The sequence below is a fragment of the Talpa europaea genome (genome assembly GCF_964194135.1).
Source record: "Talpa europaea genome assembly, chromosome: X".
Lineage (NCBI taxonomy): Eukaryota > Metazoa > Chordata > Mammalia > Eulipotyphla > Talpidae > Talpa > Talpa europaea.
Genome location: NC_140081.1, coordinates 1,971,205 through 2,042,612, shown reverse-complemented (window position 1 = coordinate 2,042,612; position 71,408 = coordinate 1,971,205). Strand labels below are relative to the sequence as shown.

At 56.7% G+C, this 71,408-nt stretch overlaps 1 protein-coding gene across 1 annotated transcript; it reads right to left on the bottom strand.

The window, feature by feature from the left end:
• Positions 1–27,735: 27,735 nt before the first annotated feature.
• STS (steroid sulfatase) lies at positions 27,736–63,682 on the bottom strand (the record flags this gene model as incomplete). The annotated part of the gene is made up of 9 exons (XM_084258177.1): positions 27,736–28,109; positions 31,235–31,356; positions 37,721–37,880; positions 43,367–43,504; positions 57,562–57,698; positions 58,352–58,775; positions 61,971–62,093; positions 62,185–62,306; positions 63,537–63,682. 9 exons carry the CDS (start codon positions 63,680–63,682, stop codon positions 27,736–27,738), a joined length of 1,746 nt encoding a protein of 581 aa, XP_084114303.1.
• Positions 63,683–71,408: the final 7,726 nt, after the last annotated feature.

Sequence of the window (71,408 nt, the reverse complement as noted above, 5' to 3'; positions counted from 1 at the left end):
GCTATGAGGGTGGAGCTATGAGGGTGGAGCTATGAGGGTGGAGCTATGAGGATAGGGCTATGAGGGTAGAGCTATGAGGGTGGACCTATGAGGGTAGGGCTATGAGGGTAGAGCTATGAGGGTGGAGCTATGAGGGTGGAGCTATGAGGGTGGAGCTAAGAGGGTAGAGCTATGAGGGTGGAGCTATGAGGGTGGACCTATGAGGGTAGAGCTATGAGGGTGGAGCTATGAGGGTGGAGCTATGAGGGTAGAGCTATGAGGGTGGAGCTATGAGGGTGGAGCTATGAGGGTGGAGCTATGAGGGTAGGGCTATGAGGGTGGAGCTATGAGGGTGGAGCTATGAGGGTAGAGCTATGAGGGTGGAGCTATGAGGGTGGAGCTATGAGGGTGGAGCTATGAGGGTGGAGCTATGAGGGTGGAGCTATGAGGGTAGAGCTATGAGGGTAGGGCTATGAGGGTAGAGCTATGAGGGTAGGGCTATGAGGGTAGAGCTATGAGGGTGGAGCTATGAGGGTAGGGCTATGAGGGTAGAGCTATGAGGGTGGAGCTATGAGGGTAGGGCTATGAGGGTAGGGCTATGAGGGTAGAGCTATGAGGGTGGAGCTATGAGGGTAGAGCTATGAGGGTGGAGCTATGAGGGTAGGGCTATGAGGGTGGAGCTATGAGGGTGGAGCTATGAAGGGTAGAGCTATGAGGGTGGAGCTATGAGGGTGGAGCTATGAGGGTGGAGCTATGAGGGTAGGGCTATGAGGGTGGAGCTATGAGGGTGGAGCTATGAGGGTAGAGCTATGAAGGGTAGAGCTATGAGGGTGGAGCTATGAGGGTAGAGCTATGAGGGTGGAGCTATGAGGGTGGAGCTATGAGGGTGGAGCTATGAGGGTGGAGCTATGAGGGTAGGGCTATGAGGGTGGAGCTATGAGGGTGGAGCTATGAGGGTAGAGCTATGAAGGGTAGAGCTATGAGGGTGGAGCTATGAGGGTAGAGCTATGAGGGTGGAGCTATGAGGGTGGAGCTATGAGGGTAGGGCTATGAGGGTAGAGCTATGAGGGTGGAGCTATGAGGGTGGAGCTATGAGGGTAGAGCTATGAGGGTGGAGCTATGAGGGTGGAGCTAAGAGGGTAGAGCTATGAGGGTGGAGGTATGAGGGTGGAGCTAAGAGGGTAGAGCTATGAGGGTGGAGCTATGAGGGTGGAGCTATGAGGGTGGAGCTATGAGGGTGGAGCTATGAGGGTGGAGCTATGAGGGTGGAGCTATGAGGGTGGAGCTAAGAGGGTAGAGCTATGAGGGTGGAGCTATGAGGGTGGAGCTATGAGGGTAGAGCTATGAGGGTGGAGCTATGAGGGTGGAGCTATGAGGGTAGAGCTATGAGGGTGGAGCTATGAGGGTGGAGCTAAGAGGGTAGAGCTATGAGGGTGGAGGTATGAGGGTGGAGCTAAGAGGGTAGAGCTATGAGGGTGGAGCTATGAGGGTGGAGCTATGAGGGTGGAGCTATGAGGGTGGAGCTATGAGGGTGGAGCTATGAGGGTGGAGCTAAGAGGGTAGAGCTATGAGGGTGGAGCTATGAGGGTGGAGCTATGAGGGCTGAGCTCCCTCAGGATGGATTCAGTGTCCTTGGAAGCAGAGAGAGAGCCCCCCACCCCCTCTCTTCCTCCCTCCCTCTCTCTCAATCTCCTTCTCTGTCTCTCTCTCTCTACCACGTGAAGATACAGCAAGAAGACAACACAGAAGACACTTCACCAGCAGCCAACCCCACTGATACCCTGATCTCCATGCAGCCCCCAACCTCTAAGAAGTAAGCGTCAGCTGTTCAAGCCTCACAGTCTATGATACTTTCTCTGCCTGGGCAGAGAACATGGGCGTTAAAACAATTTCCCAGGAAGGAAAGCGGGGTGGGCATTGCCTCTGGGGCCTGCTCCGGGGATTACCCGTAGTTGAGATGATGCAGGACTTCAGGCTCTGTGGCACATGCACCCAGCAGCTCACCGGCTGCAGAGAAGCAGCAGACACCTACACCGTGCACTGCAGCACAGGTGACAACTCTTCAAAAAGGAAATAGCGAAGCTGGAGGGGACGCAGGCTCAAGGGTTTGGTGGCCTGAGGGTGGTCTGGCGTCCAGCAGCTCTGGCCAGCTCTGCAGAGCACCTCCGGTTGATCAAGGCGGGTCCATATGCTACGGGTTTGTATCACCCGCATGCAGAAAAGCATCTGCTCAATTGCTTCCGAAGATTCCTGACCCTTCACCCCGCTTTGTGCTGGACAAACAGTGGCCACAGGCGCACAGCGAGCCCTTCACTCATCATCACCAGGCGCGCCTTTGGGGTGAGGTCTTCGGGAGCGATTAAAGAGCGATGCCAGGGCTCGGGTGATTCATAATTTATACCTTAATTACGCGGACAAAGCTGTGAAGCTCACTTAAGTCGATAGACTGGTCTGTGTCCATCTCTGGCCTGACATAACACTCAATCTTTTATTAGTAGGTCAACATAGCAGGTGCCTGTCTCACGAGGAGGCGAATGTCTTTCCATGGGCCGCACTTGGACCAAGAAGTACGTTTCGGGATTAGGGACAACACTTGGGTGTGTCCATTTTGCTTTGGATGTGGACAAAAGACCTTATCAACACGCGACCCCACCAGCTGCTCCTTGGAGGCGCGCTCTCTCCCCGGCTTGCCATTCCTGGGGGCTTCGCGGCCACGGCAAAGCCGCCGGGCCACGGCAAAGCTGCTGCACACACTCAGCATCAGTAGAAACAACGAAAACATGATCAAAATCCAGTGTCTTTGGACTGCTGTGGGGCAGCCAAGGCATGACCTGGCTGGAAATCCGTGTGCACACGTGTGTGAGATGATGCTCTGGCCATGGCCAAACCCCACACAGGCACCAAGTTTTCTCGTTCCGCGTAGAGTAGCCAGGACGGTAACAACAGTCCTCATCCCAGAGCGCTGCACCCCCCGAATGTGCACGCTCTCCGCAACTCCTCACCCCTCCAGAGCTGCCCGACGGTGACGCACGCGGAACATAATTGCCTCCTTGATGTCTGGGTGATTTTGCACATCATTAAAAGACCATTGTCGGCGCGGCCCGCGTGGGCAGACCTCTTCATCAGGCTCCCGGGGCGATGCCCACGGACCCATCACTTAAGTCCCTGCAGAGGACGAACCCCGCCATCGAGTACCCGCCCTCCGCCGAACGCATTAGCAGTGACGAGTTATTAATCTTACAACCTTTTCTAATTAACAGAGTAAACTGGAAAATGAAGACAAATTGGACGTAGCCAAGGGCGAGACGCGTTCAGGCGCCAAATGCCGGAGAACAGAAAACAACCTCGGGGGCGAGCTGCTCGGCCCTGACTTCTGCACCAAACCCCAAAGCGTTCTGACGGCGACTCACCCCTCTGGGGCCTGCCCATCTGGCGACGTGTCTGGAAACCGGGGATGAGAGCTGTCCGCCGCGCCCTGACCCTTATTTCTTTTCCGCAGCCCCCTCGAGGAGGAGCCACGGGCGGCGGAAAGAACAGCAAAGAGAAATGTCAGAAGCCAGAGAGCGATGCTCACGGAGCAGCTGCAGCGCGAGCAGAGGCGCTGACCTCTGAGGACAGTGTTGACCAACTGTCCGTTCAGCCGGAACCAGCTCGGCGGCCCCTGCACTCACACGGGTCCCGCTGGCCTCGGGGGCCGCTGTTGCTCTGTCTTGGGGTGCGAGGCTTCCAGAATCTCCCGGGCCACCCGCCTGCTGCAGGTGCAGCCGCAGGTGTGACACTGAATGGTCTGCGGACACCGCCACGTGGCAGCCCCCGGCGCGCGACGAGCAGAGGGCCCCGACCTGCAGGTCAGGAGCCTCCGATGTCCTGGGACACACAGGGAAGAATCGCTAAGAGGCTCGTGGGGAGCCTCTTAGTGGCCGCCTTTTTGTCTTGACTTGCGTTGCATTTGGCTCCTTGGCTCCCAGCCCTGCCCGGCCCCTCCTGGCCTCTCCGGTGGTTCCGACCGTCTCCAGGAAGACGCTGCATGGGTGTGACGGCATCTACCGAGCTAAAGGCCTGGGAAGCACGTGGCCACACACGGAGCCCCTGCCCGCCCGCCACACCCAGGCGCCCAGACGTCAGCAGCTGGGCAGCGGGCACGCAGGCGTCAGCGGGTCACTCCAGAGCACAGGCTGGGGAGTCGGGCAAGGCGAAGGCACAGCGAGGACCTGGTGTAAAGAGCCCCTCAGTCACCACGGGGGGAGCAGACTTTGTCTCTGCTCCACCTGCGCCGGCAGTTGTCATCTCGGGCGCGGCAGGACAGTCAATTGCTATGATCTTGGAGTCGAACGGACGCGGACGCGGCGAAGGCTGACGCGGGTCGAGGATGCCCAGAGCGTTTCCAAGGGAAGCTGCTATTTTGCGGCTGCTACGCGGGAAGCTAAGGCGGGAACCGGAGTGTGTTTCTTCCCGAGTCGGGACGCACTGGCTTGGGATGAACAGAAGGGGTGACGGCCGAGCGCCCCTCCACCTGCTTCCCAGACAGCAGAGCTTCTTGCAGAACTGCAGAGAGGTGTCGGCACCAGGATCAAGCGAGGACCATGGCCAGAAAAACCTACGCACGCTGCTCAGATGGAGTTTTGCATAAACTCAGGAGCTCCCCAGAGGCCGCACTCGCTGCTTCCATGTGGGTCCCCCCAGCTGTCCCGTCCAGGCCGCCCCACACCGGAGTCCCTGGGATGCCAGAGCATGTCCCGAGGCGTCTCGTTCCTCACGGAGTCAGCCTGGCTGGAAACAGCTTTGGATTCTCCCTGCTTCCGTCCTACTCACCGACCTTCGCTCTGCAAGGAGGAAGACACCGTCGCGAGACTTTACTTTCTGCCGGGATTCCCTACAATGGACCATTTCATGTGTCCATCGGCTGATGGACGATGGACACTCGCTGGCTTGCAAGTGCTCGGTGTGTCCACTGCGACCTTAGCCATGTGCACCCTCACGCCACCTGTGAGCGCACCTGGACACACCTGGCCGTCTCCAAGGCGCCCACCTGTGCAGACACCGCCAAGAGCCCTAGCAGCTTCTGCAATGACAGACTCTTCCTCCCTTTCCCTCTGAGGGGCGTCAAGGCATCGTCTAATCAAGTAACACCTGGGACGCTCCCCTGGGAGGTCAGGTGTGGGGGCTTTAAATCCTCCCACGGAAGAGAACACGCAACAACCGAAAACCCGGCGGCAGGCACGTGTCCCCAGCTCTGTGGCCCTCGTGGATAAGCTCCCAAAGGCAGGGAAGAGGAACGTGCACATTTATTCATCCTCATGTTAGGGGGGAAAGGCTGTCCTGAAGCTGATCCCATACAGGCTTTGTGGACTCCACCCCCACCCCAGGCCAAAGCCAAAGACACTGGGAACTCCACATCCCATCCCCACCCAAGGGAAGGGGGCTGGGACCTGAGGGTGGGGTTCAGCAGCCAGGTGGGGATAAAGCCAGACACATGGGCTTTGGGGGTGTCCCCCATGTTGGCTCCCCGCCAGCTCGCAGCGTCCGGCCAGCTCAGAGAGTGCCCTTGGGTTTCCAGGTGCTCAGATCGGGTAGGACGCATGAAAGACTTTATTTCCCTATTTTCTCCCTGAGTTGTGCATTTTCCTTCTTTCCTTTTCCCTTGTAAATAAACCTTTTATGAACCTGTTGTGTGTCCTGCAGTGGAGGATTCATAAGTCCCTTGTCAGCGCGCGGGGGAGGACCCACAGCCAGGAACCCGCTCAATATTGGGGCTGCCCTACAACACTCACAGGAGCAGGGCTCAACTTTCCCTCTGGGCCTGCCAAAGAGGAATGCTGCCGGCTCAAAGCTCTTCTCCCTGGGGCTTTAAAGCGAGTTAGAGACGAGACTGTCTGCATTTCGGGGTTTGATCGGTGCCCCGCGATCACGAAGACTGGCTGGCCCCACGCGCGGCCACCGTTTCCATCCGAAGTCCTGGTTGCAAATCGAGAATCAGGCCGGGCCGGTCTTTCTGGGCCTTGCGGGGCTGAAGTGAAAGGCGCCAATGCTGACCCCTTTGCATTACACTGGGAGCACAGCTGGACTTTTGTAGTTTGGCAGGAGCGCAGAGAGACTGGGATGTTTTCCACGGTGGACGGTGGACGCAGGAACCTCAGGGGATTTTGCCATCCAAGAATAAAACAAACGCAGCAGCTGGTTGGGGGACGGTGAACTTGCTTAAAGGGTCCACACTCAGCGGCGGGTCCGTGTCCCACTGGGAAAATGTCACCATTGCTGATGGTGTGGAAGAGGAAAGGCCAGAAAGGACACGCTGACCGGCTCGCTCCTGTCTCTTATGGTTCTGCGGACACTGTTTCTCGGGGGGCAGGAAGGGAAGCAGAGCCTGGCCAGCTGACGGGGAACAGAACCGACACCGAGTGCTTCGCAGGAGCGTCTCCTGCCCGTCATCCCGAAGGCTCAGCGACTTTCTGGCGTCTGCACTTCTGGAGAAAGAACAAAGCTCAGAGCTGTTGTGCGTCCCTGGGATGAAGATCCAGCAGCGGGTCTTCCTTAGGATCCAGGAGCTGAGGGCTTTGCCCCAGGGAGGGAATGAGAGCATCTGAGCCGTGTCCTCTGAGCCCAGGCCAAGGGCGCTGCATGGTGGTTGGGGATACCGAGGCCTCTGACCGCGCTGAGCGGGGACACCGGGGAGATGTGGGGGAAGAGACGAGAGTCGGAGACGGTCTCCTGCTGCTGGCACGCGACATGCCCAATGTGTGGCTGAAGCCGATCTACGCGGGTCCTGCGGCTGAAATCGGTGTTCGCGGAGGAAGCTGACGGCGTCTCCTTCCAGATGCAGAGAGCAGGGACCTCCCGAAGCGGATGCAGAACCAGGGCCGTGTTTCCTTGCCTTGTGCACCTTCCACAAGTTGCCCACATTCCTTGGCTGCCGACCCCATCGCAGCGGCCTCTGCCTCTGACCCCAGGTCGCCCCCGATGGCCACGGCCCCCTCCCTCCGCATCCACGCCGGGCATCCTGCACGTACATACACATGCCTCCTCCGTCGTAACAAACACCTGCCCCCTCTTACCACCACCTGCATTTATGTGGTTTATCAGATTTGCACAGTTGAAGCTCCTTGGAGAACTGCACTTATTTTTGAACTCCTGCCGCACACCTTGGGGTGGATGTCGGCAGACAAATTCCCAAGCGAAGGCCCGCAAGTTTGCTGTGCTCGCAAAGGGTGTTGATGGGCTGCGGAGTCTGGGACGGCCTGGGAAAAAATGGGCTCTGTGTTTTCGGCGGAGAAGATGAATTCCACAGGGATGAGAACTCAGACCTCGACGAAGGATCTCTCATAGATTCCATCGACTCGGGGCCTGCCGAGATCGTAACGGCATTAAGTGCAAAGAAATTCCCTACGAGAAATATGCAATATACAGAAATGAATTCCATGAATTCCCTGATTTATTTTTCCAGCCGATGTCCTATTCTTCTCCAGCTCTTGTTTTTTTTTCTTTTCTTATTACCTCCTCATGTCTTATTAGCCCAAGACAGAACTCGTAGCGAAAGCCAGTGATTTCTCTCTTCCGAGGTTTCGTCAACACCGTTCCCGTGACGCTCAAGGTGACTTTCCTGGATGCCAACGCCTCCCCACCGCATCTTGGAAAGGCTTCTGGGTGTCCACCACGGAAACAGACCAACGCTTGAGGTGGATTCGCAACACCCAGACATCCATTTCCCGTCCGCCCCTCTCTCCACCATTCCACTCTCCCAGAAGCTACAAAACGTGGGCTCCACTTTGCCTGAGTTAAAAAGGGGGTGCAGAGACACAAACACCTCTTCTTCCGAATGAATTACTTTCTTTGACAACTGATGGAGAGACTTGGGGTTTCCCCGAATCGGAGGCAGCGGTAGCGCAGGGAGAGGGGATGGAGCAGCTCGCTGCAGAATCCAACCAGCTTTCTCCATCTCTGCAGGGCTCTGCAGGGACGGGAGGACACCCTCAGCCCGCAGACCCCCCAGCCAGGCAGCGTCATTTTCCCACCTCACAGGCAAGAACAAGTCAGCCCGCCTGAGACAGCTTTTCTCTGCGACCTCATTTCACGTTTAAAGCCAATCCTGGCTATTCTTAGCAGTGAGCTGGAGTCCCTGCTAGGCTAGGCCACATCATAAAAGTCAGGCTGGCAATTTTCGGCGCGAGGGTGAGGATTAAAACCGCTACGAGCAACGCGGAGCAGACCGCAGAGCCTCGCGGGTGGGTTACAGCAGCTCTGAAGTCGCCAGGACGGCTTTTCCTCAATTTCTTCCTTCTTCCGAGCTGAGAGGGCAGCAGAGCTGGGTGCAGAGGGTTGGGGTCTCACGGAATGGCCTCAGAGGAAGAGGCCAGAAGCGTGTGGGAGGTGCCCGTCCCGCCCATGTCAAGGTGTTCCCAAGGGTGCACCTGCCGCGTCAATAACAACTGTCTGGTGGTCACAGAGCTTGCGCGGCAAGGATGCTCTGGACACAGCCGGGATGTCAGAGGACCAGAGCAGCACAGTGGTCCTGCCGGGAAATCCCCCACGGTCATGGCACGCGGGATCCAAACGGCCAGCTCAGAGCTGCCCTTCGTGAGGCTGGCGCCCGTGGGTCCGGTCTAACCAGCCTGCCCGTGGCTTTCGCGCTTGTCCCCACTCGCAGAGCAGCCCAGACCCCACAGCTGGGGAATCAGTGCTATTTCCTTTTCACTCTAACTTGAACACGTCCTCCCTGGCCTCCAGACATGCCACCGGAGCCAGAAGGACAAAGATCAATACTGGATGGTGTCACTTTCACGTGGAACATCTGCCAAGGGGCAGAACAAGACAAGCTTAGGCTGTAACCCTGTAAAAGTGACCACGGAATGGAAGCGCCTAGGAAGAGGAGAGGCTCGAAGTTTGAGAACAGGAGGAAGGAAGCTCAGGGGACCTTGGGGGTGGACTTGGGTGACCGGGTGGTGGCTGGGCCCACAGGCCACATCTGAAGGGGTGGGGAGCCCCTAGTTCCAAAATACTAACAATAATGGAAGCCACCAGCATCTCAAAACAAAGATTCAACCTGAAGGATGAACGAGCCTGGATCTAGGCCACACGATCTGGCTTAGGGCAGCCAAGCAACGCCAGTGGACGCTATGGCCACAGCGTGTCCCGCCTGCAGCGGGGAAGCACAGCAGGCTCAGGATGACCCGAGGCCCCGTCCCATCCCAGGCACGTCCAGGCTGGGGGTCAGAGAGGGAGCGCGGGACACTGGCCACTGCAGCATCTGACACCACAAGCGCCCAGGCTGGTCTCAGCAGAATGAGAAGCAGAGAGCACATTCCAGAATGAGCAGTGCCCTCTGGCCCCACTGCTGCCGTGACCACAGCGTGGAGAGTTTATCAAGTCGCTCACACGGCTTCTTTTGCACGGGCCGTGCATCATATTGCAACAGAATGTGCTGAAAAACAACATTATCTGCTGCCATCGCTGGGAAGGTGACTAGGATCGAATTTGACGCGTGGCGCTGTCCACCGTGACTGTCATCTTTGGCTTGCGGTGGGACCCGGGACTTCCAGGTGTGCAAAATAATGAAGCAGTGCAATGAGAAAATGTGCTCCAAGGCCAGCCAGGGAGCCGGTGTCAGTGCGTTCGGTGGAGAGAGAAGCCGGGAGCCGAGCAGAAGCCAGGCGTGACCTGAATGCACAGATTTTTCTCTCGGTGTCCTCCAGCACTCACGTTCCTTTGCGCTCATCCCTAAGATTGCCCCTTTGAGGCCTAACTCCAGGCTCCACTACGGCACACCCATGGGTCCCCCTGAGCGAGAAAATGCACTTCTACGAGCAGAAATTGCGTTCTGTTCCCGGCCACGAGCAGAACTGCCGTGGCGTGCAAGCATGAGGTAGGTGGATCTTTCTGCACAGGTGAAGCTTTTCCATCACGTCACCCTCCCATGTCCCTCGGGCGTGTGCACACCCGCTTTGTTCCCTGTCCAGTCCTTACACACACAGGGATGACCTCAGAAGCCTTCGCGTTACCCAATCAGCACCACGTGCATCGGCAGGATTCCCACTGCCCTGGGACATCAGCGACACGAGACGACCTTGCAAACAGGACACGTTCTGGGGTGCAGCTTGCACGTCAAGCTCTGGACCTAAGACCGGTGCTGTCAGGAGACAAACGGGACTAAGAGGTGCAGCTCGGGCCGCGGTAAGGATGGAGGGGAGGGGGGCAGCGGGCAGCAGGGTGCTGTGGGAGAGCCCGCAGCAGCAGCAGCAGCAGCAGATGAGGAGACCCCGTTCCTCCTGTCAGTGGCAGAGAGAGGTGGAGGCTGCAGACTTTGCAGGTGAAGATGGTAAGGTTTTTAGAGATGAAGCGCGTTCCCTGGGCGACACAGCTGGCGTGTGACTCCCCGAGAATCTGAAGCAAGGACGGCGAAGCTCAGTATTTCTGGGCCAGCCTTGGGGAGCAAGGCTCCCCTATTCCCCTATTCCTCTCCAAGGTTGGCAAAGCCCAAGCAGCTGGATAATGTGGCCAAGAGTGAAAGTTGAGGAGGGACGGGGTGGACCAAGAAGCTCTGGTCAGCGTCTTTGAGGAAGGGAGTGACGACTTCTCATGTTTCTCTTTTACTCACCCTCTCGAGCCATTCTCCCGTCAGAGAATTAGACCAAATTACATGTTGGTCCTAACTCTCAACATGTAAAATGGGCTTCTTTTAATAACCCAGTGTGGACAGGGATCAGTGATTGGATAGAAAAAATATATATGCATTTATGGAGCTAGATCTAGATAGTTGGATGGATGGATGGATAGATAGATAGATAGATAGATAGATAGATAGATAGATAGATAGATAGACTAGATGCATGGATGGATGGTGGGTGGATGGAAGGATGGATGGATGGATGAATGGATGGATGGATGGATGGATGGACAGATCAATAGATAGATACATAGATAGATAGACAGACAGACAGACAGACAGACAGATAGATAGATAGATAGATAGATAGATAGGCTAGATGCATGGATGGATGGTGGGTGGATGGAAGGATGGAAGGATGGATGGATGGATGGATGGATGGATGGATGGATGGATGGATGGACAGATCAATCAATAGATAGATACATAGATAGATAGATAGATAGATAGATAGATAGATAGATAGATAGATAAACAGGCTAGATGGATGGATGAATGGTGGGTGGGTGGGTGGATGGAAGGAAGAATGGATGGATGGATGGATGGATGGATGGATGGATGGATAGATAGGCTAGATGGATGGATGGATGGTGGGTGGGTGGGTGGATGGAAGGAAGAATGGATGGATGGATGGATGGATGGATGGATGGACAGATCAATCAATAGATAGATAGATACATAGATAGATAGACAGGCTAGATGGATGGATGTATGGTGGGTGGGTGGGTGGATGGAAGGAAGGATGGATGGATGGCTGGCTGGCTGGATGGATAGATCAACAGATAGACAGTCAGTCTAGATGGATGGATGATGAGTGGATGGACAGATGATGGATCAATGGATGGGTGGACAGAGAGACAGACAGACAGACAGGTAGGTAGAATATGTTGAAAATATTAAAGCAAAGTCATTTTCCACCCACACCTCATGAGACCCCTGCGCCCAGTGAGCCAGAGGAACGGATGACTTCAGAAGGAGTCGCACGTCCCTTGAACAAAGAACTCGCGGCTCAGTTTTGGTTGCAAAGTGCACGTGTTTCAACCCCTTGAGAGACGACAACGTCATCACGCCACACACTGACACCAGCCACACGCGGTCCTTGGAAGAGCCAGAGCAGAGAGCCCCGTGTTTGGGAATCGCACGCGCTAGTCTCAAGGTCGCTGTCAATGAGAGATTTTGTAATGATCTAGTGATCAGCCTTGCCTATCAGTAAGTCTTTTGTGGGGGTCTCCCAAACCCCCCCCCACCTGCCTTCCGGCTGTCTGTGGCTGTAGTGATATGAGAGCAGAAGGGCAGGATCAACAAATTCTAATCTACCCCTTTTGTTCATCTCAGACATATTTATTTGGCATCCGAGGAATCGTCGCCGCCCGTGACGGCTCTGCACTGCCAATTAGGTTGAGGGATTTGATTCCTCTCGGCCCTAACGACTTCTGCGATGCGATTAAATAGGTCAGTTCTTCCTCTCTCGGAGACAGATGCTGCATCTTACCTTCCCGGCTTCTGAGCCATTTCAGAAGCCGGGGTGTGAACAAAGCGTTGTGGCGAGGAGATGCCTGACAAAGGAGAAGGGGGAACAGCAGGCTCGTTAGTATGAAAAGACGCTCAATCATTTCATTAAAATTAGGTTACTGAGTTTAACTCTTTGACACATATTTACTCCACTTAATTCCAATTAGAGCAAACAAGTGTGAACGCGTGTGCCGATGTACAGTCACCGGCCGCCTGTCTGAGATGGTTAGACGTGATGCTCGCGGTAACCACCGCTGGTAGACAATGAGTCACGTTCTCCACATCGGCCCTCCTGGGCAGCGCGGAGCAGCGACTGCCTGAGAGTCAACACCCACTGAGGATGCGCACCAATCTGGACATGCACATGTTCTATTTTTTTTAAAGATTTATTTATTTATGCATGACAAGAGCTGGGGTGCAGTCCAGAGATTCAGGGGGTGGGGGTCAGAGGACTCTCCAGAGACAGAGTGGGGAGCAGAACAGGTGGATCTACTGAAATCCACTGCTGAGGGGAGCACCGGGGAGACAGGAGAGGTCTGCTGCGCCATGTGGGTCACCTCCCTGGCCGGGGATGGAACTTGTGCTGCAGTGACTGCGAATAGCTTCATAGTGCTGCATCTTAATGCGTTGCCCCACCAGGGAGGCCCCCACATGTTCTATTTTTTTTGTTGTTAAGAAAATTAGTAACGCACGAGGGTTATAGACACCAGTGGAATGTCATCTTCGCTTCCCAGTCCTCTCCCCTGAGAATGAGATGCAGGAGGGAAGGGGAAGGCAGGAGGGGCCAGTGCTTCTCAGCGTAAGTGCCTGTTTGTGATACTATGGATAGATGGGTGGATAGACAGATGGATAGACCGATAGATAGGTAGACTGGCAGACAGACAGAGTGGCAGGATGGATAGAAGATTGGATGAATGCCTGGCTGGCTGCCTGGCTGTATAGACAGACAGACAGACAGATGGAACAGATGATTGGATGGATGGATGGATGGATACACAGAGAGATGGATGGATGGGTGGGTGGGTGGATGATTGGATGGATGGATGGATGGATGGATGATGGTTGAATGGGTGGATGATTGGATGGACGGATGGATGGATGGATAGATGCACAGATGGATGGATGTATGGGTGGGTTGATGGATGATTGGATGGATGGATGATGGTTGAATGGGTGGATGATTGGATGGACAGATGAATGGATGGATGGATAGATGCACAGATGGATGGATGGGTAGGTTGATGGATGATTGGATGGATGGATGGATGGATAATGGTTGAATGGGTGGATGATTGAATGGATGGATGGATGGATGGATACATAGATAGATGGATGATGGTTGAATGGGTGGATGATTGGATGGATGGATGATGGATGAGTGGGTGGATCACTGGATGGATGGACAGATGGAACTGTCTATCTGAGAACTTGACATGTCCCAAGAGGGATGCCAATGAAGGAATCACAATGTCCCTGTTAGCAGGTGGCAAACGTTGTGGGGTGTCTAGACGGCATACCAAGCATCTCTATTAAAAAGGGATTCAGGGGCGTAGAGACTGTCCCCAGGAAGATTTTATCCAGAGGAACTGGTCGCTGCAGACCCCAGTCTGGGTGGGAACAACAAGGCTCTCTTCACAGAAGACAATGTCAGTGTATCTTAGTCACAGGTAGCCCAGGTGCCACATGGAAGGTGAGGTCTCAGATAGACCTGGTGTTCACATCTGAGACAACAAAGGCTCCCTATACAAACCCCCAACTCAAATCATGCAAAACAAGCTTGAAAGCAGGGGAGGCAGCTGGGCCATGACCATTTAGCCTCCCGTCTGAATAGTCACACAGCTCCCCGATGCAGACTCGGTGGATTTCAGGGTAATTATAAACCATTTGCCTTTAGAACCTTGTTGCTATTCAATCGTTTTTCGTTTTAACTCCTATTTCTCTCATTCTGCCTTTATTTGAAATTGCTTGTGTGGCCGGCGATATATGTGTCTATGAGCTAGTCCAGGTCTCTTATGAGAAGAGAATTACAAGTGTGTTTCAATTTGCTTTTTCTCTCCAATTCACTTTTTTTGGTTATTACTAAAACTAGCACAGCTGCAGTCTTTGCAGGGTCTGTTCACTCTATCTCTATTTTCCTTAGAGTTTGATGACATGGCACGCACGTCTTCATCTTTACTTAACAAGCTTTACAGCACCTACTATGCCGACGTTCGGTGTGAGATACTCAAGTAGGCACAGAACCCACAAGGAGGAGCTGAACCCGGTTGACCACGCAGACACTGGCGAGACCAGCCGCAAAGGAATAAGCCAGAAACCAATCAGTGAAGTTACAAGTAACCGCATCAAACCCACTGGCAAATACTAAGCCACAAGGAAAGGAATTAATGGCACCAATGACCCAGGAGGCCTGAAGACCTGGTTTGGGTAACATGGAAGCTGACGGTCATAAGAGTCTTTCTCAGGTGAGGGAAGTCTGGTTAAGTTTTGGCGCCCACAGCACTTCACCGAGTCTCAGTTGCGGTAGTAATGGGCGTGAGGAGAGGACTTCCCGGTGGAGGAGATCTTTTGTGGCGGGACCTTTACATCAGCACTCAAGGTTGCTGCTTGACGTGTTCTGGTCCAGACTTTTTCAACACGTGGACTCCTGTTAGCCTAGGAGATTTCACAGGGTGCCTCAACACCCGGACCCTCAATAGAACACAGAATGTCATCTACCACTTCCCCTTGTTACACCTGCAATGCTGGGGCAAACGCCACGGTGCCCACCTGCTCCTAACTCTCATACAGTGAGATCGGTACCTGCGGGGGCATTTCCCCTTTGGTGTCAATCAGCGACTCTCGATGAGTAACACTGAGGATGATTCACCTGCCACGCTTTGCATTAAGTGTCCCCGATCTGGAGGTCGCCGAGGCTTGACAGGGCCAACGTTTCATTGGCATTCACCCGATCGTGACCGGACGGATTCGCTGTGTTTGGCAAATGCGGGAAGACACTGAGCTGGATTCCTCACTGAACGCCAAGGTGAGTGTTCTGACTTCATGCAATTTATCATCGGTGGTCGGACGCAGACTTGGAAAAAAGATCCCGTGTTAAAAGATGGTGTCAGGTAAGGTGCCGCGTCAACAGTACACGAGTGAGAGCTTTAGGATAATATCTCGAAGGAAGCCACTAAGGAAAAGTCATTGTATGGAGAGTTCGTATTTGCAGAACCCCCCGTCCCCAAACGCGGGAACAGGTTAAGTCACACGATGGTATTTGCAGACAGGACCGAGGCTGTGGAGAAAGCCCACCATCTCCTTCACTTTAGCCTCATGTGATGTGACCCAGAGCAGAGAAACAGCCTGATCTTTCCCCGCTCACCTCTGCCCTGCACACCTGCACACCTGCACACCTGTGCGATACTTCATGTTGAAGTTTTAAGGTGAAAAGCTTGTGATGGCTGTTGAATAGCAGCAACAGGAAGCTTATACAGACTTCAGCGGGTGAGAGGGAGTTTGAGAAAAGTCGCACCAGGGAACAGGATCTGTTAGGGCCATGGCCAAGGAGGAGAAACGCCAAGGTGTCTGGTCAGGCCAGAATGCAGGTGGGGCAGAGCGAAGGGCCTGTGGCGACAGGACGGTCAGGTCAGAGAGGAGAGGCAGCAACGATGGGGAAGCATTTGTCTACAGAACAGAGTGTCCGGGACCTGTGGCATTGATGGTCCATGAGAAATTATCTCGCCCAGAGATGACAAGATCTTAAACCGAGAGATTCGCCTCTGGAATCAATAAAAGTCTCCAAGTGCAAGAGAGGTCAGGAAAGTGAAATCCACGGAACTCGATAAAAATGAAATGACAACCCGGGAAAGAAAGAAAAGGTGATTTCAATATTTGGAGGCTGAGTGAATCAGAAGACAGTGACGCACTTAAGACGGCAAGAGAAGGGCTGCATGTATTTTCTCCCCTTTGGGGAAAAGGGAGGTTCACTCATTCTCTGGGATGTGTTGAGTGTAGTGTCCAGTAGAGGATTCAGAACACCGGCAGCAACTTCAGGTGAAAAGTAGAGCGAGTGAGGGGCTGGAGGTCATTGAACTCCAGCCATCGGGAGCCCCAATGTCACCCCAAGGAAAGGCTCGCCATGGCCCATCTGCCCCATCTCTTCCCACCAAGGGGTTAATTCCCGAGTTCAATGTCCTGGCAAGAAACCCCACTGGCTCAGCTGCAGGTTTCCCACCCTCCCTCCAGACCTTGCATTTCTCAGCAGCCTCCGTGCACCCCATAATACTGCTACCTGCTTGTGTGTGTGGCTGGGGGCACTGGGGTGGGTGCAAAGGGGTGGCCTGGTTCAGAAAAGGGCGCCTGCAACGGGCTTTTTGCAGGGATCACTCTGTTTGTTCGTTCGTTTTTGTTTATACAAGCACTGGGTACAGTCAGAAGCACGGGAGGGTGAGAGAGCTCACCAGAGCCAGAGCGGGGAGCAGAGCAGGCAGAAGGACCGAAGGACACTGCTGAGGGGAGCAGCGGGCGGCAGGAGAGGTCTGCGCGCCATGTGGGACCCTCCTCTGGTGGCCGGGGAGCAGCCGGGGATCGAACCTGCGCTGCAGAGGCCGTGGGCAGCTTCGCAACCCAGCGCTCAACCACTGCGCCACCGGGGAGGCCCTGCAGGGATCACTCTGAAGGAGAGTTCCAGGGAGAGAGTCATCACCTTGAGATTCATCCGGTCCCGCGACAGCCGCGGGATTTACAGCAGCTCCACTCCCCTGTCCTGCCGTCTCTTATTGGATTGTGGCTCATTTTATACAGTGTCGCTGAGGAAGCAGGCACAGCTGTCCTTCCTCCGAGATACATGGGGGGTGGAGATGTCAGGGTGCAGACAGCAGCCAGCTTATTGCATCTGCTACTGCTCGAATTCATTTACAATCCTAATGTGATTTAAATTTGCCTGGTGACAGGATTCTCCCGGCTCTCTCTCCCAAAGACGTTCTTGCAGAGGGAAGCGGGTGCGGGGCACGGAGGAGGCACAGACGAATGTCTCCCCAGAAGGGTGATGCATCCTCCTTCATCCAGGGAGAAACACGAGTATTGTGAGAAAATGATGCTGTTGATGTCAGCAGGGCAATTCCAAATGGATCCTTCACTTCACTTGCTGAAATCCGAAGAAGAATTTCTGCATTTTACAGAATTTCGCACAAGAGGAGCATTTTCTCTTTTGCAATAAAATAGACCAGACCATCGCTGGTCTCCACATCACAGTGACAAACTTGCTTGGTCTGTTCTCACCTGCTCCAGGTGGGCTCTGAAAGCCAGGGCTCTACCGTAATTCAAGCATTTTCGTTCCCTTCCTGAGCTCTTCAAGGCTCCTGTCCGCAGCCTCAGTCCCTGATCTCAGCCCTCCAAATGACGCTGTACAAAAGCACACTCAAATTCACACGCACAAATTCACAAGCACTGATTCGAAGAGTTTTCTGCACCCCCCGATGATGTTTACAATGAAGCATCATTGTAAATAGCCACTCTGTGGAAGTGACCTAAATGCCCGTCAACTGAGGAATGGATAGCGAAGATGCAGTCTATAGTCAGAATGGAATACTATTTGGCTGTAAAAAAGGATGAAATTTCTGCCATTTGTGACCACATGCGTGGACCTGGAGGGGATGCTACTGAGTGAAATAAGTCAGAGGGAGAAAGAGAAACAATGTCTGATTTTACTTGTGTGCTCAGTAGAGAAAAAAAATAAATGCGTTAAAGAAAACAAAAATAAAAATTCAGAGTATAAGACCAATTAGTGGTAACCAGAAGGGAAGGCAGAGGGCGGGCAGTAAATCTGGATGGTCAGTAGGAGGGAGAAGGACAGACATAGACCTTTAGGGGTGAACTTCAGTCGACACACATGCTGATTCTCAGACCATGCACACGTGAACCCTATACCATGCTAGATGCAATATTACTTCAACTTTATTTATTTTTTTTATAAATTTTATTTTTATATTCCCCATATAATTGCAATCCCCTTATTTTGACCCCAATCCCCCCCCTCCCCACCCCCCTACTTCAACTTTATTTTAAATAGAGGCATGTTTTATTTATTTGTTTGTTTGTTTGTTTTGTTTATACAAGCACTGGGTACAGTCAGAAGCGCGGGAGGGTGAGAGGATTCACCAGAGCCAGAGCGGGGAGCAGAGCAGGCAGAAGGACCGAAGGACACTGCTGAGGGGAGCAGCGGGTGGCAGGAGAGGTCTGGCGCCATGTGGGACCCTCCTCCGGTGGCCGGGGAGCAGCCGGGGATTGAACCGTCGCGCAGGCAGCTTCGCAACCCCGCGCTCAATCGCTGTGCCACCGGGGAGGCCCCCTACTTCAACTTTAAAAGGAGAGAAATGCTCTGCTATTTTGTGGTTGGCATTGAGATGATCTTTTGCAGACACCAAGCTCATGCAGGTGAGCTGGTATAATTGGCACAGACGTATAATTGGCTCCAGCATCAAACAGTGGAAAAGCAAAGATTTCCAACCAACTGCCCCCTATCCAAGAATCTGACTTCAGACAGAAGGTCAACCCCGGCGAGTAACCGCTCACGCTCGGTCCTCCAGAAGCCACACACTCCAGCCTATGCGAACGCTGACACAAATAAACCACATCACATCTGCACAAGAAAGTTTACTCTTGGAAGCAGCAAAATAGGTTCACACACCAACAATCTCTACAGCGTCAAGTGCTTTGGTACAAAGCCCAGCATAAGAGTAAAATAAATATGAATCAGGCCACTCATTGCTGGTGTTGGAATCCGTCTATTAATTCAGACTGATAATCTCAGGAAAACTGTTTCAAGCCTCTTATCCCCCAAATGCAAAAACAGCTCCAAGAGGGAATAATTAACCAATCAATCTGATTGAAGGGTTGGCACAAACACGTCCAAATTGTTTTGCCCACGTAAAGGCTTTAATTCTACAGCTAAAGTTGAATTATCACGGACAAATCCCCAAGAACATGATCTCCTGAATGTACACTACAAATCATCTGGGATGGCTTTAAGTAGGCCAGGGCCCTATTATCTTCAAACATCAGTTAAAGCTATTTTAAGCCTGTATTAGCTGCAAAAATAAATAAAATCGCATTTTGCCTTGCGGTTGCGGTATTTTTATCCCGAGACCTAGCTCCGTTTGCATTTTTACTTTTTATTGCTAAAAATCAAACTTTCTGAATACACCAGTGAGAATCCAGGGGAGATTGGGAGTCTCTAGAGGAGAGGTTATTCCCCGGGGTGTCTGGTTTATTTCAAAGTCGTCAGAAGGAAAATCAGAAATTGTTCTCTTGGGGGAGAAGTCGTCACAAAAGCCTATGGTATAAAATCAGTCATCTAGCGGAGATTTTTGGTGAATGAGAAATTAATGGTGGGATGTGCACATTTACGATTCTCACAGAGTAACAATTTGGAAGAGAGCCAGTTTTATGCAGGCAGCGCAGTCTGAACATTCAGTACATGTGGTTGCAAATGGCAGGACTTTGACCTTTTTGACAGCTGAGTAGTATTCCACGGTGTTCACATACCACACCTTTCTGATCTAGTCCTCTGTCCCTGGACACTTGGGCATTCTCTTAATGTGCCCTGGCAACTGCCTACCAGCTTTCTGTTTCTGTGGATTTTGCATGTTGTGGAAATTGCTGTCAGCACAATTATTGTATATGTAGTTTCATGTCTATGATCTTCCCCCAATGCTGGCCCACCCCAAGGATGTTCTCAATGCTCACATACGTTCTTGCACATATCACATATCACATCCAGAAGGCCCACTGCACCAAGCAAGCTTCCAGTCAAGGGAAATACAAAGAATCCATTCCTTAGGAGGGAGGACTGGACAGCATTCTAGTCCCACTGTGTTTCTTCCGAGGTGCTAAATAAGCCCTGGGCTGATGTTTTCCAGAGACCAGACAATGCCTAAGTGTCCAAGGCCTGAAGGCTAGATTAGGAAGATGTAGTTGCTAAACACCGTGGAATACTACTCAGCCATGAAAAAGGAAGTGTGGCTGCCATTTACAACAACATGGATGGAACTGGAGGGGATGCTAAGTCAGTTAGAAGCAGAAAGACACCAGATGGTCTCACTTACACGTGGGATACAGAGAAATATAACAAAGGGTCAGAGAAAACCAAACCAATAATAAACTGACTGCAGAATGAGGCCACGAGTGAGGGAGGGTGGTGGAGTGAGGCAAGGGGCCCCCCCATGGAGCACGGGGTGGGGTGGTTGAGATACAGGTGGCACACAGGGGTGAGAGCAGACATTTGTAGAGGTTTGACCATTCAACCTCTGACAGCACGTACAAAAATGTGAACCTACTTCACCTCAATAAACATACTTTTGGGGGAAAAAGACAGGAAAATAGGCTTTGCACTGGGAAGTCAAAGGACTAGAACCCAGACTGCCTTTCCTGAGACCCCAGCATGGTTAAAACTCTCCGTTTCATAAAGTTACGAACCTCCCCTCTCCCACGTGCGGTCGACAGCAAAATGGCGACATTTCTGTTTGCTTGACAATTTCCTCGATAGATCTTTAGGAATAATGTCGTGAACGATGACAGCGCATCCCCATTTGGAATGGCAGAGATGATGAGGCTGAATTTTAAAATTTGAATTTCTCTCTGTGTCTCTCTCAAGGAAACACCATTACCTTATTTTACCCCACCCGGGGGTTGGACAGGCAGCTGGGAAGCACCTTCCCTTCCACATAAACACAGGGCAAGTCCACGCAAAGTGGAAATAAGGGGTCTCGGCCACCATCACAATTAATGTCAGACGCTCAGAGCCGAACGCCGAAGTCCACGTCCCAGTTCCCGTGTGACGAGGATGTCGGATGTCCGCACAGCTCAGGTGCTGGTGACTGAAAATGGACGTCGTTGGCAGACCAGTGAGCACTGGCGGGAGAGAAGTCCCTATTTCTCTGCCAAGAGAATGGAAATCTAGGGCAATCTGATCAACATCCCTCATTGGCAAACCCCCATTTCGTGGCTCAGAAAAAGATGTGTCCACGGAATGTGAATGCTGTAGAGTTCTACGTGCATGTGTGTTGTAGAGTATAGAGTTCTACGTGTGTGTCGTGAGAGTGCAGAGTTCTACGTGCGTGTATGTACTGAGAGTGTAGAGTTATACGTGCGTGTGTCATGAGAGTATAGAGTTCTACGTGGGTGTGTGTTGTGAGAGTGTAGAGTTGTACGTGTGTGTGTCGTGAGAGTGTAGAGTTGTACATGATTGTGTCATGAGAGTATAGAGTTCTATGTTCGTGTGTCATGAGAGTGTAGAGTTCTATGTGGGTGTGTGTCATGAGAGTGTAGAGTTTTATGTGCATGTGTGATGAGAGTATAGAGTTCTACGCAGGTGTGTGTCATGAGAGTGTAGAGTTCTACATGTGTGTGTGTCGTGAGAGTGTAGAGTTCTATGTGCGTGTCATGAGAATGTAGAGTTCTACGTGCACATATGTCGTGAGAGTGCAGAGATCTACACGTGTGTGTTGTGAGAGTGTGGAATTCTACATGGGTGTGTGTCATTAGAGTGTAGAGTTCTACATGTGTGTGTGATGAGAGTATAGAGTTCTACACGGGTGTGTGTTGTGAGAGTGCAGAGTCTACGTGCGTGTGTGTTGTGAGAGTGTAGAGTTCTACGTGTGTGTCATGAGAGTGTAGAGTTCTACGTGTGTGTATGTCGTGAGAGTGTAGAGTCCTACGTGTGTGTATGTCGTGAGAGTATAGAGTTGTACACGGGTGTGTGTTGTGAGAGTGTAGAGTTCTACGTGCATGTGTGTCGTGAGAGTGCAGTTTTACCTGCGTGTGTCGAGAGAGTGTAGAGTTCTCCATGCGTGTGTCATGAGAGTGTAGAGTTCTACATGCGTGCGTGTCGTCCTTACAAACCACAATGAAAACAGCCAGACAGACGGGTCCAACGGACCTTCACAAGGATCTGCTAGAAACATGCCCAAATTGGGCAATCTCCTAGTTGCACAGATCACAAGTCTTTGCCGTGACATTCACACTCAGCTGCCACTGTGTCACCACCTGCCTTGGGCACTAGTGGCTGACGTGGCCACGAGCTAGTTGACGTTGACTCGCAATCCTCAAACTCAGTGATTTGGGGCAAAATTTTGGGCCTCTTGCTGGGTCAGCGTTTCCTTGGAGACACCTACACTTGTGTGGTCATGTTGCAAGAAGGGGAACCTGGCAGCGTGGCCCAGGAGCCCGCAGCGCCAACAGGGGGAGAGAGGGCAGGCCTGGGTCCCTGTCTGCTCCAGATCGGACGGGCGCTCGCAGACACGCATCCCCGCGGCCGCCTGGGCGGGCATCCCTTTCCAGCCCCCGCGCTGTGAGCGACCGCGCTTGTGTCCTGCATGCACAGCCAGAGAATCCACGTGCACCGTCACCCCCTCGAATAAATGTCTGCACCTTTGAAGGGCTTTGTTTCCGCAACACGTGCCCGCAGCGGAGAATCGGGCACTGTCGTCGCGGAGAAACATGCGCTTCCAAAGCAGGAGAAGGATGAGCTGACGCGGGGGCCTCGTCCACCTGAGGACGCGCGAGGCAGGGAGGGGCGAAGGTCTGAAACGCCGGCCCCGCTCTCTGCCCTGCGGCTCAACGGCTGCGCGCACACAGGCATTCGTCAAGGGCCCCGGGCTGTCCACGACCGCGGGAGATGAGTCTTCGGGGGCGACGGACGGTCACAGGCAGAGCCGGGGCGACTCGGTCCCAGCCAGCCAGCTCGCCCTCTGCGACGAGAGCCAAGTCCCGTGTGCACGGAGGCGCAGGTGCTGACGTGTGGCCCGGTCCCGCACGCGAGACCCCGACACCCCCTGCAGAAGCCCCCGCCCGCGTCGGCCTGACCCGGTCCTCCCTGCTGAATGTACACCACCGGCCACGAGACGAGCTATCTCTAGCCCTGGGGCTCTTCGCCACGGCCGCGCGTCACGGGAACAAAGCGCACCCTGGATTTCCGGGCGCCCGCCCGCCTCCACGCGGCCCTCCCGCGGCTCGCAGGGGAAACCCGAGGTGAACTTCCTTCCAACCATCAAGGCTCAGCAGAGGGTTGACTCGCATCCCGAGGGCCAACAGCGGTCCCGACCGCGTGTTCTCTTGACGCTAAATATATTGGCAAAAACCATTTAAGGTGCAATGAAACAGGACTGGACGTTCCACGCGGCGCTGGGGGCTCTGGTGGACGCAGCGGAGCCGGGCTTGGGGAATCGCGGCATGGAAGACGCGCTGCAAGGACCTCGCCTTCCCTCCCGAGTGCACCCCGAAGAGGGAGGATGTGTCTCGTGTGGAGACACAGTCCAGGTCTTCGTGTTCACTGTTTCTCCACCCCCAGGTCCAAAGTTGTCCACCCGCCCCGTCGTGAGTTGCTGACGTGCGCAGGGCTCAGTGCCCTGAGCTCAGGAGGCTTCGGCTGGAAACCTCCAGGGGAGAAAGCAGGGGGCTGCACCGCCTTCCAAACTCAGTCAAGACCCTTGGCTGCAACAGGGAGCCCAACTCAGCTCAAGAGGCGCTCCCTGGACGGCAGGGACCGGTGGAATCCTCCGGAAGGCAACAAAGGACTCTTCTGCGGCCCCATGTCTGGTCAGCCGGTTCCCGGGACCAGCCTCAGAGGCCTGGGGTGCTGAGCCGTGACACCGGCGCCCACCGTGAGGCGACGCAGAACACTCGCCCACACGGCCCTACTGCGTGCTCAGAGGGCGCAGCGCAGCCGTGCTCACGGCCGCACAGCAGCCACCCGACAGGGACGCCCTGGGCACGCTCCTGCCTCCGCGCCCCTGCAGCTGGGCCAGCCGGGAGGCCCCACGTCTGCGCCCGCTGCCCGCGCCTGCCTCATGGCTGGTCCGTCCCTGCACCGCGGCGGCTCGGCTGCCTCCCGCGCCTCCCGTGTCTGCTTAACGCCACCCGCGACCTTCCCCGGATGATTTGGAAGCGACGTCTCCCACCCTCCGGGGCTGAGCAAAGGGATGACGCTCACGGGGCGGTCAAGGAACAGTGAAGGAAAAGAGGCAGGAGGCGACTCTGCCTGCTGGCTCGGCCGCTGGCTGCAGGGCGGCCTCTCCACCCGTGTTCGCGCAGCTGGACATCCCGGCTACGCAGAGCGGCCGTGGCGGACTCGGGGAGGCGGTTCCTTTGCATAAGCGCCCGGAGGAGGAACGGCTGGTGCCCCAGCAGCTGCTGTGGAATCCTGCCAGACACCTGGGCCCTCTCCGCAGCGAACGCACCCTCTTGCCTCCCAGAGTGCCAAGGCCCCTGCACGGGTCTCTTTTTTAATAAATGGAAGCCGCGTTTCACACGTGCGCACACAGACCCCCGGAAGGAGGGACGCGGTCTGGAACTCTTGCGGCACCTGCACATGACAGGACCTTCTCCACCCCGAGGCGGCGCAGGGAGCTCGCGTGACGCGTGACGCGTGAGTCGAGGCCTTCAGTGGTGCTGATACAGCCCCCGCACCCCGAGGCTGAGCAGGTGCCTGCGCAGGCGGCTCTGTTGGGGTCACAGCACCGGCCCGTAGCTCCAAGCTGTCTCGGGCGGGGAGCTGGGGACCAGCATCTCCCTTGGCTGTGCCCATCACCCTCCCTGGGGGCTCACCTGTGCTCCTCACCTGCCCTGCGTCCTCACCTGTGCCCATCGCCGAGTTATATGTAAGCACTGCCCCCCTGGCCACACCCAGTGGACTCACTGCGGGGTTGGCCTCCCGGAAAACACCGAGAGGCAGGACCTTCCGAGACCCGGGGTCCCTGAGCGTCAGGGGGCCCGCGCTGCACCCAACCTGGCCTCGAAAGTGGGTGCCCTGGTGGCGAAGGCCCAGGGCGAGGACAGTCTGCTTCTCTGAGCGCGCACCTGGGACAGGGAGGCGCTGCCCTCTCTGATGTCCCCCTCAGGGCTGGGACCTCAAGCCAAAGCCTGAAATAACCCCAGAGCCCAGGGCAGCCGGCAACACAGGGAGGCTGGAGGCGGGCGGGCGGGCGGGAAGGAAGCCCAGGACCGACGACGTGCTGGGGAGCCCTTTGGGGTGCTGGTTTGCCCTTTGGGGAGGACGAGGCGACCTCGCCTCCCTGCATCCCTGCGGGCCCCGCCGTGTCCTCCGGGAGTCAGCAGCGCAGAGAGACCAGCCAGCTCCGTCCCGCGCCCGCCTCCCCCTCAACACGCACTCACCCGCCGGCCGAGTCACACCACAAGGCACCACAGAGTCTCCATCACCAGGAAAACTTTATTTTAACTTCACATTCGGGGGGATAAGGGCCGCGGACATTTGCACCCGGCGCGTGTGAACAGCTCCGTCAGCCCCGGCTGCAACCTGAGCTGCTGCTTTCCTCTCCCGAGGCCGCGTGTCCTCCAGGGCACACGCGTCCAGCCTTTGACCATCTCCAGTGACCTGGACAGTCCTGCCCCGGCCACGGCGCCAGCGGCCTCGTACGCGGGCGTCTCCCCGGGCGTTACCAGGGCCGGGCCTCGGCGTCCGCGGCATGCTGGGAGCACAGCGACGATTTCTTGAGCTTGGCCTGAACATGGACGCGAGGGGCCCCGGCAGCCGAGCTCGCCCGTGACCTGGGGTGTCAGCAGCGAGTGGGGGCGCAAGAAGCCGGTCATCGGCTTTGCGAGGACAACAGCAAAAAAAGTCACGTCATGCACCTTCCTTAGGCGTCTCCTGGACAAAAGATCTCCAGTTTCGTTGCTCATTCAAAGCCACACTTTGGGGGGGCTGGGGGGTACAGTTTGAACGCCAACACAGTAACAGCTCCTGACTTCCAAACACCCCGAATATACTGGGGAGCCAGGTCATTGCCACACAAACGCTGCCAAGCTCTGTGGCCCTCCGGAGGGATATTGTTAACATCGCAAGGACCAAACCGCTGCTTCTAGACATAAATAAGTATTTACACCATCCAGAAAATCGGGGCGCCGTGGACGCGCCCCCCACGCACGCCCACGCCCGGCGGGGTGCAGGGAGGCGGATGCGCTGGGCGGCTCCAGCGTGCAGTAAACATCACCGTGCTCAGGCACCGCTCCCTAACACAGGCTCGGGGGTGCTTCTCCGTGGCAGCCTCCGCGGCGCCCTAACAGCAGCTCTCTGGGTGACCAGTCCAGCGAGGACATCCCCGCACGCAGCAGCACGGACTCCGGCCACGTCCGTGATCGAACAGGCCTGTCCGCTTTCTGACTCTCAGCAACCCCCAGGGCAGGATTCTCTCTCTCTCTTTATTCCCCCCCCCAAAAAAGCAAATGAAGATTAAAGGCAGAGAGAGCAGAAGTTCCAGAGGACTCGGGGGCAGGCGCCTGGGCCTCGGGCCGTGTCTGGGGCGAGCTCCCTTCAGAAAGCCGGACAGCTCGCGTTGTGTCTGAACTCCAGGCGGGGCTGGGGGGCTGGGGCTTGAGCACAGGAGGGAGCAGAGGGTTGCTACCCCAACAAGGTGAACGGGGAGCCCCCCATGCACCCTGCTGCTAGGCTGACGGGTCCAAGCTGCAGGTGCAGGCCTGGCCTTCTCCAGCACAGCCTCCTGGGGGGCGTGCGGCATCCGCCCAGGTCCCGGCCTGGCTGTGCCTGTCCCGAGGGCGCCGGGTGGGGTGGGCAGAGCTGGAAGGAAAGGAGACCCGCACCTCGGGGCTGCAGCCTGGAGACAGACACCCCCCCCCCAGAGCAGGAGGGCTGACAGCAAGGCCTGCTCGCCACTCGGCTCTGCCAGGCCGTCACGGGCATCCCCCACTGTCCACGCCCCTGGCCCTGAGCTGTCGGAAGGGATTCCCTGCAACGGGTAACCCCGGGAGTCCTCTGCAGCCACGAAGGGATCGGCAGGAGCCAACTAGATGCTAAATCGCGGCGTGGAGAGGCCGCTGTGGGGGAGTCGACTTATTCCTAAAGCCCTCGAGGGGAAGAAACCCGCGGGCGTCTGTGGCGTCTACTGAAACCTCAGCGGGCGTCTCCTAACTCGCTGCGATAGCTCAGCCTCTCGAGGAAAGACAGAGGCGCGTTATCAGGAAGGTGAGCCTTGCAGGTGTCTCCTAAGCAACCCTGGGAATAGCCGCCCCCCCAGAACCACTCGGGCCCTCGCTGACGTGTCTCAGCAACCTCCCTCTGTGTGCACATTTCCATCCATTTCCCCGCCCCCCGGGGACCCCTGGCCGCCCAGCGCCCGGCCGCATCTGAGGTCAGCGCCACAGTGACCAGGGAGGAACAGGCCCGCTTGTGCGTTCCCTGCTTCCGTCTACACTGCCTGGCGCCGAATGCCCGCGCCGCGCACAATGCATGTCCCAAGTTCCAGGACCTTGGCCTGGGAAGGCTCAAGTCTCCAGGGCGGTGGTGGCACTCTGGGAGGTAAAATCCAGAATCCGTGCAGCGCGGTGCGGGCCAGGTCCTCCCTGCAAGGCCGGGTGGGTGGGCGGGCACACGCCAGGCAGGGGTGCACCGGGGGAAGCGCACCGGGTGGTCAGTGGTGCACCGGGCGGGCGTGCACCAAGCAGGGGCGGACCAGGCGGGCAGGTGTGCACCTTGCAGGCGGGGGCGCACCTTGCGGGCGTGCACCAGGCAGGGGCGCACTGGGCGGGCGCACCAGGAGGGCGGGCGCGCACCCGGCAGGGGCACACCAGATGGGCGCCTAGAGCTGGGCCCTGCGGTCCAGCTTCTCGAGGTCGCACTGGCAGGAGAGGCCGGACGAGGAGCAGCACAGCTGCAGCCAGGGCTTCCACAGCAGGTTGCCCAGCGAGAGCTGGTTGGGGACCTCGGGCAGGGTCTCCGCGTGGCGCGCGGCCGCCTGCTGCATGGTGTCCAGGATCTGCTGGAAGCGGGGCTCGCTGGCCGGGCTCAGGGGGCTCCTCTCCCGGGGGTCTCTGGAGATGTCATAGAGCAGAGGCGGGTGGTGGTGGGTGACGTAGTGGCCGTGGCAGAAACACACGTGGGTGGGGAAGCAGCCGTTGGCACCCTCGGGGGTGAACTTGGGGGTGAAGAAGAAAGCCTTCCAGATGGCCGTGCCTGCGTTCACAAGGACAAGGGGTGAGCCGGGGGGGGGTCAAGGGCTGAATGCTGGGGGGTCGCCCCGGCCAGGACGGAGGGAGCAGACCTCACGCAGAGGGGCTGAGAGTCTCACGGGACCTCCCCTAAGCCAAGGCGAGGGGCTCAGGGAAACCGCAGGGCATGCATTTCTGCTCAGCAGCCAAGAAACACAAGCGCAAACCCCCAAAAGCCGTAGCTGCTGGGTGCAGGCTGGCTTCACTTAACACCACCAGGAAGGAGGCGGGGGACCGAACCCCCTTTCTGTCCCCAGCGGTAACCAACGCTGGTGCACACGGCACGGCCAGGGGTTCTGCAGCAGCCCGATGCAGCCCCAAGCATCAGCCCGAGGAATAACAAGCTTTCTCGGCGAGGCGAGAGCTGAAACAGCCAATCAAGCAGGCCCGTTCCCTGCAAAGCCGCGGCTCGGCTGTTTGAATTTCCAGCCCCCCTTATCTGCCACTTGGGAAAGAAGGGACCTCCGGAGAAGCTAGAGAGGAGCACGCACTTTCAGAATCCTTGCTAGGATCCGAGGGCTTTGACTTGTGATTTTTTAAACTGAGGCTTTCTAGCTTCGTCCCCGGAGGAGAAAAGTTTCCAGCAAACCTGACCTGTGAGCACCCAAGAATTTCTGAGGCCCTGGGGCTGGGCACCAAGATGGCCACAGGCCACGGCTTTCCGCGTGGCCAGCGGGTGCAGGTCCCTTTCCTTAACGGGAGTGCAGGGCCGTGCGCAGCAGCGCGAAAATATCTGCCCCAGAATCCCGGAGCCAAGATCTACCTGCCTGCGTGACCCATTTCGCCCATAAAATCAAGTTGTCACGCGGGGAATTTTTAATCACATCGATCCCGATGTGAAAACGCAAAGCTGCTATTTTTAATACCCATAGAACAGGCCGTTTTCTCTCAAAATGGCCATTTCGGTGCAAGCAAAGTCATCCACGTTCTGGTAACGATCGCGGCAGTTCTTTTAAAAGGGAATCAGGAGATCCGAGCGTGATTGAATGAGGCCGCTCGACTCACCGAGGCCAGCAGATGCCATCGCCCTAATTCCTTACGCAGGGGGAGCGACAGGATGACAAATTCCACCCCCGGGAGTCCTCCCGGCGACTGAACCCCAGACTCACAGAGGAGTCACCGCACTCAAAAGTCGGACGAGATGCAGGTTTGAAAACGGGGAGCAGAGACATGTCCTTCTAGGGTGCAGCAAAACGGCCCCCCGGCAAACCTGCGGTTGCAAGACTGGGGTCTCCGACGAATCGGGAGACACAGTCGTGGGATTTTAAGGGCCTTTCTGACTCGCTCTGGCGTCTGCGTGTGTTCACACGGGCGCTGTGCGGGGAAGACCGCGTGGTGACGGCAACTGCCAATTGCTCTGGTGTCAACACGCCCAAGGTGCTGCACGCAAGCTGTCCGCCCTGCCTGCGCCCGTTCCAGCACACGCTGCCTGTTGCTAACCCCGCGTCTACACTTCTCTTGTCTCATCAATTACTCGGGGTTAGTTCAGGGGGCAACCCTGTTCTCCCCAGGAATTCCGGAAAGCGCCACGCCCGACAGCATCCATCTGCCTGGGTGCATCTGCGACTTCCCGAGGAGACTCACCCTCCCCAGTGCTAATTCCACCTGTTTCTCTCGCTGACAGGGAACCCTGCGGATGGAGCCACGAGCTCCTTCTGCACCGGCACCCCGGGAACGTGGCCTGTGTTGCTGACGGACGCCCCTCCAAGCACAGCAGGCACCGCGGAGCAGCGCAAACACGGAGCCACGGAGCGGAAAACCACAGCGGAAGCGTGTAGCCGAGAACCGCCAGGCCACAGGCGACAGCCAGGCAGCGCTGTGGCCCCCCAGCTGCAGGGAGAACCGTGTCTGATCAAGACGCGGTCTCTACGTGAATGGTTGCAGCGCGGGGACAGCTCCCCGCCCCTCTGGCACCGCGACGTCCAGGCGGAGGGTTTAAAGTCCTGCCGGAAAACGCCACGTGTCTGTCTTGGGAGCAAATTTTATCCGGGGCCATTTGCCCGCCAGAAACTGGGGCTTCTTTTTCTTCTCACTCCTACTTTCTCTCTCTCCCTGTCCCTTTTCTCTTGATTCCTCCATAAATATGTCTCTCCAGCCCCTGAACCCACATGTTCCTTCCGGCTAATCCAACGAGGGTGTGCGGGGTGGCTTGAATTCGGTTCGAGAGTCGGGTGGGGAGACAGTATTTTCCAGAACAGTCGGCTCACGCTCTGGGTTTAGAGCTGAGCGGTTACCATCCCAACAGAGTGGCGTCTCAAGCAGCAGAACCCCAACATGCGCTGGACAAGACGGGGTTCCATTTAACTCCCTTTGCGGGCACTGGAACCCCAACATCAGTGTCCTTCCCAACCAAGGACAAGATTCCCGCGAGGCCCCCCCAGAGCCCGTGACATGAACGTTACTGCAACAGGAGCTTCCAGCAGCTGAAGAAGCTGTACCCCAACCTCATCACCACACGAGCATTAGAACCCGGGACCGTCACGGGAGTTAGAAATGCACCCCTAAACTTGCTGCGACTCAGAGACAGCACAGCGGAGACCCCTGTGTCGGGAAATAAACGATAACGGAATCACCTGGACTTTGTCTCAAACACCTGAGCTTGCAGATCCTCGTGGGCCATGACCGAGCAGAGGGGTGACTCCCAGCTGGCACCTCTGGGCTCGGGAGGTAAGTGGGTGTATTGACGTTGGGAGCCACCCGCATCACAGCCCGGGCAGAGGGGGCGGCGGGGTGCAGGGGCGGAGAGCACTGCGCGGGAAGGAGCAGAAGCCCCCCGCGCAGGGGAAGCTGCGGGGGCCGTCCCCAGCCGTGCTGCGCAGACGGGCTTTTGGCGGGAATGCGCGGAAGAGCCAGGCAGAAGCAGCCAGCGACGCGGGAAGCACCTGAGCCCCACGCCGAGAAGGAGCCGTCCTCACGGCGTGATAAACAGCCACGCTGAGCGATGCACAAGCGTGGACGGCAAGGAACACAGAGGGTGTGCAAGCAGAGCGGAAAGCAAAGCCCAGTGGCTCCACGGCTGCCCGGTCATCTCATCGACGCGCCAGGCCCGGCCGCGGGCAGCCCTGGAAACACGCCCGGGCGTCTACTCACTGTTCCTGGGGTGCCAGCGCACGGCGTTCAGGTAGAAGTTGCAGTAGTGGAAGAGGAACTCGTGGTCCGACTGCTGGGTCTGCCCCCGAAGCAGAGGCATCAGGTCCCGCCCATCGATGATTCTGTTGGAAGAGCGGGTGGGTGTCAGGTGGGGGCGGCCCCATCGTCGCGGGGCTCAGAGGCCCCGGCTGTCCGAGCGTCCCGGAGCCAACAGCAGCGTGGCTGACGGGCCACGTGGTCATAATTGAGTCTCCGAGTCCAAGAACTCAGCCTGAGCCCAGCTGGGCGCCATATGCAATTAGAGCAGCTGAACCCATTGGATTCTCCCAACAGCACCATCAAGGGGGGCCGTCACCATCCCATGAGGCCGGGGAGCCGGACGCCAGAAAGTGTAGCTCGTAACAGGCCAGGAGGAGCCCCTGGGGTGAAACCAGTGGCGTGGACAGCCAGGCCCTCCCCTAGACCCACCTCCCTGTCATCTGCTCAAAGGGATGTCCTTGTTCACGAACTCCAGGTCTCCTGAAAATAAAAAGACCTCCCGTGGGCCAAGCGGGGTGGGGTCACCCCAACAAGCGCATTTGTACGTAGAGTGAATTTCTCAAGAGCAACGATGCTGTCCAGCACCCCCAGGGCGGGTCTTTCCAAAGGCAAACGTCTCTCTTCTGCGCTTGGCTGTTGCACCCGGTCAACAAACCCAACCAAGCAGCGGTGGGGGCGCAATACGACCGGCTGGGGCTTAAATCCAGGGGGACGGTCTGCAGGTGGCTCTGCGTCAAGTAGAAATGAGCAGATATCGGGGCAGCTGAGGTCGGCGGCGGCCTCAAGTCAGGCCCGGGGCGACGCGGGGCACGAGCTCATGCGGAAGGCGCAGGCGGTTTGGGCCCCGCCGCCAACACTGCTGACACCACGTACTGAGGCGCTGGGGGCCGAACCTGCTTCCATCATCGGGGTACGCCCTCTCCGGCGGTCCCGCGTCCCCCGGGTGTATTTTCTCCGGGTGTATTTCGGCGCCACGGAAAACCCTGTCACGGACTGACAGCCTGGCTGCTTCGACCCACCGAGGCCGCAGCCCTGGGTATGAATCACGCCCTCGGCCGACGTCCGCGCCCGGAAAACATCCTACTATTGCAGGTTAAAAACCAGCCGGCTGCTCGCCCGAGCCCGGCCCCGCTCACACTCGGCGCGGCAGGCGGCCGGGCGGGGAGGCGCTGTTCAGCCGCAGCGGGGCCTCTGAAACCCCGTTTCCAGCCCCGAGAGGCAGCCCCGGAGTCTGACGCCCCTCGGGTTCGTTTCAGGGGAGACTCAGCCCCTCAGGATGTGAGGTGCTGGAAGGGCCGGAGCCCGCGAGGGACGGGCGCGCGGGTGGAAGCCGGAGACGCCGGCGAGCAGGGGAGCTGCAGCGCGGCCGGGGCGGGCACCTTCCGAGCCCCTCCAGGCCGAGACGGGGCCCCAGCTCACCCCTCTGAGCCCACAGGGCTCAGCACAGGACACGGACCGGCTTTCTGGACCGGCTTTCTGGACATGGGTGTCGGCCGGCGGCCCCGGCCCCGGGCGCGGCGCACAGAGGTTGCACGGAAAAGCAAAGGAAGACGCCTGGGCTGGCGAGTATTTCTTTTTCCCACCGTCGAGCAAAATTCGCAGGATTTCCAAAGCCGGCCGGCAGCGTGGCCCGCGCGCCTGTGTCTTGAAACGCAGACACGGGTCTCCTTTTTTTAACATCCCGCAGCGAACGTGCTCGACCCGGAGGCAGGGCTCCGCCACGCGTGCAGGGGGTGAGCCACACGGCGTGGCGGACACGGGTCCCGCCGGCCCCCCGAGCGCTGCAGGGACCCTCCTGCTCACACTTCTCAGGGCGTGCAAGCCCCGCAGCTGCCTGGTGTCCCGGGACGCCGCGACACGCCCCTTGGAGATGCTTTTTGTCTGCAGAGTGACGGGCGCCTCCGGCTCCCGACGCGCGGGGAGCTGCACGCACGGGCCGCGGCCGGCCGCCGAGTTTCCAAATCCCAGGAGGAATCCCACAGCAGGAGGGAAGTTTCTCCAGGCAGAAAACGGCGTGTCGGGAGCACCCTTTGCACTAAAACGACCTCTTTCTGCCCCAACCGTGTCTCCAGCCGCCCCTGGCATCGCGGGAGAAGGCGGGTTGTGCCTGTGTGCTGCGGGGAGCGACGCCGAGTGGATCTGGGGAGACTCCTGCGTGACAGTCCCAAGAACGTGGTGGCGGGCCCTGCTTCCGCGGGCAGGCGAAGTCCCCACCGTGACTGGACACGAGGCAACTGCCTTCCTGCTGGGCCCGTGGACGGGGAGGTTGTGCCTTCGAAGCTGCGAGGTGAGGGGCCTCCTCCCGGCCCTGCTGGACGCTCGGCACCCCCACTCTCCTCGCCCGTCAAGCCCGCGCCGGCCGGGGCCTCCTGCACGCACGTCTGCAGACCGACCTCACCGTGCTTGCAAGACAGGGTCTGCTGAGCAGGAGCCTCTCTGTCCCCCCAAAGCTGCCAGAAGGCACCGGGGCCCCTCAAACACGGGGGGCTCAACCCAAAGGAGTGGCTCTCCTGAGAGCGTCCATGCCAGAGCCCCACGGGACGCCCGTCTCAGCAGCAAGGAGAGAAGACGGGTGATGGATGGTCCCAGCATCAGTTTCCAGATGCCGGCGCTGGGAAGTTTCCCTGGGGTCCCCCCCAGCTCAGCCTCCGCACACACTGGGGCACGTCGGCGGGGCCGTTGGGCACACGGTAGGGTGGTCACGCACCCCGGTCCCTGAGCGCGGAGTCGAGGAAAGCAACGTTGACAGATGTGACAGAGGTTCCCGGGGGCAGGAAGGGTCAGTCCCAAGGAGAAAGGTCGCCAGAGAGGGTATCGTTGGGTTGCCCTGGGTCGGATCTTGGGGTGATACCCGTGTCTCCGAGGGTCTTGACCTCAAGTCGGAGAGGCCCTGGTTGGGTTGACCTGGGTCAGATCTTGGGGTGATACCTGTATCTCAGAGGGTCTTGACCTCAAGTCAGAAAGCCATGGTTGGGTTGACCTGGGTCAAATCTTGGGGTGATACTGATACCTGTATCTCAGAGGGTCTTGACCTCAAGCCAGAGAGGGTGTCATTGGGTTGACCTGAGTCAAATCTTGGGGTGATACCCGTATCTCAGAGGGTCTAGACCCCAAGCCAGAGAGGGCATCATTGGGTTGACCTGAGTCAAATGTTGGGGTCATACACGTTTCATATAGGGTCTTAACCCCAAGCCAGAGAGGGCAGTGTTGAGTTGACCTAGGTCAGATCTTGGGGTGATACCTGTATCTCAGAGGTTCTTGACTTCAAGCCGGAGAGGCTGTCATTGGGTTGACCTGGGTCAGATCTTGGGGTGATACCCATATCTGAGAGGGTCTTGACCTCAAGCTGCAGAGACCATGGTTGTGTTGACCTGGGTCAAATCTTGGGGTGATACCCGTATCTCAGAGGGTCTTGACCTCAAGTCGGAGAGGCTGTCATTGGGTTGCCCTGGGTCGGATCTCGGGGTGATACCCATGTCTCCGAGGGTCTTGACCTCAAGTCGGAGAGGCCGTGGTTGGGTTGAATTGGGTCAAATCTTGGGGTGATACCCATATCTCAGAGTGTTTTGACCTCAAGCCAGAGAGGCCATGGTTGGGTTGACCTGGGTCAAATCTTGGGGTGATACCCGTATCTCAGAGGGTCTTGACCTCAAGTCAGAGAGCCATGGTTGGGTTGACCTGGGTCAAATCTCAGGGTGATACCCATATCTCAGAGGGTCTTGACGTCAAGCCAGAGAGGGTGTCATTGGGTTGACCTGGGTCAGATCTTGGGGTGATACCTGTATCTCAGAGGGTCTAGACCCCAAGCCAGAGAGGGCATCATTGGGTTGACCTGAGTCAAATGTTGGGGTGATACACGTATCACATAGGGTCTTGACCCCAAGCCAGAGAGGGCAGCGTTGGGTTGACCTAGGTCCAATCTTGGGGTGATACCCGTATCTCAGAGGTTCTTGACCTCAAGCCAGAGAGGCTGTCATTGGGTTGACTGGGTCAGATCTCGGGGTGATACCCGTATCTGAGAGGGTCTCGACCTCAAGCTGGAGAGGCTGTCATTGGGTTGACCTGGGTCAGATCTCGGGGTGATCCCCATATCTCAGAAGGTCTTGACCTCAAGCCGCTTCACGGCGCCAGCCACTTTAGGACGCATTAAGGCCGATTCCAAGATCCAGGGCTGGGGAAGGACGCAATCCGGGATGGGGGTGCTGGCTGGATGTGAGGACAGACTTTTGAGGAGCAAGTGTCTTGTCCTGTCCTGTGGAAAGGAAGCCTTGGCCCAGAGTAGCAGCTCTCAGAGCCCCCTCAGCCCTCCGATGCTGTGACCCGATGGTGCTGGGGGAATATTACATGTGAGCGACATAGAACTGCAGCCGTGCAGGCGGGTGACACGATATTCCAGCACCTCCACGCTGTCGTCCACCTGCTCCGGATCCGCGGTCAGCATGGTGTCCAGGAGCTTCCGCACGAGGAGCCATAAGCGGGTCAGTAAGTCAGGCCCCTGGGCCAGAGGGAGGCTGAGGTCCGAAGCCACGGAGCGAGGTGCTAGGATTTCTCCCCTGGGCTGACACCGGCCATTCTCCAGTGGGGTGCGGAGGCCAAGGCAGAGCCAAGGACGGTTCAGGAGAACTACGAGCTCAGGAGCGTGTGCACAGACACGCGAAACCCTCTGCCTTCGCCTGTGGCTCCTTAAAGGCTCACAGTGGACTGCCCAGTGGCTGCATGGCGGGGACATGGTGCCCTCGGTGTCTCAGCCAGTGGGCAGTAGCTGGACTTCATGGCAGGGACATAGTGTCCTGAGTGTCTCAGCCAGTGGACAGTGGCTGGACTTCATGGTGGGGACATAGTGTCCTGAGTGTCTCAGCCAGTGGACAGTGGCTGGACTTCATGGCGGGGACATAGTGTCCTGAGTGTCTCAGCCAGTGGACAGTGGCTGGACTTCATGGCAGGGACACGGCGCCCTCAGCGTCTCAGCCAGTGGACAGTGGCTGGACTTCCTGGCAGCAACACGGCGTCCTCAGTGTCTCAGCCAGTGGACAGTGACTGGACTTCATGGCAGGGACACAGCGTCCTGAGTGTCTCAGCCAGTGGACAGTGGCTGGACATCATGGAGGGGACATGGCACCCTCAGTGTCTCAGCCAGTAGGCAGTGGCTGAGCATCATGGAGGGGACATGGTGTCCTGAGTGTCTCAGCCAGTGGACAGTGGCTGGGCTTCATGGCAGGGACACAGCACCCTCGGCATCTCAGCCAGTGGACAGTGGCTGGACCTCATGGCAGGGACACGGCACCCTTGGTGTCTCAGCCAGTGGACAGTGGCTGGACTTCATGGCAGGGACATGGCACCCTCAGCATCTCAGCCAGTGGACAGTGGGTGGACTTCAAGGTGGGAACATGGTGCCTTCGGTGTCTCAGCCAGTGGACAGTGGCTGGACATCCTGGCAGCAACACGGCGCCCTCAGCATCTCAGCCAGTGGACAGTGGCTGGACTTCATGGTGGGAACATGGTGCCTTCGGTGTCTCAGCCAGTGGACAGTGGCTGGACTTCATGGCATGGACACGGCGCCCTCGGCGTCTCAGCCAGTGGACAGTGGCTGGACTTCATGGTGGGAATATGGTGCCTTCGGTGTCTCAGCCAGTGGACAGTGGCTGGACTTCACGGCGGGGACACGGCGCCCTCGGCGTCTCAGCCAGTGGACAGTGGCTGGACTTCATGGTGGGAACATGGTGCCTTCGGTGTCTCAGCCAGTGGACAGTGGCTGGACTTCACGGCGGGGACACGGCGCCCTCGGCGTCTCAGCCAGTGGACAGTGGCTGGACTTCATGGTGGGAACATGGTGCCTTCGGTGTCTCAGCCAGTGGACAGTGGCTGGACTTCACGGCGGGGACACGGCGCCCTCGGCGTCTCAGCCAGTGGCCAGCGGGAAGCAGCTGAGCCGTGCAGCAGGCTGGAGGCCCCCGAGGGCGGCAGGCAGCAGGGGACGGGCAGACCGCCGGCTCCCGGCCGGCTGGCAGCCGCGTTTAAGGGAGATTTGCAGCCGCCCGCGTGACATCCGCCTGGCCTGCCACCCGGCTAATGAAAACAATTAATCAGCGTGCGCCCCTAAACCTCCTCGGATGGGCAATAACACTTAGGAAGGAGTCATTGCCAATGTCATGGCAACTTGTATTTAAATTTAAGGGAAAGACATTTCATTTAGAACACGCTAAGTGACGCCACCCCGGGAGGCACGGCTCGTGGCGGGGGGACCAGCTGCCTTTCCGCTGCTGCAGCTCAGCCTTGGGGCCGGCAGGGAGGCAGAGGGCGGGTGCAGGGGAGCACGGCGGGGAGGTCGCCGGGGACAGGCAGGTGCCATCCTCGGCAGGGTCAGCACCACGCCCAGCCTGAGACCGTCCACCCCATGGCGCGGGGAGCCTGCCGGGCGGGGTGACCGAGGGCCGCGGGGGTGCCTACCTGTCTGCAGGGAGCTGGGCCCCGGCCAGCTTGACCACCGTGGGGAACACGTCCATGTTGCTGGTGGGCTGGTCGCTCTCCAGCCCCGCGGGGATCACGCCCGGCCAGCGGAGGAGGCCCGGCACCCGGATGCCTCCTTCCCAGTTATTGGCTTTGCCCCCTGCAATGCCAAGAGAGGGGGGCAGTCAGTCACACCTCTTGGTGCCACGCCAGGGCTCCCCGGGGGAGATGGTGGGGTGGCGTCATGGCGGGAGATGCTGAGACGGAAAACTCAGCCGTCACGGCAGGCGGCCGGCGGTCCAGGGTGCAGGCGAGGGACGTGGGTGACCAGCCAGACACACGTCAGATCTGGGGGCCGGGAGCTCGTTCCGCCGAGCTGTTCATCAGTGGCGGTGGCGCAGCACCCCAAAGGCCACAACCCCAAACAGGCCCCCGACACCGTCCAGGAGGGGCTGATTCTGGCTCCTCTGTCTGGAGTGACAAGGGTAAGACGGAGGCAGGCACGGGAGCCACTGAATCAGGGGTGCACTGAGAGGGACTGGGGGCCCCCCATGCTGGCCTTGGACACGGAGAACCAGCTCAGCCTCTGGACACTGCATAAGCCACGGAGACAGACTGTCCACGTGGCCTCCTGCAGGCCCAGGCCCCGCCCACCCCTCGGCTTCCCTGCCAGCTTGGCATGGTGACCTCCGATCGATAAGATAATCAATGCTCTCGCGTGGCGTCCAGCAGCCACGGAAAGTGGACACGCCTGCTCTGCATGAGCCGTTCTCTGCAGCGTTCCCACAGGGGTGAGCTGCTGTGGACACAGCAACAGGGAACACGGCTGCAAAATGCCTTGCAGGGGGCTCCCTGGTGGCCTAGGGGTCAGCCTCTGGCTATCACAGCAACGGCCTGAGTTCGATCCGCGGCCAGGGAGCAACCCACAGGGCACAGCAGGCCTCTCCTGTCTCGCCAGCTGCTCCCCTCAGCAGTCAATCTGCCCGTTCTTGGGGCCACTCAGAGCCCCAGGAAGGCTCAGCCCCGCCTGGGGGTGGGCAGGCACCAGCTGTGCCCCCATCCCAGGACCAGTGTTCAGCACAACCTGGACACCTCAGGGTAGGGACTGGCCTCTGCCCCGATGCATGAAACCCTCAGGCTCGCAGCCCTCGGGGCTTAGCTTCCACCCACAAACAAAAGCTGTCACATTTTTCATGGCTGCGTAGTATTCCACAGTGTCTTCCTGATCCAGTCCTCTGCCCATGGGCACTGAGGTGGCTTCCATATACTGGTTATTGTGGAACCTCCTCCAGTGGTTACACGCACTGGCTATTGCAGATAATGCCCCGTCCAGCTCCCTGCTGGACATCATGGCCAAGGAGTGGCATTTTCATGGCTGCATAGTATTCCATGGTGTGGCCAGACCCTGTCTTCCTGATCCAGTCCTCTGTCCGTGGGCACTGAGGTGGCTTCCAGGCACTGGCTATTGAGGATAATGCCCCGTCCAGCTCCCTGCTGGACATCATGGCCAAGGAGTGGCATTTTCATGGCTGCGTAGTATTTGACGGTGTGGCCAAATCCTGTCTTCTTGATCCAGTCCTCTGTCCGTGGGCACTGAGGTGGCTTCCACACACTGGCTATCGTGGATAATGCCCCGTCCAGCTCCCTGCTGGACACCATGGCCAAGGAGTGGCATTTTCATGGCTGCGTAGTATTCCACGGTGTGGCCAGACCTTGTCTTCCTGATCCAGTCCTCTGTCCGTGGGCACTGAGGTGGCTTCCACACACTGGTTATTGAGGATAATGCCCTGTCCAAATCTCTGCTGGACATCATGGCCAAGGAGCGGCATTTTTCATGGCTGCATAGTATTCCACGGTGTGGCCAGACCTTGTCTTCCTGATCCAGTCCTCTGTCCGTGGGCACTGAGGTGGCTTCCACACACTGGCTATTGTGGATAATGACCCGTCCAAGTCCCTGCTGGACATCATGGCCAAGGAGTGGCATTTTTCATGGCTATATAGTATTCCACGGTGTGGCCAGACCCTGTCTTCCTGATCCAGTCCTCTGTCCGTGGGCACTGAGGTTGCTTCCACGCACTGGCTGTTGCTGATAATGCCCCATCCAGCTCCCTGCTGGACATCATGGCCAAGGAGTGGCATTTTTCATGGCTGCGTAGTATTCCACAGTGCGGGCAGCCTCTGTCTTCCTGATCCAGTCCTCTGTCTGTGGGCACTGAGGTGGCTTCCACACACTGGTTATTGTGGCTAATGCCACATCCTCTCACCTGCTGGAACGTCTTGAAGGACACACAACTCAGATCGGGGGTCAAGTCAGAGGCAGCCTACGAGGCACCCCGAGGCAGCCTACGATGACTCAGCAGACTGTTTCGCATCATGAAGTCAGAAATCACACCAAGCGATATGGACACAGGATGCCAAGAAGATAAAACACAAACAGACGAAGGCGTCTGGCTTTTCTTTTCTGAAGACGAGCGGGACGAAGCACCTAACGAGCCTCCGGTGGTCCCGAGACCTCAGGGCGCACGCCGGTGCTCCCGTCCCCTCGGGGAAGCACACGGGACGGCGCAGCTGAGTGACTCCACCTCCAGGGAGCGCCCAGGAGACTCCGGCCCAAAGAAATCCCCCCGGATGTCACTCCACGGCCGTGGCAGGGGCTGGAGAACATCCTTTCGCCGAGCCGACGCGTGTCCACCCGCAAAGGGGTGGATATCGACGCAGGACACCAAACCCAAAGTCACCTGAGCCCAGGGCGGGCAAACGATTTCTCCAAAGAGCCAGGGGACGAGCAAATAAATGCCGGGGCTTCCGCGGCCCGCGGCTCAGCTCTGCTCTGCTGAAGATGGCCACCGAGACACCCAGCGATGACCCCGGCCTGGGCGTCTGTCACACGTTCCCGACAGAGCCAGGGGTCGGGCTGAGCCGTGTTCTGAGCTGCTGGATTTACACCCTGGGTCTAGGGTGGCGGCATCGCCTCCTCCCCAACATCAACTCCTTGAACTGCTGATGTCTTCAGCGAGAGCGAGAGCGAGACCCCCAATCCACAGACGGGGCTGGAATTAGCGCTAACGGGGCCTGAGTCTGTCTCCGCTGCCCAACGTGGCCTCTTGGGGCAGCCGAGTTTCCTGCAATGGTTTCCACGTCCATGCCACAGGCAGGTGCGGGGCCCGTCTCCACGTGCCTTGACCTCCCAGTGCCAGCCCTGCCCAGCACACCCCCTAAACAGAGCAGAGGCACCCCAGGGCGACACCTCAAACATCTTCCAGAGGCGAAGAGGCCGTGGTGGGGGGCGCCTGAAGACCACGGCCAGCAGGACGGGGCGGCCCCTGCAGCCCCAGGGCAGCCAATGAGAGCCTCGGCCACAATCTGGAGCTAGAACTGGACAGATGCACCTGCTCGCAATTCGCCCGGGGCCTCCTGCTGCTCGTTGTTCCCTGCAACCCAAGCAGGGAGCTCTGGGGGCTCCTGCGGGCTCAGGCGGATGCTGCCCACTGACATTTGCAGCCAAGGAAGAGGCAGGGCAGAGCTGGGGTGCGTGGAGAGTGTCCTCCAGGGTGACCTTGAGGGTGGAGAAGCAGGTCAGGAAAGCAGAGCAGGGTCCCGGCCCCTCAGGCGTCTGCTCGAAGGAACACCGTGAAGTCACGAGAACAGGCTCTGCTCCTCCACCCTAAGGGGCCTCACGGCGCTGCTGCGGCCACTGGGAACATCAGGGCGGCCCGGGAGGCCTCTTGGAGAAGCTTCTCAGAGGTCAACCTCTCTTCCACAGTGACCTGCAAGATCTGTTGCCGCTGAGGCTCCCCACAGCCTCCCCAGCCCGCCTGCTCCTCCTCACACCGAGGCCTTGGCCCCGGGGAAATCTAACGAGGCCAAGTCACCGCAAACACGCTGGGGTTTCGGAAAGGAAGATAATGAGGGAGGCAACCAGGGGCTGGACTGTCCCTTCCCTGCCCTCTGCTTAAATCCTCTTGTCTGTAATGCAGACGCCCAGCAGGGCTGCAAAGTCCCTCCACGTAGAAGCTGTAACCTGTTGGCTCCTGGGCAGCACTGACCACAGCCTTTTTCCATGCAGGTGGCCCAGATTTCGCGGGCCATGGGCTCCGGGTGTGAGGCTCCGAGCACGCCAGACAAGGGCGGACGTCCCTGCGGCTCAGAAACAGGCTGTCCACTCGGGTGGAATGGCCGGTTCCTCGGAAGGAAGCAGGGTGGGGAGCCAGGAGGAGCCTGGGGGAGGCCCGTGGGGCAGAGGCACGTGAAGAGGCTGCACCTGCTTCCTGGCCGTGGCTCGTGGAAGCCGACGTGGGGGAGGCCTGTGGTGCGGAGACAGTGGCCCCCTGTACCTCGACTTGCGTTGGGATTTTTCTCCTGGGCTCCTGCCCCTCCCCTGGCTGGACGCTGACCCCGAGGGGGCGGGTGATGTTGGTGTTTCACGGGGAAACTGCTGCACACGGATCGTGTTAAAGCTCCTCCCCGCGGAAGGTCTTGCACGCGAGAGAATGTTTTGTCTCGACGCGGCGGGGGCAGAACCATTTAGAGCAGGCAGGTTTGGGGGTTCTGGGGTGCCCCCTCCCCTGTCCTGTACAGACCCCGTCTGTCTACCCAGCACCCACCGCCGACCTTGAGCTCCACGCTCCGTATTTATTGTGGCCTCCGGCCCGAAACCAGAGGCGCTGCTCCCTCGCTGAGCCCTCCTGAGTCGACGGACGGTGAAAACACCCTGTATTTACCACCCCCTCTTCTCTTTGGGGGTACATTCTGAATCTCTAGGGTGCGTGAGGCCTCCTTACAAGAGGACAATGTCAAAAATAGCAAGAGCAGGCCCAGGATGGAGCAGCTCACTGGCCCCGCGGGGCGAACCCCCCTGGAGGCTCAGCCCTTCCCGCTCCAGCCGGGCCACCTGCAGGGAAGCCCTGCCTGCCAGAGGACCCCCAAAACTGAGTCCCCAACCCCCGGTCTGCCTACAAACCCCCTCCCTTCTAGGTGAGCCCTGGTAGGACGGACCTACAAAGCCACCTCAATCACGAACCTCTTCAAAGGGCCAACCACGCCTCGGCGCGTCCCAGCCTTCGGAACGACTCTGACCCTTTCCGCTGGCCAGAGGTGGCGGCCACTGGCCGTTCCCCGCCTCCATGCCCGCACCTCAGTCACGCAGCGCCCGTGTGCACAACAGGCGTGGTTCATCCCAGCTGCCTCTGCACGCCGTGTATGTGCAGACGCGGCACGTGCGGGCAATTCGGGGTCCGCGGCCGGAGCTCATCAGACACCCCTGCTGACCGCACGATGCCCGGTCCCTCCCGGCGGTGGCGGAGCTGCGGCCGTGTCCCGGGGAAGGGCAGCTCGGCACAAGACTGCGGAGCCCTCCCGGTCACATCCCCTGCCGTGGCCGAAGGGGCTTTGCAGAGGCGACCACCAGGGGCCCCGCAGTGGACCGGGAGGCGGGTGCGTGAGAGGCGTGAGGTCTGGGCGCCCGGGGAGGGGCCTCGAGTCCGCACCGATGCATTCAGGACGCGAGGAGAGAGCAGGAGCCAAGGCGCTCTGTGCCAGGGGTCGGGGCTTGGATTCCATCGGCCACAGAGCACGGGGCTGTGCCCTCTGCAGGGAAGGTGGCCACGTGGGCAGAAGTGGCCAGCAAGGGCGTCCGGCGCATCTCACCTTTGTAGATGCCGTTGCTGCCGCCATGGACCTCGCCCTTGGCCGTGACCTCCTCCACGTGTGCCCCCTGGTCGGAGGAGAAGTACACGAGGGTGTTGTTGCTCAGTCCCAGCTCCTCCAGGACATCCAGGACCTGGCCTGTGGGGAGAGGACACGCTGGTGACAGCAGCTCGGCGTGGGCAGGAGAAGGACAAGGCGTGTGCTCAGATTTCCTTGTCCACTGTGTCCGTGCACGGGCTGCGGTCACCAGGAGGCCAGTGTGCAAGGCCTCCTGCCCCGCGAGCAGCTGACTCAGCCATGAGTGGACGCTGCGGGCAGCAGGGGGATTCGTAGAAAGACCCCTTAGCACGTTCTACGAGAATCAGTCTGAGGCTTGTAAGCCGCGGGCTGCGAGGGTCAGAAGACAGAGACCACGCTTTGGCGGCCACCGGCTGCCCACCACCCCGAGGCCTGAAGCGTCCACTGTCGTTCCTCACTGACCGGGAAAACCCAATTGTCACCGTTGCTGTCACATCAGCAAATAGGTCTCGTCCGCAAGTACTGGACGGTGGGCGGCGGCCCTTCGACACTCCGGCCATCAAACCGCCCACCCTGAGTCGGATAGTCCTCACACCGGCCTGGCCCTCTCCTCCGCCCTCCACATCTTGCACGTGCCCAAGCAGTAACCCCTCCCCGCCCAAGAAAATATCGTCCACGTCACTAAGATATCGTCCACGTCACTAAAATATCATCCACGTCATGCATCGAGCCGAGATGCAGAAGAGCAGGAAAAAGACCCCGATTTGGAGCAATCTGCAGAGAGCGTCCTGATGCAGCCCCGTGTGCGTATTTGTGGGTACGGGGTGCTGACTGCACCGACGTGAGCTCACAGCAGCTCAGTGCGGGCGAAACATCCCCGTGCGCTGAGGCCTCGCACACCCCGTGGGCAAACCACGGAAGGCGTGACCTGGACGTGGGCTTGGGAGGCTGTCAGTGCGCAGGAGACGCCTGCAGGTGCAGACGGAAATCCCCTTCTGCAGCAGCCCAAGCGAGGACGCGCTCTGCAGACAGTCGTCGGGGCGTGGCGCCCCACCCGGCGAGCCTCAGAGCGGTGGGGCGATCGTGCGCGACACGGTGACTGCGTGTTTGATCCGTCCCCTGGAGGGTGGACCCCGAAGCAAAGAGCCGATGTGAGTTAATAACGTGGGGCTGCATCCGTGGCGACATGGACGGAGCTGGACGTGGGGGCACTCGGGCAAATAAGCCAGAGAGAAAAAGAAAAAGACCAGGTGGCTTCACAACAGGACGAAGAGAGGGGTCAGGACAGACATTAATGAAAACAGAAAATGACCCGGCCCGTGGAAATCAGAGCCCGCCAGCAGGGGACCCTGCCGGGGCCGGCAGCCGAGAGGAGAAAGCCGGCACTGCACGAGGAGGAACAGAGATGCGCAATAGAAAGAAATTAAAGAAAAGTGCAAGGTGTGGTTGACCAGCTGCACCCCTGGAGGGCTCGGTGCAGGGAGAGAACTGTGCAAATCTGAGAGATTTTCACCCCTTTGAATAACGGGGCCCAATTTCAACGCCGCTCCGGTGCAACGCCGAATCCTGGCCGTCCTCACCTGAGCACTCCACCTGTGCTTCCCCCCCCAACACACCCCTCTTCCAAGGTACCCCCCGCTTTGGGTTAAAAGCAGGAGAAACCGGGAGACTCTCAGGCACATACAAATTGGGGTGCCGTCTGGCTCCCTCTCTGCAGAGACGGTCAGAATCCAGCCTGCCCTTTCGGTCCCTCCCCACAGACGCGGGCAGCAATCCATGCCGTTCGGGTCTCGAGCCAGAATCTCATTTGTAAAGCCCAGAGACCATTAACCATTTAATTTTTCATAAGATTGATCCCAGCAAGGCCTGACCGATTTCTCTCCTCCAAATTCCGAGCAGAAGTCTCCCGGGGGACCCCCGCTTGCGGGATGACTCTTGTTTTCAGAGCGCTGCGTCGCACGTCCGAGGCCCACAAATATTATTTTTCAGCAAGGTGCTCGAGGTATAATGATACCAATTTATATAGGAATCGAGCTTGGAATTACCGGGGTGGACTGCGGGATGGCTCACAAATGAGATGTTTTATTTCACAAGCCTTCGCACTCTGCTCCCCCGAATGAAACCAATACAGAAAATAAGCCGTCTCGAGAGCTCCTGGTATTTAACGAGACAGCCGGCGCGGGCGTGTCGGGAATGCACGCCTTGCCGCCTTGCCGAGCAGACGTCTGTGACCCTGACTGTGAAAGTCTGGGTGCCTCTACCTTCTCCAGGAGTGGGTGAAGGGTCACAGAGCAGGCCCAAGTTCCAGAGAGTTCCTTCACTGCCTGGATTGAAGCCACAAAGAAGTGCAAGGCCAACAGTGTGCCAGTCAGGATGGAAGCGTTGCCCAGGTACAATCAGGCGTGACCTCAGGTATGCAACTGGGGGCCTGTCAGAAGCTGGACCCGATAGAAGTGGACCTGGTTAGAATCTCAACGGCCTGTCTCTGAGTGGGAGGTGAGAACGTGGATCAGCTCACTCAGGACGTGCCTCTTAGCTCCGACAATGGAGTTAAAGAAACGACCGAAGAACCCAAAGACAGGTGAGTGCATTAGGAAGACGTGGTCTGCATCCACACCGTGGAATACTACTCAGCCATGAAAAAGGATGACTCAAGCTCTGCGCGGGAACACAGAGGGAGAAACAGAAATATTCGATGGTTTCCGTCTCATGTGAAATATCTCTAGAAATCAACCAAAGGAACAGACAAAACTAACCCCAAACAAACCCTAATATCTGATTGCGGGATCGAGGCTCCCTGAGGGGGCTGTGGGGCGAGTGCTGAGGACTAAGGGGTGAGGGGCATCACGGACTGTGGTGCGGGATGATGGAGCTCTGTGGCAGGGTGTGGTGTGGCCACGTACATCTGAAAATTCAGGGGGCGAACCCCTAAATCATCTACCACATTGTCGACCAATTTTACCAATAAAAACAACACATTTTAAAACAAGTCTCGGGGTGTCTCACTAAATCTTTGCTCTGGACACTCATTACCCTTTGTTTTTTCGAGGTAAGACTCAGACAAAATCAGGCAGCGAGGTGCTGTGAAGTAACCAGTCACCTTTTTGGAAGCAGCCGGCTCATTAAGGAAAAAAAAAACAAAATCTTTGTAAAAGAAGAATTTCCAGGGAGGACCAGGAGACCCTGATAAGGAATAAGCCCCCCTTTCATTCCACGGAGCAAACTCCCCCAAATCATTTAATAAATGATTTTTAGTCAGCGCTTCACCTGACGACAGGTGAGCAGGAGGACTCAAACATCCCCAAGGAGCTCATCTCTCCTCTCACACCATTTATTCTGTGTCTCGTAGCCTGGGGACCCCAAAGGCAATTCTCTGCCGGCTTATGTGGCCTCAGGAACCCCCTTAGCCACACACCGGGGCGTATTTGTCAACGTACAAAGGGGTGTATTGTCTGCAGGAGAAGCTATGCTGATCTCACGTGGGTGAACTCGCTTCCCGGAATCAATGCTCAAGCTCTCTAAACCCGATCTTCTGGCTCACATGAGCTCCAGGGATCCGCCAGAGGGGACATTTGGAAGCACGTGAGTTATCGACGGGATAAAAGCAAGTTCAAAAGCTCACATGCGAAGGAGAAAAGGATGGCGCAGAACCCCAACAAAAGCCCTCAGACGGGACCGTTGAGCTCCATCCCGCAAGCAGGTTCAGGGGCAAAATTGAGGCTCTGTCTTCCTGTGGGGGCGGGGGCGCTGTGTGTCTCTAAAAATACCCTTTGGAAGGCACCTGTGCTCACCACTGTACCACCAACGCACCTTTCTGGACCTACTCAACATAGAGCTTCCATAGGATCCAGCAATTCCACTCCTAGGTATTTACCCAAAGGACACAGAAACATCAATTCCAAAGAGCACCTGCACCCCTATGTTTATAGCAGCACTGTTGACAATAGCTAAGCTTTGGAAACAGCCCAAATGCCCAAAAATGGATGCCTGGATTAAGAAGATGTGGTTCATACACATAATGGAATATTACTCAGCATTGAAAAAGGATAAACACATGCAATTTTCAGCAACATGGATGGCGCTGGAAGGGATCATGCTCAGCGAAATAGCCAGAAAGAAAAAGAAAAATACCGGATGGTCTCACTCATAGCAGGAATCTAGAAAACTTAAATAAGGGACCAGGAAAAAGAATTAGTATAAGAAAGAAAATATCAAAATCAGCAAACAACTATGAACCAGAGACACTCTATAGGGGGTGAGGGGTGGGAGGGGAGGGATTGGGGTCAAAATAAGGGGATTGCAATTGTATGGGGAATATAAAAATATAATTTATTAAAAAGAAATACCCTTGGGTTGTGCCGAATTTTTAGAGAGAAGCAAGCAAAATATTGTGATAATGAAAAAAATCAGAAGACGTGGGATTTTCTTACGAGGCTCCGCACGGGTGCTGCTAAATGCAATGCGGGCCCCATTAGCCCAGAGCAGATGGACGCAAAGACTCTTCCCTACGCAGGATGCACAGCATGCAGCTCTTGCAAGAGGGTGGGGCCTCGGGACCTGGGGGCAGAGGTGACGTCTATACCTCCTGATCAAAAAAGACAGATGCGTGGCATTTGCAGCAACACGGGTGCAGCTGCAAAGGAGGGTGCTAGTGAAATTAGTCACAGGGAAAATAAAAATATTGGATGGTCTGACTTACACGTGGAACATGGAGAAAGCAAACAAAAGGTCAAGAAAAAGTCAAAACTAGCAGCTGACCCTAGATCTGAGGCACACGGCAAGGGAAGAAGAGGGAGGAGGTTAAAACGGTGCACGGAAACCCACAAGGGAATGGGGCGACGGTTCACGGGTGATGTGGTGGAAGTATTGGGACTACAAGGATGGAAGAAAAAAATGAGTGAAAAATGCTTCTCCTTGCAGACACTCTACACAGTCTGCGTGGATCCCGGCTCCCTCGCCCCACAACTACTACCTGGACACCCAGCCATCAGGTCTCCCGCCCTGCAGTGTTTCCGCCTGTGCTTTGCCTGCAATACCCACCTACCTCCAGGGGGAGGCGCTGACACCGTGCGTGCGAGAGAGCTGAAGCTGCACCCTCAAGGCACAGCAAATGTAGGGGAAACAGTCCAGTACTATGTGCCTCTAACACATGCGGGGGCACATACGTGTTCAGCTGGGCATCGAAGGTTTTTCCCTCACCCACCCCAGACTTCTATTCACTGCAACGGGCACACGCTCACTTGAAGACGAAATAATCCCAAAGGATGAGAGGAGCCAGCATTTCCTGAGTACATTTTCCAGGCCGGGCACCGTGCTGACTCCAAATATACTGCTTCGTTTAATCTGAGTAATTAATTCAACCCTTTCAGACAGGTAGAAGGAACCTATCCACAGAGATTGCTGTATTTGATTTTTCGGAGCAGCCTTAATTGGGTCATGAGTTAAAAGCACTGGGCACCCGAGTGTATTCCTGACATCGGACTTTGGCCTCCCCTTTCAAATAAATACCTGGGTCCTCGGCGGGCTATTATTTGACCATCGCTTTAACCCGGTCTTCTCCCTCCTAGCGCACCTTCCCCTTCTGGCCCTTCAAGTATTTAACTAGCAAATTAATGGTGCTTCTGGGGAGGGGCTGAGGGTGCAGGACGCACCGCCAGGAACATCCCTGGAATATCCAACATCCTGCGTCCCGCTGTTTAGTTTCAGAGACAGGCGTCCTGTTCTGCCTTACGCATTTCTAGCTCCAAGGCAAACCCAAGAAGGAGGGACTTGAGGGAGCCTTAGAATGCAGGGGTGGGAGAAAACCATTCAAGAGCACCAGTCCCAATGGGTGTGTCACGTGTAGTTGGTGTGTGTACACACACACACACACTCACACACTCAACAGCCCACAGCCGGCTGTGTACTCCACAGTATGGGTTCCAAAGTGTCGTGCACCCACTGACAGCTCGAGTGTCTTGAGTCTATGGACACTGTTCTGGTCCAAGAGCCCTGTTTGGGGACACAGAGCAGATGACCTCACCCACACGCAGAAGGTAAAACCAAAGAAAGGCTCGGACAAGCCTAAACCAAACCATGAGCGCTTCCTGTCCCGGACAATGGCCTGCTGGCGTCTTGCATCTATTCCTCCCTCCCTATATGTTTAACACGAATCCAAGGACCTTCAAATAGCATCTCGCCGGGCAGCCAGGCTGTCTGCATTGCTTGGTCATTCTCAATACAGATGTGCACACGTCCCCTCGAATTAGACCTTTTGCATTTTTTTGGAGAGGTACTCGGAAGGGGCACTGCTGGATCGGAGGTGACAGATCAGTGCATAAAGAAGATGCAACACACACACAGACGGTGGAATACTACTCAGCCATGAAAAAGACGTAACGAGATGGCGGCCACAGTGGAATAATAGTACTTGGCCATGAAAAAGATACAACAAAATGGCAGCCACAGTGGACTAGTGCTCGGCCATGAAAACGATGCAGCAAGATGGCGGCCACAGTGGAATAGTACTCGGTTATGAAAAAGATGCAACAAGATGGCGGCCACAGTGGAATAATAGTACTTGGCCATGAAAACGATACAACAAGATGGCAGCCACAGTGGACTAGTGCTCGGCCATGAAAATGATGCAACAAGATGGCAGCCACAGTGGAATAGTACTCGGTCATGAAAAAGATGCAACGAGATGGAGGCCACAGTGGAATAATAGTACTTGGCCATGGAAACGATACAACAAGATGGCGGCACGGTGGAAAAGTGCTAGGCCATGAAAATGATGCAACAAGATGGCGGCTACAGTGGAAGAGTACTCGGCCATGAAAAAGATGCAGCAAGATGGCGGTCACAGTAGAAAAGTACTCGGCCGTGAAAAAGATGCAACAAGATGGCGGCCACAGTGGAATAACAGTACTTGGCCATGAAAACGATACAACAAGATGGCAGCCACAGTGGACTAGTGCTCGGCCATGAAAACGATGCAACAAGATGGTGGCCACAGTGGAATAATAGTACTTGGCCATGAAAACGATACAACAAGATGGCGGCCACAGTGGAACAGTATTCGGCCATGAAAATGATGCAACAAGATGGCGGCCACAGTGGAATAGTGCTTGGCTGTGAAAACAATGCAACAAGATGGCGGCCGTAGTGGAACAGTACTCAGCCATGAAAAAGATGCGACAAGATGGTGGCCGGAGTGGAGTAGTACTAGGCCATGAAAAAGATGCACCAAGATGGCGGCCACAGTGGAACAGTACTCAGCTGTGAAAAAGATGCACCAAGATGGCGGCCACAGTGGAACAGTACTCAGCTGTGAAAAAGATGCAACAAGATGGTGGCCACAGTGGAGTGTACTCGACCATGAAAAAGACGTGACAAGGTGGTGAACACAGTGGAATACCACTTGGTCATGGAAAAGATGCAACAAGATGGCGGGGACCGTTGAATAGTACTTGGCCATGAAAAAGATGCAACAAGATGGCGGCCACAGTGGAACAGTACTTGGCCGTGAAAAAGATGCAACAAGATGGTGGCCACAGTGGAGTAGTACTCGATCGTGAAAAAGACATGACAAGATGGTGAACACAGTGGAATACCACTTGGCCATGAAAAATGCAACAAGATGGTGGCCACAGTGGAGTAGTACTCAGCCATGAAAAAGAGGCAACGGGGTGTTGGCCACAGTGGAATACTACTCTGCCGTGAAAAAGGCGAGATGGTGGAACTGGAGGTCATGACAACTCAGGAGAAAGACAAAACTGGGTGATTTCACTAATACACGTAAAGGAACAGACAAAATCAAATGCAAACAAACCCGAGGAACGTGGCTGCAGAATTGAGGCTATAGCAGGTGAAGGTGGGGCAGGTGGGGGACCAAAGGAGCAGGGTGGACGACGATGCAGGCTCTGGCGGTGATGCGATCACGCACACCGAAGGGGTGGGACCCTGCGCCCCTCGGTCACACGCCGTGTTAAAAACCAACATAACCTCAACTACAAGAATGCAATTTAAACAAGGCCCCCCGGCTTTGCCCCCAGCCTCGCGCACGGCCACCCTCTGTCCGCAGTGAGATCGGAGCCAGCCCGCTCCTGCCCCCGAGAGCTGCCTGTGTAGAAAAACCTCCCTGCCAGGCTGCCCGTCCAGCAGGCCTCTGAGCATCTCGCAGCAGAACCCCTGAGCCTCCTAAGAGGCTCCTTAGCTTTCAAAACAAACTGTCACGTCCTCTGACTCCGGTCCTGCTCCTCGGCCTAATTGCCACCAGCGCGCAACGAGACCGAAATGTCAAGCCGTGTAAACAAAGCCCAACGGTCGCTCCCTCCCGTCAGGCCTCCAATCTCCAAAGATTGTCAAAGCAGCTTATTTTCCCGCACGTCTTCCTCTTGCTTAAGTGGGCGCCGTGCACCGGGCGCGCGTCAGCCGCGGGCACGCGTGTGCAGGGCGCTGGCTCCTGATGGAAGTTGGCAGGCGGGAGGCGGCGGGGCCGGCGCTGCTCCCTGACAGCCAGTTCTGCCTCCCCGGGATGAACGTCAAACCACTCCCAATGCCGTAGTTTTGCCATTTTGGTCCTCCCGCGGCTGTTGTCTTAGTCCAGCAGGAAAACAAAAATACCGTGACAAGCGTGTTCTTCCTCCAGCGACTTCGCCAGCCTGGCCGTGGGCGCGGCCCAAGTTCCACCCGCCGTCACGGGGAGGAGATCACGGACCAGATGTCCCCGAGTGGCCGCTCTGAAACGGAAGCACCTGAGAAGCCTCTTCCTGCACATGTCGGCCGCTGGGGGTGCCCCTGGGAGGGGTCCCCGCTGCACGAGCCTCAGGATGAAGTACGAGCGACGCCCAGTAGATTCCAGACACCACCAGGCTGGCTCCACTTTTATTTTCTGCACTGATGCGCCCAGGGGCTCCGGGGACAAGGTGCCCTCGGGATGGACAACTTCTCATTGACGGGAACACACGGGCCTGCCAGCTGCCCTCTCTTTCTCTACGCGTGGGCGCCCACAGACGGGTCACAGACCCCGAGAGAGGCTCCTCCCCAAGTGCAGCACCCCGACGTCCACAGAGGGGCGTGACCAGGCCACAGAGGAGCCCTGGCCGCCGGCTTGTAAGATGCGGCCCCATGAGTGAGCCCGGAACTGCCCGAGAGCAGAGGCTCGTCCCGGCACACTCTGGGTGGTTCCCGGACCCCGTGTTGCAGCTGGGAGGCCCCCCGTCTCCAAGCACACGCGTGAGCTCCACGCGGCCTCCTCCTTAAACAAGCCTCACACTCTCGGGCAGAGAACGAGCCGCAGGTGGCGGTGGGCAGCCTGTCGCGGGCGACCTAGGTCTGTCCCCGCCGGGTGCACCCTGGAGGCCCCCCGGCCTCATCATGCCGGGCTGCGTTTGGGTAAACTGTGGCGAGGCGTGGAGAGATCTCATTTCCGAGTCGTCTGAACCTGCTTGAATAAAAGTGGGTTCCTCAGGCCCCGCCAGGCGTCCCGGCGGCCGAGTCCGCGGGTACCACGGGCGTCGGGCGCTCGGTCGGCGGCTCCCGTTTCATCGGATTCCGAGCTCCCCTCCCGCGGCGCGCGCAGACCCGGGGCCTGATCTAGGGTGGGGTCACCGCGTGCGCGGGCTTCATCTTTTTCATCTGTTTGTTTTTGAACTTCTGCTCCCACTTTGGGGGGTTCACAGCGCATCGAAGTGATACAGTTGAGCACTGGTCTGGATGCAGCTGAAGAGAAACTGTGTGTGGAAACACTGGCTCTAAACACACACACGTGCACGCGCACACGCACACACCCCGCAAAAGGGGATTTTCAGTGAAGGGAAGCACCCATGTGAAAATAAAATCCAATTTGTTGCTTCACTTGCGTTTTAATCATCGCGGCCGAGATGCCTTAGGAGCCGGGAAGCCGGTGCCGGCTGAATATTCAAAATATTCAAATCTGCAAATGAAACCAAGCAGCGCAGCGAGCGAGCGGGGAAGGGCCCGGCCACGCCGCTGCCGTCACCAACCTCTCAGCTGCTCCCTGCCGCGGCGGGGCTCCAGCACGCGGGCTGACCTCAGCCCCTTGGCAAAGGACAGTAGGATTTTGTTCGCGCAGAAGGAAAGTTGCTGACGTCTTTAGCCATCGATGTCGTGCAAAGTCGGGGCGTCTGTAAGAGTTGCTCCCCCGCACGCATCCTATTAGCAAAGATTTGTTTGTTTGCTTCCGAGACCAGCAGCCCATGGGCAGCTGGGATCAATTTTTTGGTCCAAGGCGACCGTCCTTCTGTCGCACACAGAGGCCGGCCGCACCCGGGTTGCCCCTGGTCCTTGCACGTGGCTGTCTTTGGTGACATCAGGGATTGTTCGCCTTCATGCAGCTCAGTCTCGCCACCCCTGCTTTATTATTTACCGCTTCGCTGGCAGGCCTGGGTAGACGCGGCTGCACCACACGCCCAAGACATAGGTGCCAACGTGTTTTCTGCCTCCTGTGCTCCTTCCGGTTCCCACTGCATCTGCAGGAGGAATTTACAGAGACTCGCGGGGACGGCAGCACAGCTTCGCCCCCACGTCGGAACCAGACTCAGGTCCTGCTCTTGTGTCTCCAGGGCTTTGCACCAACGGGCAGTTTTCGGACCTGCAGTTCCCCGTGGGAGAAACGTGAGCTTGGCCGTCACTGCCCTGTTCCGCGTCCTCTCCCCAGCCGCCTCCTTTTCATGGCCTTATTGATTCTACCTGCACCATTTTCTTCACCGCCAGCCTCATCACGAGATTTTCTTCCTTGTGACTTTCATCCACATCATCATCATCATCATGACCACCATGTTTCATCAGGATGAGCTTCATCTCTATCTTCATCATCATCACCATGTCCTTCCTTGACATCATTTTCATCATCAGCAGCAGCTTTGTCATCACCACCCCCATCATCATCGTCGTCATCATCATCATCGTCACCGCCATCTTTTCTTCGGGATCATCTTCATCACCATTTCTTCATCATCACCATCGTCATCTTCATCATCATCATCATCATCTTCTTCATCATCATCATCATCACCATCGTCATCATCATGACCACCATGTTTTCTTCAGGATCCTCTTCATCACCATCTTCATCATCACCGTTTCTTCCTTGTCATCATTTTCATCCTCATCACCCCATCATCATCATCATCATCACCACCACCACCCCCATCATCATCATCATCACCCCATCATCATCATCATCATCATCACCACCACCCCCATCATCATCATCATCATCATCACCACCCCCATCATCATCATCATGACCACCATGTTTTCTTCAAGGTCATCTTCATCACCATCTTTATCATCATCACCATTTCTTGTGTCATCACCTTCATCACCTTCATCATCATCATCACCTTCATCCTCACCGTCATCATCATCATGACCACCATGTTTTCTTCAGGATCCTCTTCATCATCAGTTTCATCACCAGTTTCATCATCACCATTTCTTCCTTGTCATCATTTTCATCGTCCTCATCACCGTCATCATCTTCATCATCATCATCATCAACAACCCCATCATCATCATCATGACCACCATGTTTCCTTCAGGATCATCATCACCATCTTCATCCTCATCACCATTTCCTTCCTTATCATCACCTTCATCACCTTCATCATCACCATCTTCATCATCATTATCACCACCACCCCCATCTTCATCATCATCAAGATTTCCTTCCTTGTCATCACCTTGCTCTTCTTCTTCTTCATTATCATCATCATCATCATCATCACCAATGCCATTTTCTTGTTAGCTACCTTCATCTTTATCCCTAGCTCCATCCTCCTCACCACCTCTTCATCATCACTCTCACCCTCACCCTCATCACCAACACCTTCTCTGTTATCATCTCCAGCCCGTCCTCACCACGGTCTTCTTCACGATCATTTCCATCATGCGTGTCCTCTTCACCTCGCCACTGTCATAACCATCATATTTCTGAGTGAATGCAAAATACTCACCGCAGTGCCCGGTATCCATGAGGTGACTCTGACGTCTTCCCCAAAAGTTTCATCGCCCTATTACTGTGTCATCAATTCTTAGCCTCCTGCCTTGACATGCCTTGAAGTTTACATGTGAGATTTTCTTCCTGGGTTTCCTATTCTTCCCCATCCTCCCGCCTATACTGGAGCAACACGGCTTTCAAATTTATTTTGATTTAATTCTATAGAACATGCTCTTGAAGAAATTGCAAATTAGGAAACACCTTTAAGAATCTGTACCCCAGCCAGCCCTTACGCTGCAGAAGGCTGGGGGATACACTTGCTTCTCTTCAGAAGCTTAAGCCTTTTAGGACAAAATATCCAAGTTCTGGTTGTTAGCACTTCCACGTAGACCCCGTGCATCACCGGCACGTGCTCCACAGCTACCACGAGTCATGTGCTGTGAGCATCTAGCTGGACTACTGCCCTCGTATCCCTGAGCCAACGAAGGGGCCATAATGCAGGATCTGTGCTGTTTTCCTTCCCGATTCTCGGTTTCATCCTGCACCCACAGACGGGGCAGCCTGGAATGAGGGGAGACAGCAAAGGAGAAACGGAGGGTTGCCCTACAAGACACCCCACCAGGGGGTGGCACAAAACAAATCCTGAGCAACTGGAACCCAAACTCCAAAGACTTCTGGAGGCGCTCAGGGGTGGCTGGTGAGGCTCCCACTCAAGAAAAGGTTCCACTGCACTTCTGGGGGGTATTTACCCAAGCAACATGGAAACACTGATTGGCAAAGACACCTGTGCCCCTAAGTTCACGATTTACAGCAGTCAAGAGGCGAAGACAACGCAAGTGCCCAATGTGGTCCATTAGCAAGGGAATACTACACAGCCACAAACAAGATGAACCCCTGCCATTGTGACACATGGATGGAACTGGACGGGCTGGCGCTAAGCAGAATAAATCAGACGGGGAAAGACAAACACCAGACAGTCCCACTACATGTGAAGGAGAAAGAACCACGGAACTAACAACATTCAACCCCAAGGAAACTCTCCTGAGCTCCGAGAACCGAACGGATTAGCAGAGGGGAGGCAGCGGGGCAGGAAGGAACAGGTGGACGAGTTAATCCGAGCGGGTGGAGCTGCACTAGAATTTGGCGGCGGAGTGGTGGGACAGGTACGTGTGTGGAGGTGAATTCCTGACACACGTGATCTCCTAAAACAACTGTCACCGACAGAAAAGCAGGGTCCGGTTTCCGTCTGCAAGACCCCGTCCCCCATCCACAGGACCCCCCATTCTGTCGGAGGCCAGCACACCAGGAAGATCCAATCTCAGATCAACTGTGGGTTCCCCTTATTGTTCCCCACTTGCTTTTCTCTTTGCAGGAGACACAGATCTCCAGCCTCCCCCTGAACCAGCTCTGGGGCACGATTCCTTCACGTGGGTCAACAAACAGCACAGGCCTCGGAAGAGATGCTGATTGTGTGCAAATTCCCGGGCGGACGGAGGCTGCAGAGGTCCGAGCTGGAGAGTGGACGCCACTGGCGGGAAGGACACCCCCAGCCTCAGCATCCGCCCGGTCACAGTCTCTGGGATACAGAGGATGTTGCGTTTCCAGAGGGAGAGTAACAGGCAGAGGACGCCCTCCCCACGGAGACCACGGTGCTCGCTGCGTATTTGAAAACACATCATTTTGCCCACTTTTGCTCCCCAATGCCCTGTTGCTTCAGGACTTCAAAGCAGGAAAATCAGGCTTTGCAGCCACCCCTCAAGGGTCCAGAGGACTGGCTGGTCAGTGTGTCCAGCTGCAAGTGACCACGGTGGCCCCAGACACCAACCCTTGCTGCACACGCATCCCTCACTACGTGCTCTGTGTGATCACGAGACCTGCAAGAATCTTAAACCTCAGTCGCCCCCCTAGTCTCTGGTCTGAGTATCCTGGCGTCCCCCGCGCCTCCACCCCAAACAAAATCAGCCAGCGTGCAGAAGCCTGAGGGAGGGGCTCTTTCCCGGCATGCACGGCTGACCTTGCTGGCCACAAGGCCACCGCGTCCACTGCACACAGACCCGTGGAGCGAGGTGCTGCAGACACCCCACTCCATCCCCAAACACAATCACCCCTCGGGTCCCCGGGCAACACCCTGCAGGCCACACTGGTCACTCAAGCACCAGCCTCTGCTTTCTGGAAAGGCATCACTAGTTGGGGAGCCACGCAGCAAACCGGCCAGAGGGCTGCGCCCACTTACCCACACTCCAGTCCATCTCTTCGGCCGCGTCCCCATAGGCCCCGTGCTGGCTCCGGCCAGCGAAGTCCCGGGAGGCGAAGAGGGCCGTGTGCACGTGCAGGTAGGACAGCACCAGCAGGAACGGCCTCTCGGTGCTCCTGGGGAGACAAGAGTCCTGCTGGTCAGCGCCGGGCACCCGGGGGCTCGTGGCGCCTGCGTCCCTGCCGGCCGCCGTGACTCGGATTCCCTGCTCTCCCCGTGAGCTAAGAAATCGGCATCGCCCCGGCCGGGTCCAGCTTAAACTCTCCGGTAAACTAATCAGGTGGGTCCACGCGCCCTAGTCCCAGCCTCTGGCCACTGCTGGGCAGCGCCTGTGGACGGTCAGGCTGCAGCCTCCCTGCTAAGGCGCCTGGGACTCGGCAGCAGAAACTACTCACATCCACGTTGGGAATTTGCTTTCCGGCTGACCCCTTCTAAGGATGTGGTGGATGGCAGAACCCCTCTAGAGAGCACAACTTTGGGGGTGCCGGGGGCCCCGTATTCTGCCTGCTAACACAGTGACCTCCCTTGAAATACTAACACCGTGGCTCGATGCAAAGCCTGTCTCACGGGCAAAGCCGCTGTCAGCCCACGTCTCGGAGGACGCAGAAACCACGCTAAGCTCCGCTCAAGGGTCTCCGTCCCGGGCAGCCCCCAGACAGCCGAGCCGACCGAGCCCCCGCAGCGGGTCAGAGGAAATGCAGCTGGAGGGGGGCCCCCTCTGGGGAAGGAAGCAGCTCGAGAGGCCGCCACGGGGCGGGGAGACACCCACCGCTGGATGAACTGGACGGCGTCCACCGTCAGCCTCTGTGTGAGGTTCTCGTACGAGATGGGCTGCTGGGTGATGTCGCGGTTCCTCATGAGGAAGCAGTTGAGGGGCCGGAAGTAGTGCAGGAAGCACAGCAGCAGGCAGAGGATGAGGGCGGCGAGGAAGAGCAGGCACAGGAAGACCAGGCGGGGCACGTGCATCAGCCCCAGGCAGTTGAGCATGCCCAGCGTGAGCACGGTGATGGCCAGGACCTGCAGCGGGATGAAGACCAGCACCTGGATGCCGGTGGCGAACACGCTGCCCTCGCCAGGCTTGCAGTCCCTCAGGTTGGTCACCGTCAGCCCGTAGAAGTAATCGAAGCCGTGGCTCAAAGGGTGGTGGCAGAAGTCGGTTTTGTTGTGGCAATTGGTGCCCAGGTGCCACTTCCCTGCGAAGACAGGTGTGGGGGGGAGTATGTTAACGCCCGACCAACACCCCAGACTGGTTGGACTCGGGCTAAGGAGTGGGGTCTCCATGCTTGGTCATTAGCGAAAGTCCCACTCCATCACTCAGGTAGGCATCCAATACCAACCGTCCATCCATGCACCCATCCATCACCCATCATCCACCCACCATCCATCAAATATCCAACCATCCACCCATTATCCATCCATCCATCATCGATCCATCCATACATCACACAGCCGGCCATGCATCCATCATCCAACCAACCAATACCCAACCACCCATCTACCCATCCATACACCCATCACTCCATCCTTCAACCATCACCCATCCATTCGTCCATCCATCCATCCAATATGCAACCATCCATCATTCAACCATCAACCCACCCACTCACACACCCATCTATCCATCACCCCTCTATGTTTCCAATATCCAACCTCCCATCCATCTATCAATCATTCATCCATCACCCATCATCCATCCATCATCCATCAAATATCCAACCATCTATCCATCATCCATCCATCCATCATCCATCCATCCATCACCCAGCCAGCCATGCATCCATCATCCAACCATCCACTACCCAACCATCCACCTACCCATCCATACATTCATCACTCCATCCTTTGCCCATCACCCATCCACCTGTCCATCCATCCATCCAATATCCAACCATCCATCATTCAACTGTCAATCCACCCACTCACACACCCGTCTATCCATCACTCCTCTATGTATCCAATATCCATCCACCCATTCATCCATCATTCACCCATCACCCATCCATTTATCCAGCCTTCACTCATCATCCATCCACCCATCATTCAACCACCCATCCACACATTCATGTATCCACCATCCATACTCATCCATCAATCCACCCACTCACACACTCATCTATCCATCACTCCTCTACGTATCCAATATCCAACCTCCCATCCATCTATCCACACATCATTCATCCATCAGCCATATATATCTATCCAATATCCAACAAACCATCCATCCATCCTTCATACATCACCCACCCATCTATCCATCCAATATCCAAACATCCATCCATTATCCATCCATCATCCATCCATCCATCACCCAGCCAGCCATGCATCCATCATCCAACCATCCAATACCCAACCATCCACCTACCCCTCCATACATCCATCACTCCATCCTTCACCCATCACCCATCCATTCGTCCATCCATCCATCCAATATCCAACCATCCATTCACCAACTCACACACCCATCTATCCATCACCCCCTCTATGTATCCAACAGCCAACCTCCCATCCATCTATGCATCCACCATTCATCCATCAGCCATATATATCTATCCAATATCCAACAAACCATCCATCCTTCACACATCACCCACCCATCTACCCATCCAATATCCAACCATCCATCCATCTACCCACCCACCCATCCACTCATCTAATCCATCACCCATCCAACTATCCATCCATCTTATGTCTTTTCACATCCATCTTATGTCTTTTTTTTCCATGAACACTAGGGTATTTATGAACTACTCACTCCACCAGAAAACAAGAATTGATATAGTGATATAAAATGAAAAAAAAAAGAAAAAAATAGAGTGATAAAAACAAAACACAAACATCTAACACATTTAACAGGCAGGAGACAAAATGACATAGCTTTGGTTTGGGGGACAGGTGTTTCTTAAAGACAATTCCTTAAAAATTAAAGTCTCAGAAATGAATTAATTCTGTTCTCTGGCTGTTAAAGGTGGAAAATGAGTCCTTCCTCAAAAACTTCCCCTGAGGCATAAGGAAATCATACTCATAATTCACCAGTTATTTTAAACACCTATGAACATTTCTGATAAAATGTTAATTATACCACTAAATTAGTGAGTGCCTCGCAGAAGGAAAAACACGATGGTTTAAGTCAGGAAAGGAAGGAAAGAGAAAAGTCATTTGCCTCCTGTGAGACTTTCTAGAATTCCCCTGATGCCCTCATTAGATCCCAGTTCAACAAGTCAAATGGGAGGAGGCACAGTTCCTATCATGGGATAAAGTCCGTGGGGATGTCAACCGAGACACATGTTGATGCAATTTTAGTACCGAAATGTAACATGAAAAGCTTTATCAGTAGTTTGGTACATGTGTGTACTTTCCTATGCTGTGCTTGTGAATGTATATAATTACATTGATCTGGCTGGCTGGCTGGCTGGCTAACTATCTGATCCATCATCTACCCACTCTCTGTCTCATCCATTCACCATCCAGGCATCATCTATCCATGCATCCTTCCTTCCATCATCCATCATCCATCCATTGATCCATCCATCATCCATCCATTATCCATCATCCATTGATACATCCATCATCCATCCATTGATCCACCCACTGATCCATCCATTGATCCATCCATCATCCAACCATGGATCCACCCATCATCCATTCATTGATCCATCCATCATCCATCCATAGATCCACCCATCATCCATCCATAGACCCATCCATGGATCCATCCATCATCCATCCATTGATCCATCCATCATTCATCCATTATCTACCCATGGATCCACACATCATCCATCCATTGATCCATCCATCATCCATCAATGGATCCATCCATCATCCATCCATGGATCCATCCATCATCCATCCATGGATCCATCCATCATCCATCCATTGATCCATCCATCATCCATCCATCATCCATCCATTGATCCATCCATCATCCATCCATTGATCCATCCATCATTCATCCATCATCCATCCATGGATCCATCCACCATCCATCCATTGTCCATCCATTATCCATCCATCATCCATCTACTGATCCATCCACCATCCATCCATTGATCTATCCATCATCCATCCATCGATCCAACCATCCACATATCGAATCCACCCTATCACCTACCTCATCTGTTCTCCATGTCTGAATTCACCCACATGTGCATCCCTCAGTCTCAGTTTATCTCTACCTCCCTGCCTCCCTCCCTATCCATGTCATGAAACATGCCTACACATTTAGTAGCCCAGAGAGGTGCTCTACCTTGTACTTTAGAGTTGAAATCACTTCTTCCAGCTCAAAGTTGCGCCTCCAGAGTCATCCGTGTTGACCCTAAGAGGGTCCTCTTACGCCCTCCCTCTCTCCCCTGCCTGGCTCTTGCCTCCCTGTCCTCCGCTGCACATACCTATGAGGGCTGTTGAGTAGCCTTGGTTCTTCAGCAGCTTGGCGAATGTAATCTCACTGGCGGGCAGTCCCCCGGAAGAGGCCGAGAAGATGAAGACCCCCACTCGGGAACGAGAAGCCATTCCTGCAGCAGAAGGAGCCACATCAAGACAGGGGCTGGGCAGGGTGTGCGCGCCCCGGGGGGACAGCTGCCAGAGGCTGGAGCCAGCGGTTACCTGATCGGATGGGGTAGCGGCCGGTCATGAAGGCCGCCCGGCTCGGCGTGCACAGGGGTGCAGCTGCCAGGTGCTGTGTCAGCTTCACCCCCCCTTCCGCCAGCCGGTCAATGTTGGGGGTTCTGAAACAAGAGACGCCTGTCATTCGGGGTGACGCTGACACCCCGTGTTCTCCGGGGTGCTCACGAGAGTCATGTCACGATGACCCAGCAGAACTGGGAGGTGTGGGGCCATGACTCAGAATGAGAACAAAGCCAGCTGCGGTCTCTGTGGCCACATCTGACTGCTCCATCCCTCACCCATCACCTCGAGGGCTCTGAGCTCCTGTGTCCACAGCCCTGGGGTAGGGGAGCTTGGAGCTGGGCCATGAGCCGGGTCCACTTCTGCGGGAAGATCTGGAGTCACATCTCAGGAGGACAATGCGGACTTGCTGGGCATCCGGAAAGGAAGGTCTCTCCCTGGCTGCTCACCCTCCCTCCTTCAGTTCCGGGCAGAGACGGAACCTCACGGCCTCCTACGGCCCCCCACATCCAGCGCCCGTCTCACGACTGCCCACAGCCTGAAGGAGCGGATCCATTTCTTGCATATGTCATGTCCAGTTATCTATTTGCTCGGGGGTCCATCTGTCAGTAGTTCCACTGTTTCTTGCCCTCAAATTACACGATGCTTCGACAGTGGACCCCAATCCTCTGTATCTGACTGGCTCCTCCAGGGCCTCCACGGCTCGCTGGGAAATCTGACGGTTGGGGCAGGCGATGATAAAATGTAAAATGAAAATTCCCACAGAGCTGGACTCTAACAAGGAGAACAAGTTCTGGAAGACACTGGCATGATCCTTCCTTGGGACCTGACACACGTTTAGCTTCCCTGTGATAACTGGTAGGAACGGAGAGCCGCCTCTGATCTCACGAAACTTCACGGACACGGATGACATGAAAAACAAGTCAAATGGATCCACGGGAATAGAAATTATGACTCTGATCATAAAAACTAAATAATGAACAAGCTCGTGTCGCCCCAGGCAAGAGTCTGTCGGAAGTCCTGACCGAGCGGGGCAGAATGGACTCACGGCTCGTGACGATTTTAAGGGGAGAGCGGGAGCCGGACCCCCCCACAACGTCACCACGTGATACACGGACACGGAAACATGCTTGGAAACAATAACCGGCAGCATTTGGCGCCAACAGCCGTGGTGGGGCCGAGGTACCCCCCGGGCCTGTCTCCGCCGGCGTTGTCCCGAGAGCAGACTCCTCCACCGGCGCCACCCCGGCCCTGGACACGCGCCCCCACCAGCCCGCGAGGCTGTGTCCCACGAGCGCCACGGCCACGGTGCGCGCGCCCCACACACTGACCTCAGAGTCTTGTTTCCGTAGCAGCCGGGATCTCCGATGCCGAAGTCGTCCGCCATCAGCAGCACAAAGTTGGGCCTGGAGGCGGCCTGGCTACGGGCCCCACACAGGAGCAGCAGCAGCAGCGGCGGCACCAGGAGGACCCTCATCTTCCTGCAAAGGGAGGGAGAAACAGACAGGTGAGGTCAGTGAACCCACCTCCTCCTCGTCCTCCGGAACCTCGCTTGCTCCTGGCCACGGTCAGACGCCCCATTCTGCAGCCCGGGGCCCCGGACTTCAGGACGGAGCTGCCCCCAGGATTCTCTCCTCCCCGTCCTGCGTGTCTGTCGGCAAAACCCACGCTTTGTTTTCCACGGAGAGCCTTGAGCTCCCTCCCTCGCCCGCGCCCAGAGGCAGTTGTGTTTCCGGAGCTGAGAGCGTCCCCTGGAGCACAGGACGACGGGCATTGGCTGAAGGTCCCGTCATAGATGCCACATCCCTGGTGGACCAGCTGAGTGTTGCAGCAGGAGCGTGTGTTTCTTATTTTATGTACATGTATGTTACATGTCTGTTCCACCACATGAGCCTCCCGTGCACCATGCCCCTAGTCCCTCATGGTCTGCCCACCCCTGTTTTGGTCCCTCTCCCACCCCTGCCCATGCAGAATGTCTCTGATTTACACTTGCCTTTGAATTTTGGTTTGTGATTTATTGTTATTATTTCCTCCCAGACCCCTTATCTGGTTCCCCTACATTCCTCCTGTATGTGAAACCGTCTGATATTTTTCTTTCTCCAACTGACTATTTCACTGAGCATCATCCCTTCCAGCGCCATCCACATTGCTGCAAATGGCATGTTCATCTTTTTGATGGCTGCGTAGTATTCCATTGTGTGTACAGACTACATTTTCTTGATCCACTCATCTATTTTTGGGCATTCAGAGTGTTTCTACAGCTTAGCTATTGTAAACAGAGCTGCCGTAAACCCAGGGGTGCACATGTCTTTTTGAATTAATGTTTCGTGTCCTTTTTGGGTCCCTAAGAGTGGAATTGCTGGGTCACACGGTAGCTCCATTTTCATAAGTTGGCGTGTGACCTCCACACAGCTTTCCATGGAGTTCACGCGCCCACAAGCAGCCGGATCTGGACGGCTCTGGACACTGACCTCACCCCGACTCCTTTGCCGTGTCGTCTAACTGGGGGGCCGGAGGGCAGGCTGGTGTGGCGAGGACATAAAGCAAACGTGCAAACCGATTGGTCTCCACCACGTCTCGGCTCCCGAGAAGGACCCCCTCCACCTGCAGGTGGCCAGGTGAGCCGAGTGTCCCCCGCGGGGGAGGCAAACAGTGAAACTAGCAGCTCGTCTGGGCCTCTGCTGCCCGGTGGCCAGGAGGGGCGGTAGGGAAATCCCCAGGCAGAAGCAGATGCTGTCCCAGTGTGTCCTGAACACCCCGCGAGGCAAGGCGGCAGAGACAGCACCCCAGGAAGGCCCTCCAGCACGTGAGGCTCCCACTCAGCTCTGGGGGACCCCAAATCCATCCCCGGAATAAGACAATGGGGCTGCCCAGCTGGGACTGCGATAGGGGGCAGCGGAGCGAGTTTTCTATTTGATTTTCCACGTGCTGACTTCTCTGAATACTTCACGGGCGTGTCATTTAAAACTTAGCTTTAATTGTGATAAAATAAAATGAAATTGAGCCTCTTCTCCATTTTTAAGCGTGTGGTTCAGCAGCATTAAATGTGTCCCCATCACTATCTCCCATTTCTAGAGCTTCCTCAGCCTGTAAGACAAACTCTGTCAACATAAGCCACTAAGTGTCCATTCCCTCCTCCTCCCGCCGGCTCCCGCCAGCCTCCAATCTGCGTCCTGTCTGGGGCAACCTGAGCAATTTCAATGTCTGGTCTGGGTGGGCTCAGGCAGGATTGTTCCTGTCTGGACAGGCTGACTTCACGCGGCATAATGTCCTGCGGGTTTACCCGCGTCGCAGCAGCTTCCCCTTCCTTTTCACAGCAGCGTAATATTCCACACAAGGCCGGACCACATTGTGTTTATCCATTCAAGGGTCAATGCTGATCATGTATTTTTAAAATATAAACTACAGCAATGGAGACACCACATCGTTAACCACTAGGAACGCCAGGCCTGGGCCCACTCTGACGGTTCGGGATGTCCTGCTTTGGGTTTTTGCAAAAATGACAAGTTGCGCACATCCACGTATTTTGCACTAACTACATAACAGACGTGCTCATCACACCCGTGGTCCTTCTGAGCTGTATTTTGCCATTTTTGTCCCCGAGCCGAGGCGCCTCATTTGTGTTTGAGTCAAACGAAAACCTTCTTTTATTTTCTGCATTTTCCCCCTCAAATTCTGAATTAAGAATTACTTCTCCAGTCACCGAAAACCAAAAACGTCCTGCTGGCACGCGACACGCGGGCGTGCATTCACGCACGCCTCCGATGGGAAACCGTCTCCATCATCTCATTTCTGCTCGAATTCGTAAATAACTCGAAACCAAAAATGCACTTTTGGCTGACGTGCAGAATAACAAATACACGAAGCCAACATTTCAGCGTCTTCCCAAATTTTACCAACGAGATCTTCATTGCCGCCGACTCGCTGTTCCCTGCAAATCCTTGACCGTGGGGCCGCTCGCTGTTTACAGCCGCGGGCGCGCGTCGACGGCGAAAGAATCCCCCGCACGTCTTCATTCTTCATTGTCCTCGGCAAATATTTGGTGCTAGGATCACGCTCCCCGGAAGACATTTCATGTCACGGCGCTTTGATAGAGTGTTACTTTGTGAAGAATGTCTTTGTAATGAGTGGGTTGCCTTTTGCGATAAGAGGTTATTGAGACACGCGAGGGCACCGTCTTCCAGATCCCAGAACAGGGGCCCGGTTCTCGGCCGGGGGCAGCGTCAGCCGGAGATGTCCGACGTTCTCGAGGGGAGCAAGCCCTCGGGATGTCCCTGCAGCCTTACACCCCCCCACACACGTGATACGGTGTTCGGGGGGCGACGTGTGTCCATTAATAAGTAGTTCTTTAGGGGGTTTTCCAAGCGTCCCGCTTACACGAGGTGGCTGGAGCTACGGGCTGGAGCTACGGGCTCGGGCAAGACCCCAGAGGTCCACCTGGGTCAGCCGGCGCAGTACGAAAGCCCTGTCCAGAAGAGGCCCGGGGGGAGGCCTCATGCTCAGCTCCTTAGTCTAGGCCTGTCGTCAGCCTCCCCGTGGAAACGCGAGGCCCTTCTCCACGCGTGGAGCCTTATCTGGTGGTCTCATTGACGACTGACTGACCCCGACGAAGATTTGGGCTGCGGGGGGCACTCGAAATGCCACCACCCTCTGCCGGGACTCTCACAACCCTCGAACCCTCTGCTCCGGAATGCAGAGTCCCCACCCTGGGGAGTTGTGCACCCGTCGGTGAAATCCAAACCCCCAAGGGAGGGGCGGAGGAAGGAAGCAGGAGTTAGGATGTCAGGGGATTTATTAGGCCATGAGGGTGGTGCCCCTTGGACGGCGGGCAACAGAGAAGACTCCCCCAAATTCCCAACCAGCCAGAGGTCAGGACGCAGAGAGTGAAATCCTCCGCATCTCACCGGTGGCCAGACCCCAAGTTCTGCTGAAGGGGTGTCTGCACCCCCGTCGAACCAGGTAAAACCAGAGGAAACCAAGTAACCCGACAGTGAGTGCAGGGTGGCCAGAGGGGCAGGGCTGGGATACCTTCCAGGGGTAAACAGTGTTGCCTCAGTGCCCACCGCCGATTGCTGAAGAAAACCTCTATCTACACGTCCGGGACACGCACAGGCATGCGTGTGGAGTGACCCATGCCAGCCAGGGCCCAATTATAAACTGCAAAATCTTGCCAAGGACATACCCAACGACGTGCATTTACTCCACCTCTGCTCTGTGCAACGGACGAGGCCCTCAGCCCCACGACGAGGTCTAAAGCCCCAAATCCCGACGCTCTGCACGGAGCAAGGGAACCCCTTTATCGCCCGGGGGGGGGGGTGTCGAATCGTGCCCCTCATTCGGGGGCAAGGCCGGCAGCTTCTTGCACCACCAAGCAGATGAGTCACCAGCAACAACTGGAAACCGGCCACACACGGTCAGCAGGAAAACGGATTCACCGACGGCAGGGAAGAAACGCCACCCCACGGGCCAGAGGGGCCAGAGCGAGGCGAGATGAACACTGAGGTCAGCCAGCAACAGGGGCGCCCGGAGTCCAGCCAGTCCGCGCTGAGGGCTGCTCGGCGCCCCCCACTCAGCCTGCTGCACCCGCACGAGCTCCCCCAGGGATAAGCCCGAGAGGAAGGTGCTCATGAGCCGATAATTGGGCCCCGTGACTTAATTACGGAGCGTTTGGATGTTTTGAAAGCACCGCCAAGGCCTTCGCATCCTCCTAAGGAGGGGGTTATGGTCCCTCGAAAGCCTCCCTGGCTGGAACCTCGCCCGAAACCATTCTCGTCAGCGGCATCACAAGCAACAACAGGCTGCAAGACGTGCACACCCCCGGCGAGTCCAGACCCAACCAGTGGCCCAGACTTGGCTTCCCCTGGGTGCTGGCTGCGGACCCCAGGCCCGCCGGACCCGGCATACGATCCCCGCCCCGGCTTGGTCTCACCGTGAAACATCTGCTGCCGGCTGGTCCGCGCCTGCTCCTCAGTCCCCCCCCCGTCAGCGCCGCCCCAGCAACATGGGGCGACCTCTCCCCTCTGCAGCGACACCCCCACCCCCGGCCCTGCCCTGATCTCTGGGGGGGACACGCTGGGCCTTCCGGGTCTGCAACTGGTTTCCGTAACCCCAAGCCATCAGCTGGCTGGGGCCCGGGGGTGGGGTGCGGGGTGGGGGCGGATCGGAGTCTTGCACACAAAACAACCCTCTTCTCCCGTCAGCTCTCAGAAGCACACGGTGTCCAGGCCCAGCTGGAGCATCCTGGGAGGCCGGGGTGTGCACAGAAAGCCGAGCCCAGCCGAGTGCAGGGAACCGGAAGGAGGTGCAGGGACTTGAGGCGACCTTATAACCCCGGGGAGCGTGTGCAGTGCAGGGAGTCGCCCTCCTGGCCCCCCGAGTCTGGCATCACAGAATGCATCACTGCCCAGCAAGACGAAGGCCTGGACGCAGCCAGGGAGGCCCTGTCGGTTCTGGGGGGCTAGTTCTGATAGGAGCCCCAGCTCCCACACCCGAGGCTCACGCACACGTCCCTGAATAAAACGGAGAGAACCCCCAGACAGCAGGGGCCAGCCCCGCTGCAGCAGACGCCTGGCCAGGCGCCCGGGATGACTCTCCTCTGAGGAATTCCAGGCATGAGGAGAAAACAATGGCTTTCCCCATCGGCTCCCGGGACAGGCCCTGGAACAATGGAGCAAAACCGCAGGGCTGGTCCCAGCAGGATCCCGTCTGGGCTGTGGAATCCCAGCTCATTCCCCTCATCTGCTCTCCAGGAGCAGCTCCGGGACCTGCCCACATCCCGGCACCCCCTGACCCGGGCCGAGGCCCAGTCACATCCAACACCAGCCAGCCTGGCCCCCCGGCTCGCGCCCTCGCAGCCGCTGGGCACCTGCGGGTGTTGCCTCAGGCCGGTGCCGGCTTTGAACCCGGGAAAGTGAACCCCGAGGGTGCAGATACTAAAGCGAGGCTTGGGATATGGGCCCGCAAATGCACAGACGCATCACACATCGCACATCGCACACTGCTCCCCGATTTCATCTAGCAGCACCCACTGGGCTGCAGCTCCGACTCAGCCTGGAGGCCGAGCTCTCGCCGGAGGGTCAAGGGCAGTGTGTGTGTGGGAGGGGCGGCACAACGCCCCCCAGCAGCCAGCACCCACATTCCCAGAGCCCGTGAGCAGGACGCGCCAGGGGCGAAAGGCAGCTGCAGATGGCAGGGACCCCGCACGACGCCGCTGAGTGGACTTCCCGGGCGCTCCCTGGCAGGATGGAGATGATGCTCCTTGGGCAGCGCCGGGGCATGAAGGGTGAAGGGCCCAACGCCCAGCAGGGCGTCCCCGCAGCTGGGAAAGGCGGAGGGAGAAAGGATTCGCCCCTCGAGCTCCCTTAGAACCCACGGAGCCAAGACCTCAGCTTTCTGCGCCCAGAGCGAACGCCAGGGCGGAGGAAGCACGGAGCAAACACGAATTCTGGAAGATGATTCCATACTTGAGGGTCTAGAGCCACGATGGAGGGTCCCCCAGTGTCCTGCACGGTGACGGAGCGGCGCTGTCTGCAGAGGCGAAGGGCGTAATTAACCAATTTTCTCTTTCTGGCCTAGAAGAATGTCCTTCGGAGGCGTATCTATTGCGGAGTCCACTTTGTTCTCAGGCTAACGGGTCCGATGCTGACTTTAAAAAGCAAAAGACACAAACAAGCGAGGCTGGAAAAGGCGTGCGACTCACGACGGGGAACGCACGTTAGCTGGGCCTCCCGTCCACCACCCCACCCGCCCGACTCGCAGGCCCTCAGAATAAATAAACCCGACAGATCATCCCATAGCCGGCTCCCCACCGGTGCGGGAGGAAATACGGTGCCACTCAACCCGCTGGGCATGTCCCCTCCGGCTCCGCAGAAATCCCAGGGCTGCCGGAGACTCCGGTGTGGGGGGAACTCAAGCAAAGAACCTGCCTTTTAATATCTTTCAATGCTGGAAACGTGACGCGCAGGGGAGTTCGCATCCCGGGTCCCCACGTTCAAGGCGCTTTCGATGAAAGCCAGTGAAGAGCCGCGGCGCCTGGACGGAACATCAGGGCCACCCACCGCTGCTGATCAGCGTATTATTTTCAAATCAGACGGCCGGACCCCGCATGAGAAAACCGCTCTAGTTCCACATGGGACGATGTCCTTCCACGTGGTGCCAGGAGGCCTTGACGGGTGGCGTGGACGCGTTCCCGGCTGCCTCCAGGGACCCTACCATGTGCCACTCAAGCAGGTAGGGCGGGGCTTTTCCCCAGCACCCAAGCCTCAGACACAAGGTTTAACAAGCGCTTATTAAAGAAGAATAACCCACCACCCACGAGCAGGTGTCACGTTCTGCGTGTTCTGGCCACAGGCGAGTAGGGTCGCGAATGGAGCGTCTGCCCGCCACGCCACCCGTCGGCGCGTATTTTTTTTTTTTTTTTTGATGTTTATAGCTGCGTCCCTCACCCGCCAGTGTCCACAGGCGCCGGCACGGCCCTCGCTAGCTGAATGCTCAGACCCCGTCCATCCAGACCGCGCGATCACGCCAAGAAGAATTCTCACACCGTGGGAAGGCACAGGGGCCCGTCAATGCGTAATTGTCAGGGGGAACAGGCTGTCCTGAAGCTGATCCCATACGGGCTTTGTGGACTCCACCCCCACCCCAGGCCAGACCCAAAGACACTGGGGACTCCACATCCCATCCCCACCCAAGGGAAGGGGGCTGGGGCCTGAGGGTGGGGTTCGGCAGCCAGGTGGGTATAAAGCCAGACACGTGGGCTTTGGGGGTGTCCCCCATTTTGGCTCCCCGCCAGCTCGCCGCGTCCGGCCAGCTCGGAGAGTGCCTTTGGGTTTCCGGGTGGGTGGATCGGGGAGGACGTATTCAAGCCTTTATTTCCCTATTTTCTCCCTGAGTTGTCCATTTTCCTTCTTTCCTCTTCCCTTGTCAATAAACCTTCTATGAACCTGTTGTGTGTCCTGCAGTGGAGGATTCATAAGTCCCTTGTCAGCGCGCGGGGGAGGACCCACAGCCAGGAACCCGCTCACTATCGGGGCTGCCCTATAACATTACTAGTAAGAAAACCCCTGGAAAATGCCCTGTATTCTGCAATTCCAGCTGTGTAACATTCTGGAAACGCCAGAACAGGGGGACAGCAGGAAGATCAGCGGCTGCAAAGGGGCCGGGAGGGGACAGGCTGGACGCGCGCTCATCCGTGCGACGTTTGG